This window comes from Tachysurus fulvidraco, chromosome 1, assembly GCF_022655615.1.
Source record: "Tachysurus fulvidraco isolate hzauxx_2018 chromosome 1, HZAU_PFXX_2.0, whole genome shotgun sequence".
In the NCBI taxonomy this organism is placed as follows: domain Eukaryota; kingdom Metazoa; phylum Chordata; class Actinopteri; order Siluriformes; family Bagridae; genus Tachysurus; species Tachysurus fulvidraco.
The window spans coordinates 26,921,274-26,972,801 of record NC_062518.1 but is presented as its reverse complement, the minus strand read 5'-3'; the positions used below and the strand labels follow the sequence as shown (position 1 = coordinate 26,972,801).

Sequence of the window (51,528 nt, the reverse complement as noted above, 5' to 3'; positions counted from 1 at the left end):
AGAGAGAGAGAGAGAGAGAGAGAGAGAGAGAGAGAGAGAGAGAGATGCTGATACAGTACACAAAAGAAAAAAGTGATGAATGATGAGGAGAGTGTGTACTCTGATTGGCTAAGAGGAGAGGACAAAAACACTGTATGGTGCTGACACGAATTTAAATGCAGGTAGCGTGTCTCATGTACCTACTCTGTCATGTCATTAAACAACATGGTTGGAGTACAAAAACTGAGAAAAAAGTAAGTAGCTGAATATATAACTGAATATGAGAGAGAGAGAGAGAGAGAGAGAGAGAGAGAGAGAGAGAGAGAGAGAGAGAGAGAGAGAGAGAGAGAGAGAGAGAGAGAGAGAGAGAGAGAGATGTAAAGGAATTATTGTGAGAAGAATTAGGCAAACAGAGAGATAGCTCCCTGGATAGGGGCATTTGTGCAGAGTTAAGGTAAAGGACTGGCTAAAAAGTAAAGAGAAAGGGAGGGAGTGGTAGCTCAAGCCTCTGCCTAAATGGACTGGAGACAGAGATGCTCACAGAGACGCGGCACTCCTCTCTGCTCTCATTGGCTAGAGTGGGAGGGAGAGACTGACGCAGGGAAAGTCAGATGGGAAAATGACATTTACGCTGCCGTGAATCAATCCTTAAACCCTGAGCTGGTGTGTGTGTGTGTGTGTGTGTGTGTGTGTGTGTGTGTGTGTGTGTGTGTGTGTGTGTGTGTGTGTGTGTGTGTGTGTGTGTGTGTGTGTGTGTGTGTGCGTGTGTGTGTGTGTGTGTGTGTGTGTGTGTGTGTGTGTGTGTGTGTGTGTGTGTGTGTGTGTGTAAATAAATAAAGCTGGCTCACATCAGAGGTATTATAGGGATGATCACAAGGACGAGACACACACCTGAAGCCAGCTAAGTGTGTGCCTGTGGAATCCCAAGAAGATTTGAATTTTTGTTTTTGAACATAACACCCAATCTGTTGGTTCGACTCAACCACCAGAGGTAGGCTGGAGTTTCTCAGCTCTCTTTTTGTGATGCAGATATGAGTGGAGTCTCTGCTGTGATATGAGTGATATGAGTCTCTCAAGACAAATCTAATGGTTCTCCCTTTTGGGAAATTAATAGCTCAATGGGAGCTGTGAAGTGACCAGTGCCTCGCTTTGGATGTTGCCTCATCTTGACCTCTGGATGTGCTCTTGATGCTTTGCTGTAGTCTGGGACACTGGCGTAGAGAACTGTCCACCTATGTAAGTTAATTGTGCTTGATTTGATCTATTTAAGAAAGAGATGAGGATTGAAAAGAAAAAAAAACTCTTAAGCACCTGGTAACATCAACATAATTTATTCATTTGAGAGTGAAGAAAAGTACAAATACATATACAACACAGGTGTTGAAGCTTCAGAGATTATCTCATAATGTCATGCTGTATTTTTAAGTTTTATTTACACATTTGGCTGATATACGTTTTTTATATAAGGAATTCTGTGAATGGAAAAATACCAACCTGTTCCTACAGAAGCCAGATGGTTAGATGCTGCTCTCTGTGTGACTCTTCCCAATTTAACCAGCCGAGTCCCTGTAATCTATCTATAGCAAAACTGCTACAAGTATGTATATATAATTTCGCAACATCTTCTTAAACTGCACTATAAGACGCAGAAATGAATCAGTGACCTCTGTGCATTGCAAGCACTAAATTTCATTGAAAATCATTTGTGTCTCTGTATTTAATTAATAAAAGCCTCCACTTTACCTGATAAAGTTTAACCCACCCTGAAGTTCCATGCTTTTCTGTTCACTGGATCCCAATTGGGCTATACCTCAAACTTCACAATAACAATGATTGATTTTTAATAATATCTGCCTAGTCTACTCAAAATGATACATGCAAGTATGAACCTCAGCAACAAGTTGTTTCTAAAAACACTGTTCTGATAATTATACAACAGTACATTTAGTTTTGGATTTAATAGTAGGTGTGCATGGCACTGCAGAACACTGGCAGACTGGCCATATTAAGGTGTGTGTCTGTGGCTTCAGGCTGTGATATGGAAATCCAATTGGCGTGTAAATTCCTCAACAGCATTTACTTAATATACAAATATATGCCTTTGATGTGACAAAAATGAAATCTTCTGTGAATTAAACACACTTATATTTACATATATATGTGTTTAAGTCAATTAAAATTAGCATGGATTAATTTTACTTCAGCGAAAAAGGTAATGTAATGAGAGAGCATGTAGTTTGTTGATTTGCACCACTGCTTAAGTGTTACTAAAGCACTGTTAATTATTTCCCGTTTAGTGTAGCTCATCTGTCCTATCCAGCCAGACAGCACATACACATCAGCACACAGTGCATATCACTGCATGCAGGTTGGTTTGCTAATGGGTTAGACATCAACACAATGTCATTTAAGGTCACAAGTGATAGATGTTCTTACTATTCTTACTATACTTTCTCTGTTACTGACTAAATAACACCCCTAAATTGTTGATCATGTTGATTAATCACTGAAGAAAAGTTGCTTGTAAAATATTTAAGACGAATCTATTAATTTTGCAAATTTTTTGGCAGTTCACCACCATGCCACCAGAGGGCATCTGTCCAGCCATAGCATCACATGAAAAATAGACAGCTATTAAATCAACAACTCAATGAAAATTGTAGGCTATTAGTTCCCCACAAACAACACAAAAAAATTATGTCACAAATGAAATATTTTCCTTCTGTCTGAAGAAATCTGATAGAATGAAGCAAGACTTAAAACCCTCTTTTGTCACGGTCCCCATTAAATGCTATAAATCTTGCATGTTGTGATGAAACTCTATCTCTCAGTCCATTTATCCAGTTTATCTGCATGGACAACCACACACCTTTCACCTAAAGAAAATGTCTGTTGTAGATAATGCATCTATAATACAACAAGAGATTTTTGAGGTTATATGTAGCCCAAAAAGGGCAATATTTGACAATGTGAGTGAACATTTTACACCGGTGAGGGCAACCAGAAGAATAAGTGTATGCATTTACAGCATTTGGCAGACACCCTTTTCCAAAGCAACATACATTTTTACAACTGAGCATTAAGGGCCTTGCTCAGGGGCCCATCAGTGGCAGCCTGGTGGATCTGGAATTCAAGCTCACAACCTTCTGATCAGTTGTCCAACACCTTAATTAATGGGCTACCACATCCCAACACGCGTGGTTCCCCTGGGCAAGTCTTTTGTGACCATGGCTTCATAAGCATCTCTGCAGCTGTTGGTTAGTTCTTCTCAATCATCTCAAACCCATGAAACATCTGGTTATGTTCGAACATAGATCACCAAGTGTACACTATTGCCTGTATATCCAGCAAGTTATAGAAAACATGATTGATGTGTGGAACACAGAGGAGTTTTCCAGTACAAAAACCATCACAAATTATTTATAGTGCCCCTAGTGGTGGTAAGGCAGTTATCCGTTCATCTTGTTTAATCTGATGGAGATTATAAACACTTCTCAAATCTAGTTTAGTGGAAAGAAAGGTTCTCTATTAATCTAAAAGGAAAGAAGAAGAAGACACAGTACTAGGCAAAAGTCACAGATAACCTTTTGATTTTAATTAATTGGGTATTCAGTACATTCAGAAACAGAATATTTACAGATACCCGAAACCTATTTATGAAATCTGTAAATATTCTATTTCTAATATTGAATGTTAATAATAATCTGCATAAATAAATTCTGAATCTACTGAATACCCAATTAATTAAAACCAAAAGGTTATCTGTGACTTTTGCCCAGTACTGTGACTAAGAGGTGGATTTAGACCTGGTCCAATGCCGATAAGGCTAATTGTATTCAACAAGATGATCCAAAATACAGAATAACACACCCAACAACTCCAGAATGAATGAAAGAAACACACTGAATGTGTCAGGTAGTATTTTTTCCATGAGAAATGTAAACCTAAGTAATTACTGCTTAGTTAGTTACAAGTTATAAGTGAACTAAACCAATTACAAGCATTTAAATGTACAATTGTCTCTGACATGTGCACATGACAAAGGAAACAGTATTTCTTGGTATTTAATAAAGTTAGTTAAGTGGCAAAGAGTCAGTCTTATTAATTAATTAATTATTTAATCCATCCATTCATTCATTCATTCATTCATTCATTCATTCATTCATTCATTCATTCATTCATTCATTCATTAATTCATTCATCCATTCATTAATGCATAATTACATAGTAACTATTAAATTGTATTTTTAAAGGTTTCCCAGGATTAGTAAAGTGAGACTGAGTTGTTCTTCTCATGTAATAACTTTAAGGCTTATTTCAAAGCAAAAGCAACAGAATATTTTTTGAAGATTAGAATGATTACAGCCACTTCTAAGAATATGACTATAAGATAAACACCTTTTAAAAAATATTTTTGGTTTGAAGTTTTTTTTATTATTTATAGTTTTTGTTGGCAATTTGGTTGAAGTGTTTTTTGTTTCCCTTTTTTTGTTTGTATGTTTGTTTTGTAAGAAAGTAAAATGACCTGTCAATGAAATAATACAACTTCAATTTGGGCATTTATACATGTGTGCAACAAAATAGATTTTGTTTTTATAAAAAAGTATTGTAATACATAAATTTGTTTATAGTTCATTTCTTGGCTTAGTTTTTGCAGTGCATATTACATAAGTGAATCAATGTGTTTATTTATTGAATTAATTCATTTGCTGAACAATTTAAAGACATATTTCTTGTAGGATTAAGCTTAAAAGGTGCAGCAAATTGACGGCTATAAGTGATTACGTACTTCGTGTACAGAATTCGAGAGTACCTAAGTACGTAAGTGAGGAAAACTGACTATGCTCAGTTTAAGATTCAATTCATTGGCCCTAATACAACACTATCCTTTCCCACCCTCACTGATCTGTTGGCACTGAGGGGGAGGTTGAATTATATTAAGTGTTTGTCTGGCTGTCTAGCCACTATCTACTGCAGGATGGTTTTTGCTACTGTGTAAGTCTCTCTCTCTCTCTCTCTCTCTCTCTCTCTCTCTCTCTCTCTCTCTCTCTCTCTCTCTCTCTCTCTCTCTCTCTCTCTCTCTCTCGCTTGCTGCATCAGTGTGACAGGCTACGCAGAGCAGAGGTGAAGGACATACTTACATTAAGACCTGTTTTCAGCACTCCAATATGCCATATTATGTAATGAAAAAGCTTCAGCAGGATTGTGATGCTGTTTTATTTGGCACAGACATACACTATTTGTGCAACACCAGCCCCTTTTCAGTCCCTGCTAACCCTTTTCTTTTACAGCTTTGGCTGGCATGGTCCATCACATAATATCCTTATAGTACTCTAGCAGTGTGCCAATGGACTTAGTGTTCTTGATATAAAAAAAAAATCTCTATGCATTGTGTGACATAAGAAAGACACAAAGAATGATTCCCAAATATAAGAGCTAAATCTACTGTTGAGTTGCACAGGCATAGTCAGTTTAAAACCAAAATCAGTATTTGGAGAAAATATGTAATTATACACTTATGCACTGAGTAGTCTGGGTAGAATTTGATTAAAATGGAGTCTCATTTAAGCGCAATTCTGACCCTGAATTTATAGGCTTTATTCTAGATTGATATTGGCTCAAGTGAAGAGCAAAATTAAGTCCAGTGCCACTGACTGACAGTTTGATGTGACCACAATATGTTATGTTTTGGGATGTGAATACTAAACACAAAAAGACATAGACCTTACTTAGATATACTGTATATTTTACATCCAAGAACTTACTTATCTATAGGTCAGATTTATTATATATAAATATATATTTGTGTGTGTGTGTGTGTGTGTGTGTGTGTGTGTGTGTGTGTGTGTGTGTGTGTGTGTGTGTGTGTGTATGTAAATGTAAATGTTTATAAATAAATGAAATAAATGATGTAAAATAACAGGACGTTCTAGATCAAGTGCTATTTTCTAAGCTGTAGATAAGACACTTTTACAAGCTACTTGACTTCTTTTATGTTAGGTTTAATGCTTTTCATATACCATCATTTACCATCATTACCATCATTATGTTACTTCATAATACATATGAGGGAGGTGTTCAGTAAAACACACTCCACCCAACTTCCACCTTCCACCGGCCATGGGACTGCACCATTTCGCTCCTAATCTCCTCCATACTCAAGGGTCAAATTCACCCATTTTCCTGGTTCCTTTTCCCTTTTCCTCATCCCCTTTGTCAGTAAGATACTTAAGGAATTTCTGAACCAAAAATAAACAATATAATTGTTTATATTGACATCCTGATTTACTCACCTACTCAGGAGTCCCAGGTTCTACAAGTACAACTGCACCAACTGTTTGTAAAAGGGGAAAAATGTGAATTCCACCAGAATTCCACAACTTAATTTCTGGGGTACATAATTAATGGCCAGGGGGTGAAAATGGATCCCGAAGAAGTCAGCACTGTGACAGTGTGGTCTACTCCATCCAGCATTAAGGAGTTACAAAGATTTCTCGGCTTAGCAAATGTTTATCAGAAGTTCATCCATAACTATAGCTCAGTGGCCACACCTTACATTGCTATTGTGCAGAAACATTGCTATTGTGCACGCAAGCTGCACTGGACAAGCATGGCACAAAAGGCCTTTGGCAACCTTAAACACAGCTTCACCACTGCCCCATTCTACGATACCGCATAGAGGAAATTTTATAGAGGAAATTCAAAGAGTGCAACATGACAAACCACCCCCACCTGAATGCCCACCCACACTACAGTATGTACCCACGGGTCTCAGCATAATTGTAATGCCATCTGGTGGCCAACATTGGTCACTGACATCAAAATATACATTGAAATCTGCCCCATTTGTGCCCAAAGCAGTACTCTCCCAACCTGCGGGTCTTCTTAAATCACTCCCGATTTTGTCACCAACCTCCCGACCTCACAAGAGCTTACCACAATCCTCATAGCCGTAGACCACTTTTCTAAAGCCTGCATACTTGTGCCAGCTGAAGAACTTGCCAATGGCCATGGAAACAGCTAAAGCGCTCTTTAAACATGGGTTCCAGAATTACATTAATCCAGAGGACATAGGTTCAGACAGGGAAGTACAGTTCAGGTCACATATTTGGAGAGCTTTCTGAGAAAGTCTGCGAATCAAAATAAGTTTGTTGTTGAGCTACCATACCCACTCCAATTGCCAGGCAGGTCAGCTAAACCAAGAGCTGGGAATTTATTTACGAACATACTGCAGTAACAACCAACAGCAAAGAAGCGAGTTCCTCCCATGGCCAAAATACCCCCAGAATTCTCTCACCTGTGCAGCCACAGGCCTGACCCCCTTCTAATGTGTCCTGGGATACCAGCCACCCTTGTTCCCCTGGTCTGGCAAGGCAACAGATGTCCCAGTCATAACTTACAGTCAGTAAGCAACGTCTTCTGGCAAATAGGAGGCACCCTCTCCCTCAATATCAACCTGGGCAACTGGTATACTTGGTAGCTGTCAACCAAGAAGCTACATCTAAAAACAACATGCCGCAAACTCAACCCAGATAAATCGGCCCCTTCAAGATACTGAGGACAAATTAATCCAGTAACATATTTTTTTACAACTGCCTGCCAGCTATCACATACCACCCTCCTTCCATGCCTCACTTCTTAAACCAGTAGCATAACATCCATACCAACACCCAGACCAACCAGTACCAAGACCTCGAGCTGAAAGGTTTTCCCTTCCGTGTGCATTAGCATTTTAGCAATAATCACACTACGCGAAGTATTGCCAACATTGTTGCATATCAAGCCGTTTGTTTTTCCCTGTGTTCTCTTTGCCATTTTGTGTATGACCATTGTCATTTGTTCCTAGGATTTACCTTGCCCTTGTCTGTTCTGTTTGCCCCGCTGACTACTATTCTGGTTTTTGATATCTCTGCCTGTTTTTTACGAGTACGAGTGTGTTTTGCAATTTGGAACTGTTTACATGGATTATAATAAATCACTATATCATCCTGCACATGGATTCTGCCATTCAATCATTACGCTTATTGTTAGACTCTGTATATATTTCTGGCAGTTAACAGCACCAAACAGGTTAAGGACCCACCTTATTATCTCTGGTTTTGATCTGTCATACATGAGAGGATTATATTGAGCATTGCTGAATCAAATGATGCTTAAGGGACAGTTAGCCAATGCTCCTGGTTTATCTTTCTCTCCGTCACTCTCTAATATTTCCTCTTAGCTGTTGACTGGCCATTCCCTGGTGCCAGAATATAGGCATGGGTCAGATGTTATGAGTGCAGGTTCATATTACAGTGTTTTCAGAGAAACCTGGGTAGGAGAAGGTGAAGCTTTACAAATAAGGAATTTATTGATGCTTGGCACTGTAGCCCTGCATTGACAACGATCTGACGGATGTAGTACAGTATGTGTGGTCTCCAGAGGTAATGTTGGCCCTGTTAAAAATATATGAGGTTGTGAAATCCTGAAACATACTCGCTTTGTCCTGCTGTCTGACATAAACATAATGAAACATACTCGCTTTGTCCATGCAGTCTGAGTGTCATGGGTGATATGCTTAATAATGTCTCTCATTTTTTCTCTTCTCAACTACCTCTTAATTATCTCTAGTCAATTGGTGGAACGTTAAATCACTGTCCTGTCAGCTTCTTTGACACTTATGGGGTGCATAATCATTGGCGGCAGTCATTAAGGTAAAGATAAGGTAAAGTAAAATATTACAAGATAACTAGAAATTTATATTAAAGTTAAAATTATTATATCAGATATAAAAATCTTGAGCGAAGTAAAAAAAAAATTAAAAATTGCAGTTTAGTTTCAGAATATAAAAGAAGTCACTATGGAGAGTGGTCCTCGATCGCTCACCAAATTACTCACATATATATATGTACATGTGTGTGTGTGTGTGCGTGTATGTGTGTGTATGTGTGAGCATGTTTTATTCATTTTATAATAAGATCTGTCAATAATTTTGTGTTATAATTATCTATAATATTTTATATAATATTTTTTATATAATACTGATAAATTAATGTGAATGTTATACAATAGATTTCACCAGGAATACCAGAAGTGAAATATGGAAATATGGCATGTCGTTACAAGCAGGGATTATGGGAACAAAGAATATTAAGTGCTCACCTAGGAATCTAGCTATAAAGTAATTTTTTTTTGTTTTGGCTGGTATTTTTAAGTTGATGTTAGTATGACCTAGGTTTCTTTCCTCAATCTCTGTCCACTGTGTATTACAGAGCAGCGACAACACTGACACACTATGCTGTAAGAAGCTTACAGTCTGATATGTGTATGTGTAAGGTGGGGGTTGTGGGGCACAATCATACCTGGAGATGTGATTCATAGCATATGCACAAGCCGTTCCTGGCACTAAATGAATTATTATTGTTACTTGAATTATTTTAGACTGTACAAGATTAACCCTGTCGTAGGTATTTGAGTGTCAACAACACTAAAGAGTTCAAAAACTATTAGACCACTGAGTTATTGGAAATGAGATACATGCTAGCTTGGGAAACAAGGTCAGCCTTTAATTGACAAGGCGTTGTTGCCCACACACATTTCTGGTGTTTTGCCATTATCCAATCCATACTCCCTATTTCCTTCTCCTAATCATTGCAGTATATCTGACCACAGAAATGATTCTGTACATCTTAGACTCACTGTCTGTGCTTAGACCGTGTCTTTGTTTGCAAAACAAAAATATATTATGTGCCCTCTCGATTACCCAACAAAAAGATCGAATTAAATATTAAAAAAAGAACACAGACATTTATTCATGTGCTTTTTTTTTTCATAACTAGCTTCTTATAAATAGGTGTTGCATATGTGGTGATTGTATTTATTTTGTTTTGATTGGTTTGTTCTTTAGCTAAGAGAGTACATGGCAATGGAGTGCAAACAAATCCAGTCTTAATAACTAATAGCTTTAATAAATTAAAATAATTACTTGTTCCTATAAGAGTAACAAAACACTTTGTGAGATACTGTTGTAGGACCGTAATAGAGATAAATATACATTAATATTTGAATAAAAATTCATACAGTATTCTGAATTGTTAAATTGCTGTAAAGCTCATTTTTACAAGTGCTGTATAAATACAATTGAATTGATTTAAATGAATAGTCTGTGGAATGGTAACATATAAACACCATGTTATATAACTTATATCTCTTCAATTTCTTTCATTTGACTATTTATTTACTCTTATGATGCATCATTTACATTTACATTTACATTTACAGCATTTGGCAGACGCCCTTATCCAGAGCAACTTACATAAGTGCTTAAATCTCTAACATTGAATACATTAATGCTGGTTCACTAGGTTACATACTTAAGATACCATGAGTTTAAAACATTTGTTCAAAGTTACAATGAAAAAGTGTCAAAGGTGGTGTTTTTTTGTTTGTTTTGTTTTTTTTTTAATGTAAAAGATAAGGAAAGAAGTGCTAGTGAAGTGTTTCCTGAATAAGTAGGTCTTCAACCGCCGCTTGAAAATAGCCAGTGACTCAGCTGTCCGGACCTCTAGGGGAAGTTCATTCCACCACCTTGGTGCCAGAACAGAAAAGAATCTTGTAGTATACTTGCCTCTTACCCTGAGAGATGGTGGAACCAATAGAGCAGTGCTGGTAGATTGGAGGGTGCGGGGTGCAGTGCGAGGAATGATGAGGGCTTTGAGGTAAGAGGGAGCTGGTCCATTTTTGGCTTTGTAGGCCAGCATCAGTGTTTTGAATCGGATGCGTGCAGCTACCGGAAGCCAGTGGAGGGATCGCAGCAACGATCAGATCGTTGTGCAAGGATATAGCAAGATCATGACCTGGGGATGAATCACCTGGGATGAACAGCAGTTCAGTTTTGCTAGGATTGAGCTTTAACTGATGAGCAGTCATCCATGATGAAATTTCTGCCAGACATGCCCAGATCCGGTGATTCAAAAATGTGACGAAATGTTCAATATCAGTATTATATTAATTATGCAACTAATGTAATTATACTGTTTAAACACCTGAAGTCCCTTTGCACAGCCCATTTATTTAGATACCATGATGATCACATGATCATGTCCTTTCTTGGTGAGTCTGCCGTGTAAATACCAGGAATTATCTGCACTTGTGAAGTAAGCTATGAGGCAACAGCATACATTATAGGTTATATGGTTACACAACCACATTATAAGCAGTTAAATAGTTCTCTTCAGTAGGTTTAATACAACATCAGACCCACACTCACACTTCTGTCATCTATAGTACCTAAGAATGGTACCTTAAAATGGCCATTTTTTTAATATGCAAAATGATATAGAAAAAATGGGATCTTTTCCATCTTAATTTTTCTTTCCTCAACCTCTATTCAAATATTCTTTGAATCAAATTGAATCAATTTGTGACACCAGTATTGTGACTAGAGCGTATTGTTGAACCCTTTTAATTTTCCATATGTATATTCTTTCCCACTGTGTAGAATACTGTGTATATCATAAAGTCCTTGTTATGTTTTAGATACACTCCTACTCTAGGTCCTGAGCAGCAGTGTTGAAGCCTGGGGTTCAGGCAGCTTGCCAGATTGGACAGAGTTCTATCCAGGTTGGCATGAATTTAGTTGGACTGTCCAGGGATAGAAATATGCTTGGGTATATATGTGGAAACTGAGCTCCTTTGTAAGGATTGATGTTTGATACTTTATAGTGTTTTCTGTATTTTTTAAAAATTTGTTTATTTTACTTTTTTACACAGTTTGACTACGAAATAAATAAAATCTTTATTTAATTAAAGCCCTTAGTAGCAGATCAGACCCAAATGCAAGGATTCAGTACATTCACTGCTTGTACTTTCTGTACATTAAACATAAATGATGACATGGAAATTTTGATAATATTAACAAAACATGACTAAAACCTTAAAAATAACACAATTAGTCCTACATTACTCATCAGTAGCTTTAATCTCAATACTCGATTTTTCTTTTCCATTTGTTTGATTTTATTTGCTAGCTGTTAATTTTCGTTAGCTACCTAAATTTGGATGAATCAGGCTGTGAGTTGATTGCTGGAGTTCAGGTCATAGAAGGATGCAGGGAGAAAGCAACAGATGCCATGCTCGAAAAATAAGCCCTCAAAGCCGTTGAGTGCCCCCACCCCCCAAACACACACACACACACACACACACACACACACACACACACACACACACACACACACACACTGGCAGAGTATGAGATGCGCTCAAGCTTTCTGTGTTGCCGGTTAAACGCTCCTTTTTTCTTATTTTTCCTTTTTTTTTGCATTTGCTATACAGCAGCAGAAAACAATGGTCACCAAACACAGAAATCGAGCCTTGCTTTAGCACACACATTCGAGAAATTGGTCATCTGTACTAGAAAGGAGTGGATTAAAGGGGATCTCATGTACTTTACTGAGTGAGATTGTGAACAGTTCACTTGTGCAGTAGTCGTGGAGGGACAAGCAACAAACAAGTATAGTCGGTATGCCACCCAAGAAAAAGGTAAGATGACCTTTGGAGTATTGCTTGTGTGTGTCTGAGTGTGTGTTTGTGTGATGGTTGATGAGGTGGGCTATATAGGAGAGGGCCATCTGTTGCATTCAGATATAATCCATGCGAACCTGAGCATCTCCTCTTCACTGATTTTAGTTGCCGTGTATTGAGATTGAGACTGTATTGTATTGTTTATTGATATTGTATATTGTTTAGCTTATGGTGGACCTGGAGCACATACCGGAAACACTGGGCGGAAAAACAGCTAGGAATACACTGGATGCCAGTTCATCATAGGACACCATGATGATAAGGCACACCCACAAAAACCCAGAAACCTAGAAGAAACCCAGATGGGGTTTTATAAGGAGAGAAATTTTGATACTGAGCTTCCTTTACACATCATTTGTAACTTTGCAAACATATTTTGCAACACAGGGTTATTCAAACTCCTTTGTGAGTGTGGAATTGTAAGCTGTATTAAATGAAGGAAAAATTTTATTCAGTTATTATACTGTGAGATTTTATTTAGTAGAAATGTCTTTATAATTAAGTTGAAATCCATGGCTTTTGAAAGGTTTTTAATTACATACACACTGTTGTTGTTGTTGTTTTTTTTTTTACAAAGCAAACAGTTTATTCATTCTTGAACAGTAAAAAACACCATTTATTGCTAGATAGAAAGAAAGTTTTCCTGGTTTTTCTCTGAAATGGTGCATGACTCTATTTGCAGTCTCATAAGGCTGCTTGACCAAGAGGATTTTGCATTTGTCTCTCCCTCTGTCTCTCTAAATCCTGGACTGACCTATGTGATCTTAATCTCCTTACAGAGAAGCAATCATGACTAACAACAGTAAGGCAGTGATAGAGGGCCTAAATGTATCTAGCACAGTTTTGGTGTTTCTGTCAAAACACTCATCATGTAGTTCGTTCATGTAGTTCGTTGTTCATACATCTGTAGTAACCACTTTATTATGGTCAGGGTTGAAGTGGATCTTGATCTTATTTTAGGAACACTGGGTGTGATGCAAACATATGGCTATCATGTAGTGATGCTCTCAACAGCAGTGAGGGAGTCAGGATCTGGCAGCACCATGTGGCAACAGGAGTACAAGTATAATGCAGCTTGACAATGAGGAAAGGGATGTAAATTGTGAACAGATCATAAACAGGGACTCCAGCAGAACTAGTTATGACAGTGTAACTAATCGGGAAGAAAGTGAGAGTCAGAAGTTAACACAGATATGTGACATAACGTGTCCTGCCACTAAATAATCTAGGAATAATAAGGGAATACCTGTTGAGGTTAGAGGCTGATAAAATCAAAATATTTCTATTATACATGTGTGTTGTGGAAACCAGCTTACTTTACATCCTAAACAAGTGTTGAAGTCAGAATGTGGAATCATGGTGCAGTTCCAGCGCAACCGAACTGAATTCGGACTAAACTACAGGTTTAAAATCTCCCTAAATTAATATGCAGACAAACTGCCAGTGTTAATTTAGTCACAGGCAGGAAATTAGTCTAAATTTGTTTACTAAGGTGTTTTATTAGGATGTATTGAGGAAGTATTTTTCATGTTTCATGTACGCCACACAAGCCTGAGCAGAATATCCCACTTTCAAATATACATTGTTCTTAGCTGTTATTAGTCAGTTATTAAGTGTAAGTGTTAAATCAAGCAACAATATCAATCAAATATATTTTGCCAGCAATGGGCCTCATTTATCAAATGAGATGCAAACAAGTGTATGTGTATATCCTTTACAGGAGTATTTAAATGTGGCATTCGAGAAAATCCAGTTATTTAGGGGGAAAATGTATCCCATAAGAGCCTCTGAATTAAAATAAACAAATAAATAAATAAAAATAAAAAAGTAAATTAAAAATGAAAATGAATGTAAAATGAGTCTAGCTATTCAATTAGGACAGAATCAATATTGAAATATAACAAGAGTATATGTAATTATACTGCAATATGCAAACACAGATATGTCTGAATATAGATGTCTCTTATAGTATATACAGTAGATGTCTCTTATAGTATACATTGAATATACTACTATATATCAGATGCTATTCCACAGAGACAAAAGCTTTGTTCGCATGACTTCCCGATTGCTTGAAATTTCCATGTCATGACCCAAAGGAAGAGACAGAATAAGTAGCATGGCCTTTTAGCATTATAAGCCTGAGCAGCTTATATTGTTGTTTAATAATTCAGCACTGTTTTGTACTGAGCTTGGCATGACATTGAGTAGCAGGAGGTGTGATGCTGGGCGAACAGATGCCTATGGAATACAAGAGTTTAAAAAAAAGCTCCTATGCATGACTAAGAAATTGGGAAACGGTACTTGATGTGCTCTATTAAGAAATTATGAAATGAATTATACTAAATCACTACTGAGAACAAACTCAGAATGTTAAGTGATAACCTGGTGAGCAAAATTTAATACAAACATACAGTATGAGTAAACACTCACAAAAGAGAACAAGAAGAGAGAAGAGACGACCTTGACCTTCTACCTCTTTTACTACCTTTAGATATCTATATTAACTCGATATTCATGCCATCGACTTCTTGTAGATTCTGTTAAGAAATGTTGATTAAAAATAAAACGTTCTACATTTATGTCAATAGCATCATAGTACATTGTAAAAGATAAAGAAAGCAGTAAGCTCATCTGTATCACGTCAGTCTCCTCTCATAGTATTCAAAAACTTGCACTGCACTTCACTTTAGCTTTTTAAAGGAATTTGTAAAAAGGAAATTGAGATGATTTGACATTACAGCAGTTTGACAGAACACACCCATGACCTGTTTACTATTGTACTGTATTGTAGGGATGTGTTAGCTCAGTGGTTAAGGCGTTCGACTACTGATCAGTACAGTAGGTCATTGGTTCGAATCCTAGGTCCACCAAGTTGCCACTCCTGGGCCCCTGAGCAAAGCCCTTAACCCTAAATTGCTCAGATATATAAACTGAAATAAAAATGTAAGTCACTCTGGATAAGAGTGTCTGCTAAATGCTGTAAATGTACTATTGTGGCATATACATATTGCAAATTATCACTGTTTAATGTATTTGCTTTTGGTTTAATGTCATCTATCTATTTTTGCATTATATGGTGAGTATGACCGACCTGGACATAAAGAATATACTCAGTAAACATGGAGGTTAAAGGTATAAGTATAGAAAGATTTTAGGTTAATCACTTTTTCTTTATTCTTTCAGGGTTCGGCGGACCGTCAGGACTCAGGGGCTACTGAGGAGAAGGAAAAAAATGCTCAGGTCCAGCTGGATAAGGCCAAGGTACACTTTATTTCTTACAAAGGTGCAATAAATGCATGTATTGTTTCTACTGCACTGTCCTGTGGACATCTTTTATATACAGTCTAAAGAGCAGACACAACAATAAATCCATTGCAGTGATTTGTAATGGGTTGTCTGGGATTGGATGCAATTGGTAAACTCAGTGGATTATTTATGAAGGACAAATGTTATTTAAAATGTCATCATCAATGTTCATAGCAGTCTCACGGGAGACAGATCCATGACTGAGACAAAAGTGCAGCCACAATTTGGAAAATCAGAAAATACAGTGGTAGAAAATAAAAATGATAAACAGACACTAATAACAGTGTCACACAGGAACAAAGAAACAGGAGATATAGATATGCAAATTAATGTGGTAGGTGTTGGGCTACTGATCGGAAGGTAATGGGTTTGAACCCCAGGTCCACCAAGCTACCACTGCTGGTCCCCAGAGCAAGGCCCTTAACCCTCAGTTGCTCAGTTGTAAGTCACTTAGGATAAGGGTGTCTGCTAAATGGCATAAATGTAAAGAAATGCTGAAATGAGAACTCATTATGGAATAGACCAATTATTAGGACAGGGATGAACACAAGAGGAGTGACCAAAACAACAGTGCTAGTAAAAGCGCACACAATAGCAATCATGCTGGGAAACATAGCGTTCAGGAGGAATTTGTGACAGGTGTATATGTCTTACGAATAAATCGTGATCTATATTTAACTCCTGGTGATATCCGTCTAAGCGGTCACTGTAGAAAAGACATTTAACTATAATCTGTAACTCTAAAATTCCTGTTCACCTCAATCCTTTCAGGGATACACTTCACCAATCACCAATTCACAAAAGAATTTAGGAGGTTGCATGTTTATTTAATGGCTGTTACTTTAAAAAAATTAATTATTTTTTTGTATTATGTTATTTCTATTTATGCCAAAGGCTTGGCTGTGTTATCTATATTTAAGTCTGATGTAATGAGTAGGTCCTGTTATATGCTCCTACCGCAAACAACAGGTCCTATCCAATTAACCCAGTTCCAGCTGCCTTGTGAACATGAATAATATTTTTGAGGGACTAATTAAATCACCAGTCTATCCCTCTGGGGATGGTAAACACATGCAAATTGGCCAATAATTAGAACAATTTGAATAGTGTGTGTGACACTACATGAAAGTGGTGCCATGATCCTCCAGACTCTTTTTTGGGATTTCCGCTCCAGATTCCAGATTATTTGGGAGAGTGACTCTAACTAGTAGCTAATACTAAACAATAAAATCTGCCACAAACAAAAAAGAAAAGTCTTCCCACTGGTTGCCATGATTAGTGGACATATCTTCTTGAATGCCAACACTATAATGGGGCACTAAATCTGGACATAGCTTACATAGGTTCCAGCACAACTACCCAGGCTTTTCTTTGGCTACTGTATGTTCTTGAGAAGTGTGTAGAGAGAGAGAGAGAGAGAGAGAGAGAGAGAGAGAGAGAGAGAGAGAGAGAGAGAGAGAGAGAGAGAGAGAGAGAGAGAGAGAGAGAGAGAGAGAGAGAGAGAGAGAGAGAGAGAGCAGGAACAAGAATAAAGGATGGGAAAGGCTGATGAGGGAAATGTGGTATGGTTTGCCAGTTATGGGGTTAGCAAGTTGGATGTGCAGACCTCTCTTGGATTCTCAACACTACCTATCTAGCTAAGAAGGTCCTTTGCTTGAGAGGCAGCTGGTGACCATGCTAGGTTATTGGGATTTAGCGTATACAGTAGATAATTGACAATGGAAAGTGTGGCTGGATGCATGAGAAACAGGGGCAGCAGGGGTGTAGTTGGATACAGAAGGATGCATGGGACAGACAAAACAAGCAATTAAAGAGTTTGCTCCAGAGTTTGCACAGCTAATGATTTGCCCCAGTCAGCAACTTGACTTCCTACGTTTCAAGGCATTGGCAAAATAGCAGATTGTGAACCGACAGGTGCCCTCTGCCATTCTAGCTGAAGCAATTTTTTGCCCAACTCCCAGAAGGTACTGTCCTACACCTGGTTCTGTTGATCTGTATAGTCAGTGTGCATTGTCCTGTGCATTTATTGTCCAGTGTGTTTATTGCACTATACTCGTCTAACATTTTTTTGTATTTGCACTTGATGTAATCATGTGGAGGAAGCCTGAGAATCCTTTACCATCTACATTTACTATTTTAAACAATGTACCAACTATAAGTAAGGCTGTTGTACTGGGATCACTCTGCTAAAAGACACCCAGCCTTTCCTTATCCAACTCTAAAAACTTGGTACATATAATCTGTAACACTTATCCATAGATGTGCTACATTACACATCCTCCTTGGTTACAGCTTTATATACAGTATATGTACCATTTGCTTTGTTTAATCTAACCCAGTCTTCAAAACTGCTTCCAGTAGAGGCTAAATGAGTAGAGGCTCTTTAGAGGCTAATCTCAGTAGAGGCTAATCTATCTGATAAGTCACCAATCTGCATTGTAATGTTAGCTAATTGCTTTATTTAATTCTTAAACAAAATGACTTTGATGCCTGAATTATGCTGTGTAGCTTTAGCTTTAGCTTATTGGTGAAATTCACAATGCTTATTAAGAAACAAAAAGACATGCAGTGTTAACTGGAACACCTCTCACCTTCACCTCTCATATGCCTGTAATGCCATTTTTTCAGACTGCATGAATTTAGCTCTTCACTCTCTCCTGTTGTCTAAAATGGAGCATGTAATTAATTCACCTGATGGCATTTCAATGCTGTACATGGAACCTGAAGCATTTGAGATGTGAATTAACCATGAGTATAAAACAGCCAGCATTAACGACTATCAGATTTGTTTTGACCTGAAGAGCATTAACATTGACGAAGACATTTTTCTTGCTGTAGTACTAAATATTATACCATCTTATTTCTTATTACATTTGAACAATAGCACATGTGGTCAGTAAATGGGGAAGTCGTAGACTAATGATTAGAGCGTTTGACTCCTAACCCTAAGGTTGTGGGTTCGAGTCTCGGGCCGGCCACGACTGAGGTGCCCTTGAGCTTGGCACCGAACCCCCCAACTGCTCCCCAGGCACCGCAGCATAAATGGCTGCCCACTGCTCCGGGTGTGTGTTCACGGTGTGTGTGTGTGTGTGTTCACTGCTGTGTGTGTGCACTTTGGATAGGTTAAACACAGAGAACAAATTCTGAGTATGGGTCACCGTACAGTATGTCACGTCACTTTCACTTAAATGTTCTCATGGAGTTTTGATCCAATTTGACTGCATTACTATGAATTAGTCAGCCAAGAGCAATGGTGAGATTTCACTCCAACTTCACTCACACATACTTCCAGTAAGTGCTCCCAGTATTGGTTTAGGGTCACTAAACCAATACTGGGAGCACAACATGGGTATAACATGGGAATACACCATTGATGGGACAGCAGTCCATCACTTGGCACCACAGAAACCAATGTTCACACACTCATTCACACCTAGGGACAATTTATCACAGATAATCTATTTACTGCTATGTTTTGGAGGTTAGAAGAAACTATGGAAACCTGGACGGAATCCACATGGAGAACATGCTCAGAACTCCACACAGATATCAACCCAAGCTCACGGTCAAACCTAGAGATCTTGGCTGCCTGTGAGACAACACACCACTGTACCAATCTCAATTAATCAAACAAATTACTTACAATTCTGAAATCAATTGATTACTATGTAATCAGTTCTCAATTATCAGTATCATGGATAGTCGAGAATTATGGCTGTATTTCACATTTCAGCTATGGCTGTATTTCACATGCAGCTTCTCAATTACAGCTGATAACATTTCAGGTGTCAAAGACATGAGCTGAAAAAATAATCCCAAATGGGGATCATATCTTCTCTTTTCAATGATATGTTTATCACGGAAAATCTACAGTCAGGGCTAGAAAGAAATCAGCCCCATCCTCTCTTCTTTATATCCTTTTGTATATTTTTCCTATGATCTTTGGAGGTGGTGTTGTGCTTAGTTACACATAAGTCAAAAATAGTCCATGAAAATTATTAACACAAAAAAAATCAGAAACATGCAAATTTGTAACAGATATTTTTCTTTCTTTTCCATTTTTTCCATTTTAATTAATTTACATTTCTGCTTACCTAAAACAAGCAAATTTAATTGCCTGTTTCTCATCGGCAGTCTAAACCTGTTGCATTTGCTGTACGCACAAACTACACCTACACCCCTGCCGACGATGACAATGTTCCTATCCCAGGACATGGAGTTGCTTTTGAGGCTAAAGACTTCCTTCATGTCAAAGAGGTGAGGACTAGACCTGTATTGACCTGTAAACCACCAATATTTTTAGAAACATAAAAATGATTACAATGCATTCCCATCTTACTGTTTACAGAAATTCAACAACGACTGGTGGATCGGGCGGCTGGTGAAAGAAGGCGGTGAAGTGGGATTTATCCCAAGCCCAGTAAATCTGGAGACCATTCTCATTCGGAGAGAAGTGCAAGCCAGAAAGGCTGCCAAAGCTCTAGCCAAGTATAGTATATCTCTCCTTCTTTCCAAAACAATCTAACCACATAAGTCAATCAACTTTTCTGTTGTCAGATGCTAAATACTTAAAATTTGTGTAGCAGTGTTACAAATTTTGACACACTGAAGGTTTCTACAAATTATCATTTTTCTTGCTTGTCACTTCAGCAAAGCAGCAAGCTCTGCCAAAGATGATATGAACTCGAAGAAAGTCACTCCTCCTCCAACAGGTGAGCTCAGATGAATCACGGTTAACTGGCTGAATGCTTGCAGTGAATAAGCCTCCTCCATTTTTGATCTAGCCGAATGTCTAACGATACTAAATCCAGAAAACTGCACACGTTATTAACACTGAGAAGTGAGTAAATGGGTTATATTATTATTTTAATATTTTTTTTCTGCTTGTACTAAATATAATCTATTTTCTCTAAATCTTACACTACAGTTCAGCAAGTGAAGAAGAAATCAGTAAGTATGTGGCTCTGGTGCTGTACCTCCAAAGCTAATTCCAGCTCCCCAAAATGTTGTGTTGTTATAGATGTGCCACCCTTTTAATCACCCATAAGCTTCACTCTGTCAGTTGACTGTCATCAAATAACTTCACTTATAGTTTAAATCATAAGATCTAAAATGTATTTATCTTATTTAAATGACTTTGGTAGGGGGAACAACTGGCAGCATATGACGTCGTGCCTTCCATGCGTCCCGTCGTGCTGATGGGGCCTTCACTCAAGGGTTATGAGGTGAATGAAGCTCTTTTACTGTCAGACTCTTTGTTAGGGCCTTCATTTTTGTAAATGGCATTCAGCTTATTATGGGATGTCTTGATGTTGCAATCGAATCCATACATCAAATAAAGCCCCTTAAATCTGGTCATCTTAAGTCACTTCATTATGACATATCATCTTATATCACTGTATCTCCAAACCAACGCAAGACATAATAAATGCAGTTTGGAAGAATTTTGTCATGTTTAACTCATGCTGCACAAGGGCTATTTGACATTAGTGGTTATTGCACCCTCTGCTGTACCACTTGTATATTGCAATTTACATACACAGTACAAAAAACAAAACAAAAAATAAATACATAAAATATATGCTTTTGCAGGTTACAGACATGATGCAGAAGGCCCTCTTTGATTTTTTAAAACACAGATTTGAAGGCAGGTATGTAGTTACTTCATGTGACTAGAAAATCTTTTGCAATAATGTTGTGTTTAATCATGTTTTTAGTCTTTTTTTATATTTAATTCAGATTTAAATGATATTGTAGTGTATTAAATCTATATGGTGAGAAATCTGTTGTCTCTTTTGTCTTTTGATAGAATAACCATAACTCGAGTGATGGCAGACATTGCTCTTGCTAAGCGTTCAATCTTAAACAACCCCAGCAAACATGCTATAATGGATCGCTCGAACACACGCTCTAGCCTTGGTAAGATACCAAACTATACTCTGTGTCCTGATTAAAAAGTTATTAAAGTATCAAGAAATCCTGTCAATGAAGCAAAAAGTCAATTCACTTTTATTACTTAGAATATATTATAGTATTATTGTATTTTAGACACAATTACATAAGTTTAAATAGAATCCCTTGTTTATGAAACTGTAGAAATAATTACGGACATTCTATAGTAGAATCTAATTTGTTTTTCTTCACTTTGTTCCACATACTGCTTTAGATGCCGCTGGTATGTATTCCTCCTAAACTAGTTCCAATTCCTCCTAAACCAGTTAACCAGAAAATGCTACAGAACCAATATACAGTTATATATGTAACAATCAATATAATCAATCACGATGAATTTATGCTTTCTTTATATATATATAAGATCATTATTATGATTAAAACTAAAAACTCATCTAATTGTGAAAATATTAGTTTCTCCATACGGGAGAAACTAATATTTTCACAATTAGATGAGTTTTTAGTTTTAATCATAATAATGATCTTATTTTGATATATAAATGATTTAATCGTATATAATGATCTTATATCGTGGTTGATTGTTCCTCTGCATTATAGTAGAAAAATAGCATATACAGTCTGTTAATCAATAAACTACAGGTTTCTGTTTTCTTTGAGTAGAGTCTATGACAGTTATCATCTTTTTAATTTTCATGATCTGAAAAGAAGGAGCTGTTTTTTAATTTTTTTTAATATTATTATTTTATAAATACGCTTTAAATAGGATATTCTTGTTTCATCTAAAGCACCTCTATGTGTGCCTGTAGCTCAGATCCAAGGGGAGATTGAGAGGATTTTTGAGCTTGCACGTAGCCTGCAACTAGTGGTTCTGGATGCAGACACTATAAACCACCCGCTCCAACTCAGCAAGACCTCCCTGGCCCCAATTCTCGTCTATGTCAAGATCTCTTCTCCCAAGGTCTTAATTCACAGTCACAGAGTAATTGTACTTACTGTAGCTTTGTGGTTCAGTGGAATCTAGATAACTGCCAGGAAGCACCTGGATACCAAGATGTTTAAGCCACAAATTATTACACTGTAATTGTAATAAAATACATATTTTTCCTCAAACTTTCTTTCACAGGTTCTCATCAGGTTGGCACCTGTTTTGAATGACAAGGATTCGCAGAACATCCAGTATTCACAGAATCACCTAGATAATGTATTTATCTCATAATGTTAACAAACTGATACATCTTAGGAATAACTGGAAAGCTTTTGGAGATGCCTGTCACTTGATATCTTGTAGAACATAAATAATGTGCATGATACTCAGGCATGTATAAATCTTGGTGGTGATGTTCGGTATCTAGGTAACAAGCTCAATGTTTCTTTCCTCTGGAACACAGGAACAGTTGGATGGCTGCGGTTTGGTCTAAGAAGTACTGTAGATCATAACACGTGACACTTCTTAGCTTTAAATTACACTGATAGGATAATGAATTGATCTAAACTTAAGAAATATCAAATTCCAATACAAGAGCTTTCAGTTCTCTGAGACTTTCTGCTGAAGTGATCATTAACAGAAAGTCCATTTTCAGTGTCAGATCCATCTTGCATGGTGTCATAAAGAGTTGTGCAATGATGAGATCCCATGATGAGCGGGGGGCGAGGGATGAAGACGGTGGCTTAGTGTTTAGCACATTTGCCTCACACCTCCAGGGTTGGGGGTTCGATTCCCGCCTCCGCCTTGTGTGTGGAGTTTGCATGTTCTCCCCGTGCCTCGGGGGTTTCCTCCGGGTACTCCGGTTTCCTCCCCCGGTCCAAAGACATGCATGGTAGGTTGATTGGCATCTCTGGAAAATTGTCCGTAGTGTGTGATTGCGTGAGTGAATGAGTGTGTGTGCCCTGCGATGGGTTGGCACTTCATCCAGGGTGTATTTATAAGCTCCATCCTGCCTTGATGCCCGATGACGCCAGAGATCGGCACAGGCTCCCCGTGACCCGAGGTGGTTCTGATAAGCGCTAGAAAATGAATGAATGAATGAATGAATGTCCATTTGCCAGATCTTCTTGTGGAGGAAACTGTCAAGGATGATGTTTAAAAACCAGAAAGAATAACATGAAGAGTTATAAAGTGATTAGAAATTAAGATATACAGAGTGAAATAAATTGAGTGGATAGTGATGGATAATGGTGGGTGGATCATGGTGGGATGAATGGATGGAAACTCACTTATACAGTATTGCAGTAGTGAAAGCACAAGCCAATTCATGGCTAGTACCATGTAGCGATGAGCATATAATGCATTATAAATACACTCGGTGCAGAATAGATGAGTGAAAGTTATTAGGAGCATTAAAAAAATACTTGTTACATGTTGCTCCAAAATGGCAACTCATGGAGATCTATATAGAGTTTGGACTAATGTGTAAAGTGTTTTTCAGGTGCAAATAGTTTTATATGTTACTGTTTTGCATGTCTCAGGGTTCAGGATATTCTCACTGCCTGTAGTGGTTCTGAAAGATGAAACAGAACAAGAGCTACACAAAAGTACAGTAATAGTAAATGAAAACGTTTACAGAACTGAGAGAATATGAGGCAGAAAAATCTCAGTATTTTCTGTATAATTTTTAATGTATAATTTAATTTTTATAATTAATAGACTTTTTTTTTTTGTCTTTTTCTTTATCTGGTGCTTCAGGTTCTCACCAGGTTGATAAAGACCAGAGGGAAATCCCAGACCAAACATCTCAATGTTCAGATGGTTGCTGCAGATAAACTTGCACAGTGTCCCAATGTACGTTTTCCCTGAAATTTTATAGCATTATATTTTAGAATACGAATGTATTTTATCCATTTATTTATTTTTTGGACATGTTTCATCTGTGTTTTGCCCGAGGGCTTAATTAGAGACTTGCTTAATGTTATAATGAAGCGACGGTTATTTTTAAATGTCCTCATTGAATTTGCACTGGCAGAGATTAACTTTTCATTGTTTTGCTATGCTACTTAACTAAAAAAATTAGGATTATAAAATAAAGTCAAAATGTACTTTTAATTGAAGTATTAATGTTTCTTTTTATTATAATCAGTTCATTTGTTGTTTTAAATTGTTATTGTTGCACTTAGCGTTACAGTATACACATTTCATTACAATATACAGTACACGTTATCTTAATCATTTTCAGCATACCTTTGCTACAGATTCATTCTTCCCTCACATTTCTTATTGCTTTGTCATCCTTTAGGAGATCTTTGATGTTATCTTAGACGAGAACCAACTGTCAGATGCTTGTGAGCACATAGCTGAGTACTTGGAGACTTACTGGAGAGCCACTCATCCCCCAGAGGTGGAGACAGCCAAGCCTTCACAGGAGCCTATAGAGAGCACGGTACCCAGCAGCCCCACGCCTGCTAAGGTACACGCATGCCATATCGCAGTCATTGGGGATCCATTCGATTTTTTTGTTCCATATTTTCTTTATTAAGTAGTTGGGAGAAACACTTTTGCCATTATGTGTGCTGTCATTCATAACTCTTTTTCTTTCCATCAATTAACACTATTTAAAGAAGACAGATATGAGGTAGAAGAAACTCTGGTGAGTGATCATGCAAACGCTCCATACAGTATGGGTATCTTTTTTTAGGAAGTAGGCTTAGTCTTTAATAGGATGTCCTCTTAAATAACAGTAGATTCGTTCAATTAATTAGTGCTACAGTACGTAGAGTTTCCTCTTCCCCTATTTTAAAGATATATGTTTAATTTGTATGCATTAACCTGACTGAAGATAATGGATGAATAGCTTAAAATTTGTTTGTCAGCTTTCCAGACTACTGTAAGACTCAGGAATATGAAGTGTCAGGAAGCATCGTAGAGGCATCAGTCTTATAATGATCTGATCACTTTTCTGTAACCCGCTATGTATAACAATGAATAAATACAGTAGCAAATTCAGGACACTCAGAAAACTTTCAATTATGCATCAAACCTGGAAAAGTCTAGTTCATCATGTAATGCTGCTTATTAATATTATGAGTCCTATTTAGGAACACTTTTTTGGAAAGTCTAATTTATAAATGTCAATAATCATTCTATAAAATTTAATGTAAACGTAGTCCTCATTAGAGCAATAGACCCCTCTGCATACATATAATGAAGAATATTAAATGAAATTAATTACAGACAGTTTTTTTTATTTTTGTTCCGAGCTAATTTTGGTAAAAATGATCTCGAATAACTCTAGAAAGAATGAATAAAAGTGATTAAACGAACAGATATACAGTAGCTAAAATCTTTTAAAGTTGCAATGTCACAGGATTCATTTTGTGTTATTATTCTAATCTTTGACATTAGGATGAATCCAAAAGCAAGCGGACGATGGCTACTAAGAGGAAAGGATCTCTGGAGAACCAACTAGAACATCCACAGAATGAGGAGCAGAAAGAGAATGAAAAAGAAGTAGTGAGGGAAGAGGCGGCTGATGAGGAGCGGCTACTGAAGAGTGAGCCGAAGAGATCCCAACTTATCCACCATCACCATCGTCACCACCACCATCACCATCACCGCCGCACCAGTACAGAACACACCGAACAGCACAATCACCACCCTGCCCACTTACAAAGCATGGACATCGATAACATAGCCAGTAAAAACTCAGATCCTCAGAGCCATCGTGCACTACTAGACAAAGAAGAATTGGACCAAACTGAGGCAACACAGATTACAACCCATAAAGACCAAAACCACCAACACCACCAACACCACCATCACCATCGCAAGAGCACGGACATTCAAAATGACTATAGACAAGACTATAAGCTGAAGCACAATCAGCGCAACAGGCAGCATAGTCATCAGAGACAGCTACGCTCTCCTAATGAACAGATGCTGCGCTCCGTTCATGAACAGACACTGCCTTTACACCACTACGAGTCATCTAAACATTACTACAGCCTTGATCACTACCAGGGCCAAGAGCGAAACAGGGACAGGAACAAGGAGAGGGACAACGACAGACATGATGAGGCTGGAAAGAGGAGGAGAGATGTATACATTCATCACTGACTGATGCAGTGGAAATGCAGTGTGCTGATGCTGCTATGTGAAACACACAGTTAATTCCAATACTTGTACTGTACAAAGGTCTCATCGAGAGCATGCACAATGTAAAAATATTTTACATGACATCTATTTACTTTCACTGGTAGGCTAAATCTTACCAGAATGATTTAATGCTAAATAACGCTAAAGACAGTGCTTTGCAAGAAAAACCAATCAGTAACAAAGCGTCTAAAAGGCTTTTACACCGTAGCCAATTTACAGACGTACAAGGTTTCAACAACCGTGAAATTTAAATATTAGACAACCTTTTGCTTCCACACTCTGCTTTAAGAAACTACAGAAACCATTTTTTCTACCTATATTATATATTATATATATTTTGACAAAACTTCTTTTACTGGATTTTTATTTATTGTCCACAATCTGGCATCTCAGTGATCTAATCATCAAATGCTGTAAATGTTGTTGGTGTAGTTTTGGATTTTATAAGAACCCAATACATGTAAAATCCTGACATGCTAACCAACACTTTTTCATGGTAGCTTGCAAGCCTGAATCTAAAATTGAGAAACATTTGCACATTAAAAATGCCTCAGAGGATATCGACGGGACCGCCGATCGATTGGCACAGTACATCTATTGGCATTTACAGTATGCACTTTGTTTGCTTTCTCACTTCCATTTTTTACATTTTCATTCTTTCAGCTATATTCTTTCAGTCATTCGCAACCTCTCCGGCTTTCTGAGAAAGATCATATAGCAGCTGGTGATTCTGAAAGTACATTTTCCTGATCAGATCTATAAATATGGTGCCATTGCATACTTCTTAAATTCTGTATGACTGCATCATAATATTGCACTTTTTTTTTAAGCTAAACTGTCTGTGATACTATTGTAAATGTTTTAACCATTACTGTATTTATTTATTTATTTTTGAATAATTATTTAACGGTATCAGAAAAAATCATAAGGACTGGATTTTCCCCTTGAATTCCTCTTACTGTATTTGAAGATTTTGCACTAATCTTGACTTCTAATAAAGATTGAAGTATTTGCACACATTCAGTATTGTCCCAGGGCATATTCCTTTACTTCCCTGACACAGATAACAACAGCTATCTATCTATCTATCTATCTATCTATCTATCTATCTATCTATCTATCTATCTATCTATCTATCTGTCTATCTGTCTATCTATCTATCTATCTATCTATCTATCTATCTATCTATCTATCTATCTATCTATCTATCTATCTATTCGTTCATTGCCTTAATATGGTAGTATTTTTATATTCTCTAACCATTCTCAAGATCTAATAAAGATGATCTTAACACATACCGAGCATGATCATTAGTTTCTGACAGGATTTTAGCAAACAGCTTGGTTTGTTTACACCTATTGGCAATTCAATGTTTTCACACTTCAGTATGTGCCCCTTTTAACTAGTGATGTAGTAACATAAACTCCCATGGAGCACTCTGGTATATTTCGTTGTCTTTACAGTCATCCCGGTTTTATAATTCATCTCAAATTGTACACCATTTGAACATTTGACACAACTTGAACTTGAGCACTGTTCTTGTTTTCAGGCCTAGAGAATATTATTACTCTATGCATAAATTTGTAATAATTTCTATGCATTTGTGTGTACCTCATTAATGCCTTGGTAGATTTGGATTGATAGTGAATAGAAGATTGTGTGTGCTGTAACATCCTATTTATCAGAATAAAACGTGCTAGAATGGATTGCTTATTTATACTTTTCTTTATTTTACATTGCCACTTGGTGGCACACGTCATTATCCAGAGGGACTTAGAGACTTTTGAGGTCTCTGTCAGTAAACACATCAATACTAGTTCACTAGGTCATGGATTAATAATACCATTATTTTAACATTCTATAATTCATTGTCATGCTTTATGATCCTCTTCGACGTTTTACTTATCAGAATTTTGATCTACCATTGACAAATAATCAATAGTGTAAATGGAATACTGGCAAAATTTACTTAAGCATATACCAGATACCATTTTTATTCAAATGTTCTATTTAAAAATAAAATCAGATAAACAATCATACTGTTCTAATGAAATTATACATTTATTTATTTATTTATTTATTTATTTATTTATTTATTTATTTATGTAGCACATTTATTTAATAAGTAGCACATATAGAAAAGTTTTTTGCAGGTGGACAAAAAGAAAGCCAATAAATATAGCATTTTTTTTTCTATGACTGACTTTTCACTTATCCGATTAAGCTGTGTGTCCTTGCCATTCATCAAATGACTTCAAATCATTAAAACCATGTTAATTTTTACTTGGATTAAAACATGCTGTGTACATAGGTTTGCATTGAAGCTACATGTCACTGGAGTAAATGTGATTTGATACAACAGTGAAATTCACCAAGAGCTAATAATAATCTAGGTACATGTCTTTATATATCATTTCAAAACCTCTTAATACCCCAGATGTGGAAACATTTAGTCAACATTCAAGTTAGTTAATGTTGAATGTGAAGGAAAAAAATATTAATACAAAAAGAACTAATTACAAAAGGATAGTATGAAACTTATTCATTATTTTCCATGTGGTCAACTAATGTTTTGTTATCTTTGTCCTCTGACAATGGGGCTTCTGTAGTATAATACATTGGGTTTTCATATGAAGGTCCAGCAAGCCGGTTGTTGATCTTTCTGTGGTATATATAAGCCAATCCGGCGAGCACAAGCAGCACTGCAATCACCACAGCCACAGCCACACCAGAAAGAGTCCTTTGCTTTACAGCTGCATATATTGAGAAATCACATGAGACATGAGATGCATGCAGCATTATAACTTAATTAAAAATGCAGGAAGTGATAAATGCTAACATAAATTCAGGTAGTCATTTAAATCAACAAAATTAAGCATATATTAGGCATTCTGATTAAAGACATATTTAAGTGATGATTACATTTCCAGGGCATGATTTTTTCCATAATACATTCATCCATTCATTTTCTACCGCTTATCCGAACTTCTCGGGTCACGGGGAGCCTGTGACTATCTCAGGCGTCATCGGCCATCAAGGCAGGTTACACCCTGGACGGAGTGCCAACCCAGCACAGGGCACACACACACACTCTCATTCACTCATGCAATCACACACTACAGACAATTTTCCAGAGATGCCAATCAACCTACCATGCATGTCTTTGGACCGGGGGAGGAAACCGGAGTACCCGGAGGAAACCCCCGAGGCACGGGGAGAACATGCAAACTCCACACACACACAAAGCAGAGGCGGGAATCGAACCCCCAACCCTGGAGGTGTGAGGCGAACGTGCTAACCACTAAACCACCATGCCCCCCACCCCACCCCACCCCCATTATACAAATAAAGTATTTATTAGAGGTATTGAATTAGCTGGGTTTTTACCTGTTGGACTAATACTTGAAGACGTGGTTGGATTTGAAACTGCAGTAAAAAATAGAAAGAAATGGCAAAAATTGTGTTTAGGATCAAAATACATGAATTAAAATACATCTGCAGACTAAAAATTTCCCTGTATAACAGAAGCAATTGTAAATAGAGTTACATCATTATTAAACTATAGCATTTAATATAGAATTACTAAACAAACTTTGCCTAAGCCTTGGATTGTAACAGTAATATTTGTAGATCACCTTGTCATCCCACATGGGTAGCCTTTAAAAGGTTCCTGATATATTACAGTCATCTTCTTTAGCATTCTATTCTTTCTTAGCATTCTAAGGAAGTGGATTGAAATAGAGCTCTATCCTTTTTGTATATTATATTATCGTATATTATTGTTACATTGTTCAGTCCAGGGGATTTGCATTGACAAACACACATTATGTGGACTATTCTTATCCTTATTTACTGTGTAACTGTTTGTTAATGTACATCAGCATTTGCACTGAAGTTGTAGAATAATGGATGCATGTTTACAAATGCGAAAGTGTACAGTGGCAGAAAATACAGCTCATAATCACATCAACGATATTTAAGCAAGCTAGCCAAGCCTGTTGTGGAAAATGTATCTGGCTGCTTACTGCTTACATTAAATTCAAAGTACCCTGTTAATAGTCTGATCAAATTTACTGTCACTCATGTATATATAGTAATAGTGGCAACTAGGATGATGCTATTGAGTACCGGATATTACAACATAGTTGTTGCAAGATCATCTGTGAGCCTATTCTCTAAACTCGAATAATAGACACCAGAGCAACCTACATTTTGTTTTATTTTATACACCTGAGCAATGAGGGTTAAGGGTCTTGGTCCCAAGGACCCAACAATGGCAGCTTGGTGGACCTGGGATTCAAGCTTGCAACCTTCAGCATAACCACTAGGCTACCAAATCTAAAATGCGTTTTGTATCACTAACATAGATAGATGCAGCTTTATTGACCTAGCATACTGCAACTACATAGCAACGAAATGTCGTTTAGCATCTAACAGGAGTCCAAATAGTAGAAAAAATGTGCAAAGGGAACAAGTGCAGATATATAAGTCAGTATATGTACGACAAAAAATAAAGTTATGGCATGTAGTATGTGCATAAGAATAGTATGTGCATAGGAACATGTGCCAGTTGTATGGACAAAGTACAATATGTCTAAGAAAATATAATTATACTGCATATCCTATTGGTGTAGTGTAGAGTTCAGTAAGCTTATTGTTTTTTTAGGTTTATTGTAATATGTTTATTGTGGGGGAAAAACTTGGACTAAACCTGTTGGTTCTGGTACAGATGGTCCTGGGCTACAATTACTGCAATTAGGACCATTTCAGGTAGATCATTGGTATTGTAGATGAGATGGCAAGTTAGCGGTCACACAAACCATGGTCAGAGTGTCAAATTAACTGCAAGTCTATTTATTTGGGTCTCTATGTGCTTTCTGAGACTTACATACCAAGCGCAAGAGAGGTATTGTGAGATTTTACTCGACAGTGCTTGTGAGATACGCACACACTTGCCAAGAAGACTGAACTTGAACCGGAAAGAGACCATTTAAAAAATCCATCAGTCTTTATAATTGTGCGTTGGCACTAATAGATTCAGCTAGAAAGATCTCTTTCTAGGGTTTAACCTAAAAGATCACATGAAGCAAAGATTGATGGTTTGCAAATGGGAGAGCATGAATTAGTTCTACAGTGGGACAGTTTGTGCAAGTTGTCATATTAAGTAATAGAATCCAACAATGAAAAATTCCCTTGACTTGAAATGACTGGCTTTCAGTGTGGTCCGATAAGACTATAAATTACATGTGCCACGGTCAGCATGCAGTGACTGATGTGGATGAAAGCTCTAAAACAGAACCTGCCATATATAGAGTCACAACAGGGCAATAACGAATTAACCATCTTACTGTATCTGCTATTGCAAATGAGAAAGCAGATCACTCATGTGTCTAGTGAGGGCTCTCATGAATTATGTGGAAGTAACCAACCATGTGTATGTAAGAAAATTTGCTTCGAAGACAGCTTAGCTCTTTGGTTAAAGAAAGTGACTCACATGTAGGCCAACAGATGCCTTTTTCTTCTTGACATTCCATTTGACACATGCTTTTGTCCGGAGCATCACTGTTGATGATGATTAATCTGCTAGGCCTACTAGGTTTGTGACATCACATACAATATACCATTGTCCTATTGCACCTATTAATCACTGGTGATTGACGAGGAATGCTGCACTAACCAGCAGAGTATACTGTACGTTAAGCCTGGTTTAAAAATGCATATGCAATTTCTTTTTAATAAAATGTTATAACAATAATCCACAATATAAGCATATATAATAAAATGTGATGATGACTGTGATGTGATGATCTGGTACATATGAGAGGTCTATGATATAGTGAGAGGCCAAGTTCATAAAGTAGGTCTTTGTTATTTGTAGTCAGCAGTTTAATGAGCGAACAATAATACCGTTATTCAAGTTGGAAAGGAAATTGTCTTTCCGAATGCAATTTTCAGTCCTCCACTCATAGTCATTCTCCATAGCGTTAATAATAGACCGATGGCCTAGCTTTTTTGAAATTGAAGTAATTTAACGTAATAAAAAAAAAGACTAATTTTGTGCACAGCTCTGACTTACCCTTGGGTGTTTTGCAGATGAACGGTGAACTGTCGTATATGCAGTGACGTTTGATCCATTGTTTAGTTGTAATGGAGATAAATGCACAGTCACCGTTATAGTATTCGTCTGGAGATTCTTCCCAATTAGTGTAATCCACAACACTTCTGTCCAGCCACAGCCAATGTTCTGTGAAGAGTGCATTCAAAGACAAAATGAACATTCAATTCAGTTCAGTTAAATTTGTATAGCACTTTAAACAATGGAAATTGTCCGATAGCAGCTTAAAAGGAACCAGACACAAAAGTGGACACTGGCAAGTGTTATTATAAATAGTGCTTTTTTTCAACTGTATGTAGTCAAGAGGAGTTGATTAGTCACATTATTATACAAATAGTATTACCTGCATGTGTCTTAAAGAGGCCTATTGAGAACATGTCATGTTCATTCCCAAGAAAAGTAATGTATTGCTCTATAAACTTTGCTTCTTGTGTATCTTCAATACTGACAAGAGAGGAACCTGTTAAAAAAATAATAAATCTTATGGATACAAAATGTAGAAATGATCATATGTAAAGAAATATAGAAACAATAATAATAATAATAATAATAATAATAATAATAATGCTTTTTTTCTTACCTCTTGACAAACACAGCTGAGAGGCTCTGCTCCATGATGTAACTTGAGTCACAAATGCATAGCAGTGCCCTCTAAAAGGCAGCCAAATCATCTTTGGATCAGCTTCAATTATGTCAGGACACGTCCCAGGGTACTGCACTGGTGGAGTTGGAGCAATGTCTGTGACAAAAATAAAAAGAATGCAATCATCCATTTTATTCAACAAGACTCCATCATCTATATCTGCACACTGAAGATCACTGTCAGAGAGTTCAAGGTTGTTGAATGTAGAAAAGAAGGTTCACCTCTTGTCTTAAAATCATTTTTCCATTTAGCCTGAAGACTCATCTCACAAGCAGTCAAAACACTTTAGGTTTAATTTTTGGAAACATTTAATACCTGTAATGAGTCTGTCTGTGTTTTCCCTGTTTCTGTCTGCTGTCTTGCCCTGCTGTTGATTGTTTGCTCCGCCCACTTGTTTGTTATCATGGACACTAATTGTACTCAATCTTTCCCTCATTGTCTCTGCTTTGTGATTGGTTCCTGTTTAATATATATACACTGTTTGTTCACTTCCCTGTCACGACTTATTGTATGTGTTTCTGTTTCCTGTCAGCCCGGTGGTCTGCCTCGGCTTGCTTGCCTACCTGTCTGTGTTCCTGTGTCTTGTTTATTAAATGGTTAACTGCAATTGGATCCTCACTCATCTTTGCCTCATCGTGACAAAACCATAGCTTATAGCCTCCATTAATCTAATTCATTTATGTTGATGTTACGTTGGCCTTCGAGTATACCTGGTGACTTTTTACATATGCTGTAGAATTTTTGATTGCAGTCTGCAGTTTTCCATTTTCCATCCACATCCACATAAACACAGGTGTGGTTACTATTTGGTTCATTGTTGTTCCAGTTTTCCATATTCAACTGCCATTTATCAATCCACAAAAAGTATCCATCCGTCTGTTCACAAAAATATCAACATTTTTATTTCTTTTTGATGTATTTACTAAAAATTGCCAAAAAAAGACTGCTCCTATATTCTCTTTACTAATTACTGTGTAATTTTACCTCTTTGCTGTTAAGGCCGATCCATAAGGGCTGTTCATTAATTGAGGTCTGCAGCTCAATGTAAGCTTGAGCACGCAAGTCCCGAATACTAGCCAAAGTTTCACCCTGTAACTCACACTCATGCTTTGCTTCACTCCAGGTCAAGTTTTTCTGCAAGACCTTGTAAGAATCATTTCCAAGCTTGACATTTGTGGGGATCTTTGTTGGGGTTGGTTCTATAAAGTGATCTGAATAAAAAAAGATAAAGACTTTATTAACTGTTCATTAATTTAAAAAAAATGCTCACAACAAAAATAGATACTTCTAAAGATTTACCAATATCACGACTGCAAATGAATCTGATGGTGTCATTACAGTCTTTTGTTAACCACTTGCCTATCTCAGGTTTTACCATGCTTCCCAGTGCAACACAAGTTGGTTCCTAAATTAAGTAAAACAAATGGCCAAAATGTAAAAAAAGGTTACAAATAACTAACTAATTAACTAACTAACTAATTAAATAAATAAAAAAACAAATACCTCATTTTCCCACATCCACTGTAATAAAGCAGAAGAATGATCGGATTAGGACTAGGCACACGCAAAGAAATGTTATAAAACAAAATGCACAGTGAATATTTTAACAAAGTCAGAATTTGTTGTTACAACCCTATGTTTTTTTAAAAATGCATCAGTAGATTTAGGTACACTTTTATATAAGCAGTTTTATTATAGCTTTATTATAGCTCAATAGATGTTTTTTCTTTATTGCACCATTTTGACAAAACTCTAGAGACTGTAGTGAAAATCCCAGGAGCTCAGCAGTACAGAAATATCATACTAGCTGGTCTGATGTCACACTTTCCCCATTCTGGCAGTTGTTGTGAACATTACCTAAAGCTGCTGGCCCCTAACTGTATCTCCATACACTGCACTGCTGCCACATGGAAGGCTGGTCAGATAACTGGATAAATAAGTGTGAATGTGTTCCTAATAAAATGACCAGTGAGTATATGTATAGTAAATGCATACTGTAAGTAATCTGTAGGAAATGCTTTATCCTTTCTTTAATGTGGGTGAAACTCTTTTCGCACATGGATTTCAGACTCTACAATGTTTAAGTTCATTCTGCTGATTTGAACTGACTCTCTGATCAACACAATTGTATGCAAATGGTTAATAAAAATCAACTGGCATATAAATTATGAGGAACTTCTACAGGTAATGCACTTCCACAAGAAGGATATTATTTACTTCTCTGTACTACAAATAAAAAAAAATTGCCTGCTTGTCCTGAATGCCTTGGCTAGTGATTTGTGTAAAGTTAATCCCCAAAAGGGCCCATTGAGCTATAAACTTATATGTTAAACCTATGGCCTGTAAACAACAAATCACCAGTAATTAATTTCATACGCTGTGTGGTAGCAGTGTTATATAACCAAATGTTTAACAATAATTGCCTTATGATACCTTGAAATTTGATTATTAATGATTTAATGGACATCGAGTATGCAACATGTGCATAGACCAATTGATTAAGCAGAACTGTTCTCTTTGAAAAACAAAATGAAATCATCATACCACATATTCGTTTCTCCTTGGTTCTCCTTTGGCCCAGTTTGTATATTCGATACCACTTCCATCTGTCCATTTAAATCCTTTTTTTGCCAAGTTACTGAAGCCAATCCATAAATCATCGAGGTTATCACCATCCATCAAAAAGGTTACAAATGCTATACGTACACAATAAGAAAAAGCAATGAAATAAGAAGCACTGTATGCTTAAATCAAACAAGGATTTACTTCCTCCTGATTAAAAATGGCAACAAATTCCAAACTAAGTTCATTCATTCATTCATTCATTCATTTTCCACCACTTTTATCCGATCCAAACTAAGTTATTAGAGGTAAAAAAAATAAAAAAAAAAGCTATGGGCATGACACTGTGGAAACCCATTAATAGTCATTAATAAGCTAATGATAAATTAGCACCATAGTCGCTGAAGAGTGAGTTAAAAAAAATACCTTTTATTATGAATGACATAAATATGAATATTAAAAATGACATAAATAAAATAAAAAAATCCAATTTCTTGGAGCAAGAACATTTAATTTTGTAATAATTTACCTACTGTATTCCCAATTGTACTCATACAAAACTGCTATCCTTTTTAGGAGGGATATCCGAACATATCCAGAGTGTTTTAGTTGGACATTGGTGATTATATTAGCTCTGAACAGACTACATTGTGTCATGGTTATGCCAAAATTGGTGCTGAACTACATTACCCATCAGCCCCAGCAGGTCACATGGCCATGCCACAAGTCACTGATGACTCATACAAGATTTATGCTACCCCTCTTTAGCATTCCTATTTAAAGATGGGGGCATTAATGCATATTTAATGTTATAATCCTCACATATTCAGTGTCTTACATGCCTGCTTCCTACAGTATGTCCTCATTCCCTTCCTCAGAGGATCTACAGCCAATTATTAAAAACACTATTTATTAGAACATGAAGCTTGTATTTGTAAGCACACCGAAACAGTAGTGAGATACTGATATTTTCCAAACATTATGCACAAGCACAAGTAAACATAAGCAAAAGCAAATGTTGAAAATTTCCCAGATAATAGTTTAGGGGCTGACATTATCTGTTTATTAAACGTCATCGGTTGTAAGAAATATTGAAACAAATTAAACCAATAAAACTAAGCATGAATGTTTAGTTTTATGATTAGACCTGACCTTGCTGAAGTCTGTTATTAACAGAAGCTAGATTTCCCCCGAGCTGCCTACAGTATGATCTGGCTTCAGTCCACGTTTTCAGCTCCTGTTCCATTTTGTAACACTGTAAAGCAAATAGTGTTACTCTGCACTGACCACCATTTTATTATCAAGCAAATGACCGTTCAGCATTAGCCACTTGTTGAAAATGTTCATTACTTTTTCACATGAAGTACTTATTTATAGCTTATAAATAAGTATATTTACACATTTTTACTTTTCGTATTGTTGGACTGATGAATGACAATAATGAATAATAATGATAGGGAAATTCAACAAAAAATTGCACAGGACTTCAAGAGTAATAACAGAATCCAACTCTGACTATTTTATCTGTAATCTTGAACTGAAATGTTGAAATGACCTGCATAAATAAGTATTACATGAGTGTTTGAATGAATATAGAATAATTGCAATGTACATTAAGTACTGTATATGCAGTGAATGGCCATTGGTGTGAAAACAAAAGGCTGATTTATGCACAGTACTATATATGACAAAACCATAAGTAAGCAATTATAGCATCTTTAAGTTGTATTCCAAGCTGAATGTCAATCATGTCAAAATGACTTTAAATACTTTCCCCATTACTATCAAATAAAATGATCACAATTAGTCTTGGACATATGTCTTAGTCAAATTTGGTTCAGTTTATCCAATACATTATTTTTCATCCATCATTCAACAGCACAGAGAATAGTACTTGATTCAACATAGTGTATTGTTCTGCATTTAATTTTTTTTTTATATCATGCTTCACAAATACTTCAGTGTTTTGTGTTTTTAAAAAAATAATTAAGCAAATGACAGTAAAGTTTCTTAATTCAAGCCTTTAAAATCATTCCTCTACATTCACTCCTATTTGAATAGTTAATAAGTCTAATGTAGTTATGTTGTACAATGTCTTTAGTCCAGTTATCATTACTGTTATGTGATACCATGTGTTTAATGTAAATGTCATTCACCTTTGTCTGAAACTTCACCCAGTCTGGAGCACAGCCTCCTTTGGGTGGCTCAGTTGGAGCAGCAGTAGAATTGACTTCAACAGAGCCACTTCGTTTACAGATAAAATTTTGATATACACCACAATTTGTACTCTCCCAGAACCCTTGAGAAGATACAAGTCTGTTATCCAGATTGTAGAATTTCAAACATTTCTTCATAAGCAGTATGATTTACACAGATATGAGCAAATGTTTGTGGCCACCTGACAAATCACAACCACATACTGTATATACTATTTTCAATCATCTTATTATTGATTACGTTCTCATTTTTGTTATAATAAGCCCCACTCTTCTGGGAAGACTTTTCACTAGGTGTTGGAACATAGCTGTGAGGATTCGTGTTCATTCTGCCAGAAAAGCATTACTTAGGTCAGATACTGACATTGGGCAAAAAGGCATGTGGGGCCTTCCGAATTTCAGTTCATCCCAAAAGCATTCAGGTCAAGGCTCTGTTCGAGTACTCCATTGTCACCCTTGGAAAATGACCTTAATTTGTTTACAAACATATTGTCATTCATGCGGCAACAAGTTTGGACTCCTTAGTTCTAGTAAAGGAGAATTCCTAATGCTATAGCATGTGATTGCCAGGTTAACACAAACGATTTTATGTTCCATACTCATTTGACTAGGATTACAGTCATAAAGCCTTTGCTGCTTTATAGAATAATAATTCTAAGTATTCAGCACTTTAATTTATCATTTAAGATGATTGTTTTACCTTGCAAAGGATTTATGGATACACAATGCTCCTCACTGTTCAGAAGAGAGGGCTGATTCTTCTGCCATGCCACGAATACCACTGGAGATCCATCCATCCACCTTGTAATGCATACACGTAGTGAATAATAGTGAATCATTTATTTTTGTTTTAGCAATGCTTTTAATGTACTGTAATATCAGTAGATTTACAACTCACGTGAAAGACTTATCCAGATCAACTGTCATGCCAATATAATAATCATTACGTGCTCGTACCTAAAAAGGAAAAATAATAAAATATACAATAAAAACACTTACAGATAAGTATATACAGTATGTATTCAGGACATAATACAGCTCTCTAATAGCAATAATTACCTGATGCCACAGAAATAGATTTTCTTTATCATCAGTAATTGACACTAGATCACCATGTCTTTGCTTACAGAACCATCTTGCTGCTTCCATAGAAAAATGAGTGTATCTACTGACATAATACTGATTATCATTGTATATAATCCACCCATCGTCTGTTTTATTATATGCTGCAAACGTAGGGAGAAAACAGAATTTTCTTAGGATGATTTTCAGTAATCAATGGTGATTCAAATGGTAAGGTGTGTTGCAGATTTTGAATAAGATTTACTTTGAGGTTTAATTTCCACATCATTTGGTGTAACACCTAGAAGAAAACAGAATTCACATTTTCAAGAGAAACTAAAACAAGAAAAAAGCAATTTTGAAAAATGAATAAAATAATCTAAGAAAATTATTCTTAACATGTATATTCAATAAATTCTGTTTCTATTTAATCTATTAATATTAAAAATATTAATATATAAAAATATTAAAAATATTCCACTTAATTTTAAAAATATTAAAAATATTCCACTTAATTTCTTGAGTTTCTAAATATAACAAACATTGCGGTGCCTATTTATAAAATTTTGAATTGCTAACATTACTGTTTCAACAGTGTTAGTGTAAGAAAAGTAAGTGCATTTAAATCTAAAACCTATCAACACCAGTCAGTCAGACAAGGACTTACAGAGGACTAACAGTATCAGTTGCAGTTTGATTACAGTATATGCATTTGTTTTTTAAAATAACTTGTTTATTTATTGGTCTAGCTAGCTGGCCATTTCCTACTTCAGTGAAAGTTAGCTAGCTTAGCTAGTAGCATATCTGCTATTTGGCACAACATAACATTGCTAATGTTGTCAAATCTTTTTTAAAACCCACCAGCTGTCACTGTGTCATGCTGTTTGTACATGATTAACCAGAAATACTGAATATAAATTGCAGTAAAAGAGACCCAATGCCATTATCTTAGCCTCTACATTGCCACACAGCACACTCTACATGTGGATTGTTAACAGACACCAATTTGGCCCACAATAAATGCCAGGATAAAACTAGTCTAAATCAGATCCAGAACTTCAAATATAAAGATTGTCCTCAGCCTTAATTTTGTCATCGGGATGTGTTACAGAGTTTATAAAAAAAATCCACCTCAAAAAAATAATTCCATTGTTATATTTTCTAGCTAGCTAATATTAAAAGCAGACACAAACAAATCTGCATTCTCTCTAACTGACTAAAACCTGAACCTATAAACACCATATGCATAAAAGCCAATATATAACAGTGGCAATATATCTGAATGTTTAAATATTTATTGATACAGTATAGTTTGATTAAGCTGGTGGCCACAGCCCAGCGTAACCTGTATATCTCTGGTCTGTTTAAGTCTGGTCTTGTCCTCTATTTTGCATCCTGTGCCTTGATTATGCACTGGTTTTCATCAAAAGATTCAACCTCAGCTTCACACAGTTTTTCAGGACTGCTCTGTATACAGTAGTCTTTAATTAAAAGCTTTTTTTTTGTCTTCTTACAGTCCCAGTACAAACTAAATTTACAGCACTACCAAGTTACCTCAGCCAGACCTGTGCTCTAACAGCCTGAGAAGTCTGTGACTTGAAATCATTAAAATAAACAAATCAGTGCGATTTCCAATTACTGTATTTAATTTGCTGTGGCTTGTTAGGTTCTAACTAAATGTTGTTTACTGGATATTTAAGGGTCTGTTTACCTTTTCGAATCTGACAAAACCAGTCCTTTCTGTCTTCACAGCGCAGGTCATTCCATTCTCCATTTTTTCTCCACCACGAATAGGACATTTCAACACAGTTTTCCACATTGTTGTAATTGTTTGGTTCTCCCTCTTGCCAGTTTTCATAAGCTGTCTGTATGAAAGACAAAAATCAAAGATAAACTCACAGTCCATACTAGTCTAGTCTATTCAGTCAATAATTTAAGGAATAGGTTATGGGATTTAGATTTAAAAAGCAAGTTTGCTTACAGAGGATCCATCACTCCATACATAACCAACAGAGGGATCTTGGATACTATACCCAATCCATGCTCCGCGGGTGCTGCAAATATAAATATTGCACAGGATTAGGGTCAAACAGCAGATCTAAATGTGTCTTTTTGAACAGTTTTTAGGAGGACATTTAGTACAGGAATAGGTTAGATATGACAAAACGTATGTAAGATCAAGTGGCTCATATTCAATTCTATTTACTAGGTATTTTGCATCAGATGCAGGTCAAAGGGACCATGGACACTTAGCAGATCACCCCCAAGTTCCCGGCAGAAACTGAGTGCTTCGAACCAAGTCTTCTGTTGTTCCTCTGGTACACTAAAAAGCTTGAACAAAAACAAAAGTGTTTCATTGGCCATCATTTTTTAATTCTTAATCCCCCTACAACTGCCTCATGATCAGGGACTAATGTCATTCTGCAATATACCTTTATACAGAAGTCTCTGTTTGCAATTGGAAACCATTCTTGGCTGCAGTTCGGAGCAGGGGTAGTTACAGGGGCTTGAGTAGTGATAAGATCCTCAGCCATCCTTTTACAGATATATTTTTCCTTATTAGTACAACTTAGTACATCCCATAATCCAGCAAATGTTCCCGTGGCAAAAGCGACACAGCCTTGTTTTCCCCCTGTGGATTGAAGATAGTTATCGCATGTATGTCTAGCTTTGTAGCACTGACTACATAAGCATTAATGGGTTTGTAAAGTTGTACAATGTTACTGACAGAATACTCACATTCTATATTTAGCATTTACCTGGCATTCCAGCATTGAAGTGAGTGTATGGAACCTTTTTGCTGTTAGTCCACTCAAAAGTGTGCCGATCCTTGATATTGGACAGTCCAGTCCAGAAGTGCTTCTCTGGACGCATCCCTACCAAGCTGACCAGGAAAGCGTTATCAACTCTGATAAGATCAGAAAAAATACAGAAATAAAGATTTATTTAAAAATGTTAAACCGTTATTAAATTCGAATTATTTTTATGGCATTTTCCATGACAAGAAAAGCTCTAACCTGCTTGTGATGTCAACCAAATAAGAGTCAGTTTTTAAACATGTCTGTTTTGCCTCTTCAAAGGTTTTCGTTTCTGTTCCTACAAAGTAGCAGTAGTACCCATATCTGGTCCAGCCCTAAAACAATACATTTTTCTTCTCCAGTTATGTGATAGAAATAAATTTCCAAACAAATTTGTCAAAGGAAAAACAAAAAAAACAATCCAAGCAAACAAAGTAAAACTTACAGGCTTGCAGCCAGGATTTGTGATGACTGTATCATTAGTGGATGGACTCGAATTGACATCTTTCTTACAGATGAATCCGTACTTTTTTTTGCAGATTTCATCAGCCCACTTGCCCTCCTGGAAAAATATACATTTGAACGAGTCACTGTATCTCCTAATGCTACACATGCTAATTTATATTCTTAACATAATTACTCATGGTTCTGTGGAAGCCCACAACATTCAATGTATGTGTAGAATATTTTACCTCTCCTCTTATTAAAACACAGTCCTCTTTATTGTCAGCATTATGGCTTGGTTCGTTCTTCTCCCATGAGACAAACGGCACATTGGAATGGTCACTCCACTCGAAAAACATCGCGGTCTTGAGGTCATTTAAGCCAATCCACAACTCATCTGTTTTTACTGTTTAATTTGGTTGGAACAAATGACAAAGCGTCACAGACATACTGTATCAGCACTAATTTTACACTAGTTTGTAATTTAAATGTAGAAATATCTTCTTATTTAATAATCATAGTGAAATTCAATGTTTTATAAATATTCCATATGCTTTTGTACCAGCACTTGAGGAAAGTCCATTTTTTTGACTTCTGGTAAAAAGAGTTAAAGTTGCATAACTAACTAGCAGGCACTAAGACACAAGTTTTAGGAACGTTCTTGAACTTCCTGATAGGTTCTTTTGTAGAATGAATAACCACAAATTATTTATATATATTTGGTTCAGATTCATGAATGGAAACCTTGTCGCATGTACATACTTTAAGTCACATTTACTCTCTGCATGTTAGTTAGTAATTAGTTTAGTAGATTAGGCCAATTAGGCTAATTAGCTAAGCAAATTTAATTATTTAGGATCTGTTTACTGTAATTTTCTATAAAGTATTTTCTAATTATTATTTAGTTGAACCAAATACTTGTATAACTTGAACAACCAAGAAAAATTGGATGAAGTAAAATTTTCCAAGTAAAATTTTCCAATGGCCAAATAAATTTAATATTGTAATAAAAATTAAATGTAATATTGTGATTACCCTGTGTATTTAACTGTGCCGCGTTGCCTTGTGCAGCGCGGAATCTACTGTTGTCTTGTTCTATCTCTAGTCTGTGTCGTGTTTTGTGTTTCCTTTTGTTATTAAACCCTGTTTGTTTTGCTATCCTGCGTTTGGGTCCGCTTTTATCCTGCGTTCATGACATAAGGTTCTTCATACCATACACAGATCACTATGAATAAATGATTGTATTTAATGTAACACTGAGAAGCAGCTACATGGAAACTCACAGTATCCAAGTTGAGAAATGGCAAAGCTTTGTTCCTCGACATTAAGAATGCTCAGCAGGTCTCCACCGTCATGTCGACAGGCATCTCTTGCCTCCAACCATGTTTTTTTAGAACGATGAAGGTAGTAGCAGTGACCTGAATAAGGTATCCATGGTCTGGGGCAAGATCCTGTGTGCACCACTGGACAAGAAGTGACATGAAATTATATGACATTTAAAATGGTTAAACACAGTTATGTATTGTGAAATAAATCATTTCATGATGAAGACCAGGTGCGTGACTAGGGTTGGAAGGGATGTGCAGCTTAACCCTCTGACTCTATGACTAATCAACAGTTGCATTAATATTACCTCACCAACTTTTCCAATGAATGAATGAATGAATGAATGAATGAATGAATGAATGAATGGCGAATGTCCAATTGCCCTACACTAACAACCGAGCCACCGGCTGACCAGGATAGGTACTGTTTTGTTTAACAGCTCATCACGTAAATTGTAAAACTGCATACATTATATATATATATATATATATATATATATATATATATATATATATATATATATATATATATATATATATATATATATACTGTGAACATGTAAAATAAGTGCTAATGGACAGATGTGTTTCTTGTGCTCTACATTGTGTTTCTTCTACATTATTTGTGGTGTAAAATGTTTTCAGTCTTTAAATGACCAGGGGCTTTTGACAGTACATAAGGGGCCTAAGCACCTGAAGTCCCTCACAACGCCACTGATAAAGACACTAATTACCTGTTGGAGTAGTGGGAGTGGTAAGCGCTTTTTGGCAGCTATAGCCATGTTTTGCAGAACAAACATCAGTGGTCCATTTTGAATCATACTGCTGACTTATCACCCCACAGGCATGATCTGGGAGAGAGGATGGTTGGCCTTTTCCAAAGCAATAGATTCAAGAAATGAAAGTATGAAATCAGAGATTAAAGCATTATAGCTGTATTATGGCAGACACCAAATATTGATGAGGTAAAACAGGAAAAAATAATATAGTGCAGCTAAATACTCACCACTGAGCCAGTTTAAATAACGTAAAGGATGCTTGTTGATCCACTGCCATCCACTTGATTCATCTAAACTGTTTAACCCTATCCACAATCCTGGACCATTAGCCTGAGACAAACCTAATTGAAAATTTCCATTTTATATATATATAAATTACAAACATTTACACATATCATATACATACCATTATTACATGACTTTTTTTTTTTTAGTGCAGCACAATTTTTTTCATGTTTTTATATGATACCTGATAGGAAGGTTTGATCATGGGGCTCAGTGATGCTTGAGAGTTCTCCCCCCTGCTGGTGACAGCTTTTCCTGGCCTGATACCAGGTCAGTGCAGACTCTTTGTTTACCTGGTGATATATGCTTGTGAGAGGGTTCTTTTTCCAGAACTCATCTGGAAAGAAAATCAATCTGTAAATATTCATGTTTTTGATTGTTACATGCTACAACGTGTGTATAATTTTTTATTTATTTATCTATCTATTTATTTATTTATTTATTTATTTATTAACATGACCTATAACAGTACCTATTTGAAGTGTCGGGCAATAACCCCAGAGATGATTATCTTCGTATTTACTTTCAACTGCACACCATGGGCGTTTGACAGAGGAGTCATCTCTTGTACAGTCTGCATACCATTTATTTTTGTACATGAATGGAAAATGACATGGGCGACCAAAGCCATTTCCACCAAGTGTATATAATTCTGTCAACATAGAGATAAATATGTCTAAATATTACTGTTGCATATTACTTTCTAACTCCACAGTGTAATACTTTACAATTGAATGTAATTTACAATGCATTATATATAATATAATAAAAATGTGCACGTTTTGGATTATTATTTTAATATTGTTTAATAGTATGCATTGTACATTGTACTTGCCAGTTCCTAGGTGTTGTCCGTGTGAAAAAGCATAACATTTTATTGATGAAAATTGTAGGAACAAGTTTCAAGACAAGTTTCAGTTTTCAGTAAATGAAATAAATAATAAATAGCACCAAGGATTATTTTCCTAAAAATGTAAGTATATTATCTAGCAACTTTATTTATTTCATTTTGTTTGAAATGAACGACAGAAAGCTTAGTGCTATATAAAATACATATCATTTAAACTGTATCCTTATTACTTAATGGTTCCTGAGTAAATACCTTCACATCAGCTTGACCTAGCAGAGCGTAATACTAAATTAAATGACTGAGAAACACAAAAAGGGTGAACCAGAACATTTACAGCTGTTGCTCCTAAGCTCTGGAAATCACTGCCATTGTCAATGAGGCTGTTTTTAAATCTAGTCTTAAAACATATTTTTATTCCTTGTCCTTTAACTCAGTTTAAAAGTGTATGTTGTCTTTTTCTTTTTTTTTGTACTTCGGCTTTGGTTGTGTAAAGCGTGCTCTAGAAATAAAACTAAAAAAAAAAAAAAAAAAAAGAAATACACTTAAAAAAATTTAAACCAAGAAAACATGACCGAATTGTTTGATGCCCAAGTCCATAAAACCAATATAAAGGAAGAAATATTGAAAACAACCCAACCTCAATTCTCACAATTACATCAGTTTCAGTAAACGGATATGCAAATTGAGTTCATAAACCACATTCGACTTATCTGTGTAATCACTTCAATACGTAATACGTCATTTTCTAGTTTGTGAGCAAAATGGAATCCAGGAAGTAAAATATGCACATTAGGTATTAGACACATGTTTACACAAACGAATGTAGCAGATTACTATTAGTGTAGAACAGAACAGCATTTAATTCATTCTAATCAGATGAGATTTGTGATCATACCTTCATATGGTCGAGAGCAAATGCTGTCGGTTGTTCCATGTATCGTCCACTGGCTCTTTTCATCCTGCTTTTTGGACAGTGTTAGAGAATAAGTGTCTCCCTGAAGGGACAAGTACAGTGACTCATTCTTCACACTTAAATGCATACTGTCAATGCATTCCCACTTTTGGAGGTCATTTTTAGCATTACAGAGATACCACTGCAGTTTATTGCCCTCCTTCTTGCTCCCTATGCCAAGGCATTTCTTCTGGACAATGTTCAAAATTCGGTCGTCAGTTGTCCAGCGAAACTGCTGTTTTGGGTTGAGAACGTTACAAACTTCTAACCATTGCAGGTTGTCCGTCAGACATCTGTTCTTATGTACGTTGTAGATCATAAAAATTCCATCTACAAAAATAATTAAGCATGCACTGCATTAGAAAAACAGCAGCACAACTAAATGTTTTTACTTCACATTTTTGTGTAGTATTTTTGTGCTGCTAAGTTAGTCACTGTTAATAAAGCAGGATCATATCATTTCAATGCTATTTTAAAAAGAGAAACTTTGTAGGCTATTTTTATTTCTTTAGTAATCATAGTTTCTGTGCATTTTTATTATTTGCTGACTAATGATATTTTTCGGGGGGGGCTTCATTTTAGACTAATGTGATTATAAAGTGATTTATGAGAAAGAAGCAACTTACCTAGTTGAGCAAAACAGTTGGATAACTCAAGCATAAACACAATAACAGCAATTATTTTTATCCTCTTGTTGTCCATTATCTTTTAAGCCTTACGCAAGACAAATCCTGTGTCAAACCTGCCTCTGTTCCAGTCTCACAGTGACACTTTGGCACTGGTGACTGTTTTTCTAGTGGAGCACACATCTTATGACACATGTATTTCTTTATAACTCGTGACCATCATATTTCATCATATTCATCACAAACCCATTAGTATTTAGGGTAAATGACCACACAAAAATTGTAAATTGCTCAAATTGTGGCTTTGTTTGCAAATCTTGCCTTTTCAGCAGTTTTTCAATGAGGCATTTTATATATGTCTGCCTTTTCAGTGAATCAGTAGATACTGTAGAATGAGTACAAAAAAAAAAGTGAATACAAAAAATAAAATTTCAAAATTATAAATTTACTGTCATGTCAGGATGCGGATCAAAGCATTATATGATTTATTTGTTTTTTTTATTTGTTAAGAATAGACTCATTTCATGAAAAAAAAATCACCTGATAAGAAACATTTAATATTAAAAGTATGCATTAGCAATTACATTGATGGTTAGAGGAGTCTTCCTTCAGGCGGAAGAGAATCCAGGGTGTTCTTTACCATTTTAGCTGATAAAAGAAAAACAAATTAACGCACACTCGTTTAACATCGGGGTAAATAAATATGGAATCATTAAACATGAAATCAAATCAACAGATTTTTTTGCAGAAATAAATTAAATATGATGGATTCAGAAGGATTTCGAACAAAAAAACAAAAAAACAAAAACCAGTGTGTAATGCATCCCAAGGCTTATGTCAAAAGGTCTTTCCGAGTAAATGTTGATAAAATGTGTCAAAAGGTCTTCCACAGGAAACGTTGATAAAACATGTGCTTTTACTTCCCCTTTCTCGAACCTTGCATAATGTAGAAAGTGCTGAATTAGCAGAGTTCAGGAATCCACATCATCCCAATGACTGAAAGTTGCCACTCTTTTAAATCCCAACCAGACACTGTGTACAATAATGTTGCAATAACTGGTCTTAGCCGGAAAATTTATTTTTTTCAGATGACTAAAGCATATGCAATTAACACTGAGGTCTATTTTCTGATTACACATTTATTGTATACGTGTATTCATATTTTAATATGTTAATCATGCATTAAATAATGCAATAATGCAACTTATACAGATTTTCTTATATAGCACAAGCATATACTGTAATAGTGAGGGGGCACGGTGGCTTAGTAGTTAGCACATTTGCCTCACACCTCCAGGGTTGGGGGTTCGATTCCCGCCTCTGCCTTGTGTGTGTGGAGTTTACATGTTCTCCCCGTGCCTCGGGGGTTTCCTCCGGGTACTCCGGTTTCCTCCCCCGGTCCAAAGACATGCATGGTAGGTTGATTGGCATGGTAGGAAAATTGTCCGTAGTGTGTGAGTGTGTGAGTGAATGAGAGTGTGTGTGTGTGTGTGCCCTGCGCTGGGTTGGCACTCCGTCCAGGGTGTATCCTGCCTTGATGCCCGATGACGCCTGAGATGACCTGTGACCCGAGAATTTCAGATAAGCGGTAGAAAATGAATGAATGAATGAATATACTGCATAGTAATATCTGTTCAGTGTTTAACAGTTGACAAAGCTAACCTCTACCAATAGGTTATTTAAATAACATCGTTATGTAATAAATAAACCATCTGATGATAAATAAATAAGCCATCTGACTTGCAAACCCATTTATATTTGCAGAGAAGAGAAGTCCCTGTAAATCTGTTGTGAAAGTGTTGTGAAAGGCACAAACTTTATGAATGAAATGAGCCACACTCACACTCAGTGTTACAAAAAAAAAAGAAGTAAGAATATTATATCAATTTTACTCAAATAGTATATTACAGGTTAGCTTAGTTGTATGACATGAATGTAGAATGTGATACAGAACATGTGATACAGGTTGCCTAGGCAACCAGGCAAAATATCGGTCTTTAACATACTGAAGGTGCATGACCACATTTTCTTTTTTTTCATAGAGAAATATTTTAACTTTCACTAACATGCAGTTAAATAACTTAAAATTCAACAGAATTCATGTATAAACACAATAGCTAACACAATACTAATAATTAAATTAATAAAGGACCTGGTGCTTTGCATCTGCAGGAAAGGATTTCACTTACGGTGCCAAAATGAAGCTGTTAAAAAAATTTTTACTGTAATGATGTGCCAATATATTTAACTATTAACCCAGACAACTATGATTCACTGATTCATGATTCATTCATTATGAGGAAGTGTAGTGTTGGGAAAAGATTTATTATTTTATTACAAAAAATAATATTGTGAAAGTTACATAAATACATATTCTATTTTCTGATACGTACCATAACAACAAATTATAAAAGAAGGGTCCCCACATGTAAGTTTTATAAATTGATGAACAATCCAAAATGTTCTCTGCTGTTGATGCTGAGGATGACCCACATGGAGATACATGGGACTTGGATTATTCAGTTTGGAGACCATGGCGGAGGCTTTGAACTGCACGGTTGTTTTTCTGCTCGGGTCTCCATCATTCAATCGTTGAAAATTTGAAGACTTTGGCAGGAAGGAATTCACTATGAAACTATAATGAATTCATAAATGACACTGATGCTCATACTTATAAGTTGCTCATAAGCTCCTGGTTACAAAATTGTGACTTAGTTGTGTTAACTCTTCACCACTGTCCTCGGCATGCTCTTTAGGGATGAAAATAAATTGCAAATTCAATTCTGCCTTGATGCCCAATGACGCCTGAGCTAGGCACAGGCTCCTCGTGACCCGAGGTAGTTCCGATAAGCGGTAGAAAATGAATAAATGAATTTTAAACGTTGCAATTTGTATCCTATTTTTTATACTCCTGTAAAGCTGCTTTGCGACAATGTCCACTGTTAAAAGTGCTATACAAATTAAAGTGAATTGAATTGTAGAACATCTCTAGAACATCTCATCCTACTTGAATGTTCAAAATATTTAATTTGAAATAAGTTGAAAGAAAGTTCATCTACGGTCTAAGTGAGACTACTGTTCATATCTTTAAAAGAAAAAATATCTATTTTTTTTGTATGACATTGATTACTATCAAAACAGTGAATCACTCTGAGTTTCCTTTCTACAGAGTCGGAAAACAACATCAAGAAATTCTTTACAAAACCCGCTGTGTTGTCAGTTTGTGTTTCTAGAAGTACTTCCTACAATGCAAACATGGGCTGTTGTTGTAATGCTGTTGTTAAGGGGAAGTGGTTGCTCAAGCAGTTAAGGCTTTGGGTTGTTGATCATAGGATCAGGGTTTAAGCCATTGTTTCAGGGCTGCTGTATTATGGCTAATCCTGTGTTCTGACCCAAACTTCCAAACTTGCCATATATGAAGAAAGAAATTTGTTATGCTGCAATGTATATGTGACAAACCAAAGGCTTCTTTTTTCTAATGTTTGACTCTAAGCCTCTGCTGCATGTCTTTCCCTGACATCCTCTTCCTCTCTTTATTCTTAATTTACTGCGTTTTTTTTAAACAGTTCCACACTTTCAAGGAAGTACCTTGACTTTATTACTCTCGCATGCTTTTCCTGTTTTTTTTTTGGCTCTTTGCGGGTGAGTAGCATTCCTCTTGTGATTGATTTATCTGCAAGGTTCTAATGGTACAATGCTTTTTTATCTTCCTTGCCAGTGCACAAAGTATGCACACATTCTTCTGGTTTAACTTCTTTTTTTTTTTTTTAGAATATTCTTGTTCATTATATTAAACATTGTTCGATATCGCATGTCACGTTCTTTCTTTTCTATTATGATGTTGGATACATTTACATGGTCCTAAAGATCCGTGACCATGTGGACACAGTTTTGCAACCTTGCAAGTCTAAAAGTTTTAGTTCTTGTTTTTCTTCCTTCCAGTATAACTTCCAGCATTTTCTCTCCTCTTGCCCTCTTTTTTGTTTTTTTAGCAATCTGGTTCAAAAGGTGAGGAAGCAGTAA

At 36.3% G+C, this 51,528-nt stretch overlaps 2 protein-coding genes across 5 annotated transcripts; one reads left to right on the top strand and one right to left on the bottom strand.

The window, feature by feature from the left end:
• The first annotated feature begins 529 nt into the window (after nucleotides 1-529).
• cacnb2b (calcium channel, voltage-dependent, beta 2b) lies at nucleotides 530-28,723 on the top strand. 4 transcript variants are annotated; one of them, XM_027169282.2, is made up of 16 exons: nucleotides 530-970; nucleotides 1,094-1,215; nucleotides 15,727-15,804; nucleotides 19,984-20,106; nucleotides 20,198-20,337; nucleotides 20,500-20,561; nucleotides 20,777-20,799; nucleotides 20,994-21,074; nucleotides 21,442-21,500; nucleotides 21,659-21,768; nucleotides 22,016-22,024; nucleotides 22,569-22,720; nucleotides 22,886-22,963; nucleotides 24,446-24,541; nucleotides 24,993-25,163; nucleotides 26,099-28,723. In XM_027169282.2, the coding sequence occupies exons 2-16, from the start codon at nucleotides 1,168-1,170 to the stop codon at nucleotides 26,807-26,809; spliced, it is 1,941 nt and encodes a 646-aa protein (XP_027025083.1). In that variant the 5' UTR covers nucleotides 530-970; nucleotides 1,094-1,167; the 3' UTR covers nucleotides 26,810-28,723. The 4 variants fall into 4 exon arrangements, with proteins under 4 accessions (XP_027025083.1, XP_027025086.1, XP_027025085.1 ...); XM_027169285.2 differs by lacking the exon at nucleotides 22,886-22,963 and having other exon boundaries at nucleotides 533-970; XM_027169284.2 differs by lacking the exons at nucleotides 530-970; nucleotides 1,094-1,215 and adding an exon at nucleotides 12,176-12,498.
• Nucleotides 28,724-29,107: 384 nt separating this feature from the next.
• mrc1b (mannose receptor, C type 1b) lies at nucleotides 29,108-47,680 on the bottom strand. Its single transcript, XM_027169281.2, has 31 exons — nucleotides 47,506-47,680; nucleotides 46,823-47,209; nucleotides 45,550-45,729; nucleotides 45,262-45,414; nucleotides 45,020-45,133; nucleotides 44,748-44,885; nucleotides 43,972-44,151; nucleotides 42,937-43,094; nucleotides 42,690-42,806; nucleotides 42,464-42,579; nucleotides 42,206-42,354; nucleotides 41,879-42,078; nucleotides 41,653-41,777; nucleotides 41,428-41,500; nucleotides 41,158-41,311; nucleotides 39,712-39,747; nucleotides 39,444-39,610; nucleotides 39,283-39,341; nucleotides 39,085-39,185; nucleotides 38,325-38,467; nucleotides 37,321-37,423; nucleotides 36,151-36,302; nucleotides 35,110-35,127; nucleotides 34,906-35,011; nucleotides 34,591-34,817; nucleotides 34,317-34,482; nucleotides 33,544-33,702; nucleotides 33,307-33,423; nucleotides 32,925-33,092; nucleotides 30,236-30,274; nucleotides 29,108-29,601 (listed from the first exon to the last, which is right to left on the bottom strand). The coding sequence occupies exons 1-31, from the start codon at nucleotides 47,579-47,581 to the stop codon at nucleotides 29,387-29,389; spliced, it is 4,296 nt and encodes a 1,431-aa protein (XP_027025082.2). The 5' UTR covers nucleotides 47,582-47,680; the 3' UTR covers nucleotides 29,108-29,386.
• Nucleotides 47,681-51,528: the final 3,848 nt, after the last annotated feature.

Coding starts and splice junctions, on each gene's coding strand:
- cacnb2b (XM_027169282.2), top strand. CDS start 1,168: ATGCTTTGCTGTAGTCTGGGACACTGGCGTAGAGAACTGTCCACCTAT. Junction 15,805..19,983: donor TCCAGCTGGATAAGGCCAAG/GTACACTTTATT, acceptor TCTCATCGGCAG/TCTAAACCTGTTGCATTTGC. Junction 20,800..20,993: donor AGCAAGTGAAGAAGAAATCA/GTAAGTATGTGG, acceptor TGACTTTGGTAG/GGGGAACAACTGGCAGCATA.
- mrc1b (XM_027169281.2), bottom strand. CDS start 47,581: ATGGACAACAAGAGGATAAAAATAATTGCTGTTATTGTGTTTATGCTT. Junction 42,580..42,689: donor CAAATCCTGGCTGCAAGCCT/GTAAGTTTTACT, acceptor GTATTGTTTTAG/GGCTGGACCAGATATGGGTA. Junction 39,342..39,443: donor ATCTATTTCTGTGGCATCAG/GTAATTATTGCT, acceptor TTTCCTTTTTAG/GTACGAGCACGTAATGATTA.